The sequence below is a fragment of the Thermobia domestica genome, chromosome 4 (genome assembly GCF_964235325.1).
Source record: "Thermobia domestica chromosome 4, izTheDome1.hap1.1, whole genome shotgun sequence".
In the NCBI taxonomy this organism is placed as follows: Eukaryota; Metazoa; Arthropoda; class Insecta; order Zygentoma; family Lepismatidae; genus Thermobia; species Thermobia domestica.
In genome coordinates this window covers 238,721,047-238,793,135 of record NC_137457.1, presented here as the reverse complement: position 1 = coordinate 238,793,135, position 72,089 = coordinate 238,721,047, and positions in this window count along the sequence as shown.

Sequence of the window (72,089 nt, the reverse complement as noted above, 5' to 3'; positions counted from 1 at the left end):
GTCTTGTGACATCCATAACAGCAATGAGTCAGTTTTCAGTGGTACGGGTGTTGTATGTGAATAAGTGGCACAAATACAAGCTGCAACTCCAGCAGCGATTAACAGAGGATCATCCAGACAGGAGAGTGCATTTTATGAATGGGCCACAAAACGGTGTGAGGAGCACCACATGTTCCCACAGCGGGTTTTTTCAGTAATAAGGCATTATTTTTCGTCCACGGAGACGTCAATAAAAAAAATCACAAATACTGGAGTGACACAAACCCAGGCTGGCGCCAAGACAGCAAAGGGGTGGGTTGGGAAAACGTGATAGTGTGGTGTCTAATCTGGGGGACGCGCATTCTTGGAACATACTTCATCTACGGCACCCTAACTGGTGAGAAATATCGTGATATGCTCGAGGATGATGTGTTCCTTGCTCTTTTGAATGAGGACGGTGATTTCCCATTCTTTTTCCAACAAGACGGGGCTCCACCTCATTATGCATTATGTTCACGGCAATGGTTCGATAGACAATTTTCGGGACATTGGGAAGGGCGATGGCGACCGATAGAGTAGCCACCACAAGCCGCATATCTTCCGCCGTTCAACTTCTTCGTCTGGGGGCATCTGAAGAACCTGTTTTTATCAAGAACCCATCTGTGATATCCGCCATCTGATGCAACGAATTCTGTAATGTTGTGAAACCGTTGACCCTGGCATGCTGTTGCTAGTCCATGCGCATTGGTAGAGGCGCCGTGCAGTGTGTCTTCCTCAAGAAATACAGCACATAGCTGCCTGAGATCGAGCTATTGTCAAATGATATCATACATGCCCTCTTCACATTTAAAAATCCAAAGTTGAATCCAAGATGGCCGCCATGGCAACATGTCGTGGAATATGGTCCATTACCCAACTGAACAACATATACAATGAATCAAAGTGAACGACATGCCGTTCGTGTGCTACAGGGGTGTTAACCGACTTATGCCTCAGTCTGTAGGTTTTCTTTCGCAAGACTGTGTGTAATAACGCAAAGTGGAAGATTTCAATATGAGCGGAAAATTTAACATATGTTTGTGACCATGGCTATCACTCTCCCGGATTATTAAGTAAAATACCTTAGAGAGCTACGAGCACAAAAGTGAGTACACATCAGAAAGGATAGGTGTGGTGTGTGCATGTCAAAAATATGCGTATACATAGTTATTGTCGGTAGATTCATAGAATTAATAAATTCCTTATTTATTACCGATGTCATATATTTGTGTAAATGAAATGAAATATTTGAGTTTTACGTCCCACGGTTATGCCGGTTAGGCTAAAGGAGACGGTGATGATGAGTAATGAATGAAATGGTGGAATGAAGAAAGTGGGAGGAAACGAGAGAACCCCGAGAAAACCCACGCACACGGTGTTTGTCCACCCATATATATGTGTGTGGGGGGGTAAGTCATTATTGTCTTATTTTGAATTATTTTACCTTCAAACTCTACGTCCTGTTGCCTAATTTTATCCACCCACTATGAATTATCTAATTCGCACACTGGGTTCTTTTATATCAGATTACTTTGAGGCAGTGTCCAAACAGTGGGCAATATGTTGTTATAATTCTAAGAACATACCGTAATGCCATTGATACCAGGTGAAATTAAAGAAAATTTTTAAATGGGATTACAATTTCGATTCCGTTCTGTTTATGACGTTAATGTATTAGGACGATACACTTATTGCCATTTGCTACTTTTATGTGATATACGTAGCAGACAGTTTTCATTACATGTGTCTCAAAAATATTTTTTGATTTTGTTTGTGCTACAATGCAGTTTGTTTAAAGTAAAGCGGTTTATAAATGAAAAGTAAGAAAAAGTTTAAGAAAAATACAGAACTGTTTCATTATTATTATTATTATTATTATTATTATTATTATTATTATTATTATTATTATTATTAATAATAATAATAATAATAATAATAATTTTGAAACATTAGAATTACGTGCTTAGGGGGATTCGTGTTTTGCCCCATCCGAAAACAAAACTTGAATACGTGCCTGCACTGAATGATAGACGTATGAGTCATGGTGTAGACGGGCGTGCTAGACGATAGAGTCCAGAGCATCAAAAACAGACTCAGACCACAACCTGCAGTTCTTCTTGCCGATTGATCCTACTTTTTACCTGCAATGATATGTCGGATAATACGGTGTGTGGAACAAATACGGGAACGGTCTAAATCGTCCCCCTGCCCCCCCCCCCAATGTTGAAGACAGATTTGCGCGCTGGTTTGAGGCTCCTCGACCCTGAACTTTTTTTCAACATTCTGAAACATTAAAATTTGTTTTACCGGCACGAATACACGAATACATATTGCTCATAGATACGTCGAAAACGAAGACATTAATGTCAAGTAATGTTAACACGACAAGTAAAGTTCGATGTGACTGCACTGGCCCCTGACGATACTGATTGTTGTTAGGAGCGAGTAAGGCGGCACGTTTAGAGGGTGGCAAACAACTGAAAATAAAAGCTCCTACGAAGTAAAATGCCAAACTGAATTGAAACAGGCCTTCCTGAACGTGTTCAAGATTTCAATACCGACTCACTATTTTTTTAAAATAGTATTCCGTACAACCTACCTTATTATCTAAAACCGCGAGTCAAGTCAGATAGGCATGTCTACTGCGATACTGGAGTTAGTAATAGCACACGACAATTATAATAGTAAAGGCGGTCTTAAGACAGGTTTAAAATGGCCGCGTGATTTTCCTAACTTTCGCTAATCGTTTCCAAGTCCTAACACACTTATATTAGATATGATAATAGCCATATAAGAATGTTTTTGGCAGTGAAAGTGTAAAAAAAATGGAACTTGATGGGTATTCCAATTACGACCGTATTTACTATTATGACTTGACGCTAGTAATAGCGATGCTATGATTGGATCCAGAGATAATAACAAAAGCGTGATGAAAGAAAATGTTTTGGCCGTCACGTCGCCAGGTCGTGTAGTGGCTTAAAAAAATAAAACTACAGAAAGGGTACTGAAAGGAATAGGGAAATGTGCTTCTTAGTTTACGATTGAAAAAGTAATTAAATCATGGTATATGTCGTGAGAGTAACTTTGTGTTTAGTGTTCAGCAACATTTTTTTATCCCTATACTGTTTTAAGTGTTTTTTTTTCTGTCTGTTAGCCAATTAGCCAATTAGGTAAGACGCTCGACTTCTAACTGGCTAATCCATGTTCAAATCTCCCTGCAGCTAACCTTTTTTCTCCCACTACCGAAATCAACACCGTGTGTTGTGTTGATTTAACACAAAAAGTGGTAGTCACGTTGGGTCACCGCATTATGTTGAACATGGGCGGAGTTAGGATTGCCTGCTGGGGGGACAGACCTTTTGGTCGGTCTGGACCTGTGGAATACTTCCTAGACGAGTGTGGAATTAATATGAATAACTCATTTTTTGTCTAAAAGTTGGGGGGGACAATACCCTCCATCTCCCCATAGCTCCGCCCATGGTGTTGAATCAACACAGTTATTTATTTACTGTGCAGGACATACGTTGTAAAAAGTAAGGTTAAGGACACATACAAAAGTCATCTAGGGCAGGGGTTCGAATTCACAAATACGTGAAGAAATTTCATTTCCTCAGTCAAAATTAAATGTGTTGTAAGGCAACTTTAATATTGACAATAAAATGCAATGGAACCAAAACTTAAATTCAATTATAAATGCCAAACTCAAATTACTGTAGGAAATTAAGGAGTTATTATTAGAAACAACCAAAAAATTAAGCATGAATAAATAATTTAATAAAAAACAGCTAACAAGGCTATCACACTTAACTTTATTTTTTAAAAAAACGCAGAGCAAACGTAACGGTTTCAATGTTCTAACATCTTAATGTGTCATCCGAGTAACATCGAAAACGTTATGTTTGCTGTGTGTGTGCTTTAAATTCAAAAACTGTGTTTGCAATTTCGAGACAGGAGACGAGACGAGACATTTCAATAGACGTCGCGTCTCGTCTCGTGTCTCGTCTCGAAAAGGAGACGAGATAATTAGTCTGCCTCGTCTTGTCCCAAAGAGTTCTGTCTCCTCTCGTTTACGAGACGAGACGAGGCACGAAAAATAGCTAATTTGGACCACTTCTGGCTTCAATATGGAGTTAACGGATGATATGGACCTATTCTTTGGATGCAGAATCAATGGCAGAAAATCACTTCCCGATATCACTTCTATCTTTGCTCTGGTATCTGTCACACACACGGATGAAACCACTCTGTGAGACTTCCGACTTTTATGCACGGCACAGTTTGGAAGTTAAAAACTTGTCTAGTTCCATAAATATTATTAACACTAACATATCAATGATACTCTTGTGTATAATTCAAAACGTTAACCGTGAAATTTATGCCGGATTAGAAGCAGTTGTGGGAAGGCCTCTTGCTACATCAAATTTGTGGGTGTTCAGGTAAAACCAATATAATCTTAGTATTTTACATCGGGTTAATAATGAATAGGTCATTTCTACTGTATATCAACTTCACGGACAAAAGCGACTCGTGGCTTAACGAAAATCCATTTGTTGGTTCTTCAAGGTCAATACATCAACAAAATAGCTGTACTAGGAGTACAAGCGACCCATTACTTCGACAGAAGAGGCAAACGCACGTGTTTACGTATAAAAGACTAATTGCCTCAAGCACTTACTAGAAGGTTTGACTGGGTGGAAGCAACATAGCAACGTTCTATGACAAAGAACGCTGTGCTATGTAAAAAAGAAAAAATGCTCTGGGTTGTGTTATCTGTTGTGTGTATGAAATACGAGTTTGTTTGTGTGTCTGCCTGTGTGCGGCCTGGGAATCAGACGAGTTGACCGAAAGTTACTAAACTTTGGTCACGGATACCTTTATCCAGGCTCCAGACCAGGACGAAGCGTTTTTTCAATTCTAACCAGTTTCTCAGGGAAAGGGAGTGTTTACCGAGACATGTAAAAACATTAGAAAATGACCGGTTTTTGTGTTGAATTTATAGTTAGCGCCGTCGCTGAGAACAATGGTGACACTTCCATTAGCGATGACTTTGAAAATAGGCTACTATTGTATGCGGGTTGGTGTTACCCAGGGGGTAGGGTACCGAAATATATAAAAAATATTCCAAAATGACCAATATTAGTGTCAAATCCTTAGTTTTCACGGTCGCTGAGATGAATGGTGATTCTCCCAGAGGCGTTGACTTTCAAATACAGGCCAATCGCCTGCGGGCGAAAGGCGTTATTTTAAATTTCGAACTAGGGGGTCACAGGGGGCGTTTACCGGCATATGTAAAAGTATTAGAAAATGACCGATATATTTTCGTTTCGTTGTTCAGTTTGTTTGCATAGATATTTATTCTGACCCATGCGAAAAGTGTGTATTTCACCTAGTTATTAAAAAATGCAAGAAATAAATTATTAGTAATATACAGGGTGGCCCAAAAATAAGTTTACAATGCCGTACTGATCAGTTCATTGCATTTTATATAATTTCTTATTGTTATCCATCAGATAGATTTAGTTTCTTTATTATTTGTTCTTAATGTGTTTTAATTACATCTTAAGCTCGGAAGAGCCGAAGCAAATAAACTCATAAACTAGAATGTCATACTTGATCAATGAAGAGGTGTATGCCTACTTTTGGACTACGTGAATAGATAGGAGTGTATTTTGAAAGAAAGAAACGAAAGCGTAAACATACATAAACCGTATTTCACTTTATATAATCTATCGTAAACCACGGTCATTAATCTAAGATAATGTAGGGGAAAATGCAAGAAAGTAATTAATAATAATAAATATGAGCATATAAAAATATATTTTGAAAGGAAAAGTGTCCCCTGGCAGAACCTATTTACTCCAGATGTCGAAGCGTTAATCAGAGTTGGAGTGGGTCAAGTAGGTCAACAGCATGTGACCCACTGCGACCCACCATCCACTATGACCCACTCTGAACCATTGTGACCAACTCCGACCCGCCAAAACCCATCGTCATTAACTCTGACCCATGATCCACGCTCTCTTCAAAACTAAATAAAGTTTGCAATTGTAATAAAACAAGGCTGTGAAATTATCAGTATTCGGAGTTTGAATTTCTACAGTTCAACGCTCAAGCACCGCTCTGTTACAATACCGGTGGATGTGATCTTTACGATATACAATGATAAAGTGTTTGTCATGGGCCAAATTGCGATGAATTTAACTTTAATTATCATATATAATTATTTCTTTGTTGACTTACAGACATTTTCAGCGGAAAATAGGATGAAATTTGAAAGTCTCAAATCAAGGTAAAGTAGACCAAAGTAAAGAGAAGTCTAAAATTGGCTATATAATTAAGCATCCCGTACAAATTTAAATTCCCACATAATTAAGCTTACAGTACAAATTTTATGTACATTTTCCTCACAACGGTATGACGTGATATCCTTATGCTGTAACGCTCCATACATAAACACAAGTTTCAGCAGTTATTATAACAAAAAGCAGTAGATGTAAAATGCATAAAACTGTAGTTTTTATTTCTCAATAATTGCTTTTCAATTTGTTTCTGAACTAATATTGATCGTTTTCGATTATTTTTAGAAATCAACCCTATATATAGAAAATGCTCCCTCCCAATAAAAGAGTTTTAAAAATTATATTGAGATCAGGGCCTAACTATGTATATACCAAATGTCATTTCAGTTGACTTTGCAATTTGATCATGACGATCACACACACATAGTTATATTCAATGTTTTATATAATTATTCGTACACTATAGGTAATTCACATTTTTTTCTCCAGTAGTTAGTTCCTCTAAAAACTCACAGGATGTGTTTGAAAAATCAAGAAGTAAGTCCTATTGCTATTATTACAATTCCAAATATGGTCAATTGGCTGAAGTTCTGCAAGAGTGCCTGAAATTCTTTCTTCAATAGAGACAAATGAAAAAACAAGAAAAAGGGAGGCCTTGAAAGTAAAAGGTAGACAAATTCACCAGTGCTAAGAAGAAACAGTCTACAATGCACTGAGCAGAATGGGTTCGTAAGTCAGAGTGGATCAGTGGGTCAGCGTGGATCAGAATGGGTAGTTGGGTCAGAGTGAATCACGCTGGGTTGTATGTCGCAGTGAGTCACATCCTGTTGACCCATGACCCACTTACAAATCTTGACGCAATTGACCCACTGACACACTCCATCTCTGGACTGCACACACGTATAAAGCAGTTATATATATTTCTCTTAACCTTCCTGACTTTACTTAACCTCCACTAATTTAAGTTAATCTACAAAAAATGCAATAAAGCAATTATTATTGACAAATACAAACATGTAGGAATGTATTTTGAGAAAAAAAGAAAAAGCAAAATGAACCAGACGAGATTTGAACCCGCGTTGATCCACTCAAGAAACAGACGTTCTACCGACTTAGCCACGGCAGAACTTGTAACTTTTGGCTTTGAAGATTTATTTATATTACGTGTGTTACGTAACAACGCTAGGAGATGTCATTACTGTCCTTAAGACCCGTTTCGTAAATTTACGAAATAACTCATTTAATCCTTAATCAATCCGATTATATCTCTATATACGTATATACGATGAATGTGTGTGTGTTGGTGCACCCAAGAGATTAATTCATAATAAATTAATTTATTCTTGATGATAATCTACAGCACAAATGCTTTTAATGAAAACATGGGGCCTGTTGCCGTAGATGGCTAAAGGCTGTAAATTAAATTCTAACTTCAAGTGTAACTGGAGTAACTCGCCGTCAATGGCTGATTTAACACGTTTGATGACAGCGCGTGTAATCGTTGAATTATAAACACACTTGATAGAGCCTATGTAGATAAGTGGGTACCGTGTGTGACTGTCGTTCTCAAGATTATGTGTTCGAGTTTCAGCCTAGACTGAGTTGCATTTTTTTTTCAAGGAATTAAACAATATAAATGATGTTCGCGTTTGATACTGAAAGAGATTTATCCTATGAAGGGATAAAAAGCAAGACAATACAGGGGGTAGGGGGAAAGACGGAGATTGTTTATCCTTAAGTGTTAAAATTTAATTTATTGCCATGTCTTTTACTCTTTCCTTCTTTTCTCATTTTGTTTAGCTTTCCACACTTTTTGGTCTCTACATGATGCGTATTATTCTTTTCGTTTCCTTTGCTTTAATGCCTATCTCTTTGATCTTAAAGTGAATGGAATTTCTGCAGATTTATCTCGTGGTTGTTTCTCTAAGTGATGCTCTCAGATAGTAATACTTTTTCCTTCAAATGGAGCAATATCCTGGCATGTTATGTTTTCGGGCATGTATTTGCTGTCATGTTGATTGTCCAACTATCAGACATACAGTGAAATTATTCTGCCACTGGAAAAAGCTATCATCTCTTATGTATCCAACCTCCACTTATTACAGTCGCTGACTGTACCACCCTCCTTATTACAATCTATCAATTGCAACCTTCTTACACATTCTCGCTCTCCTGATATCACCCTCTTTACTACATCTCTCATAATGCAATCCCTTAGCAAGATCGAAACTTGTGATCCGTCCATTTTTCGCTTCCTTATATCGTCCAATATTGCTCTCGTCTCTTGCATTTTTTCAGCATTTCCTAAATCGTTTCCCTCTCTACCATGCTAACCTTCTTTATTTTCCTCCACATCCAAATTTCCAAGGTTAAAATTTAGTCAATCAACTTCGAAAGTCAAAATAAAATTTGAAGTTCTGAAGACACCTGATTTTCTAGTAAGGAATGTAAATACAACTTCTTTTAATATCTTTTGCTGTGTAATAAACAAAAATTCCATCACGTTAACATTCCGAATATTTCATTTAGAAACAGCGTTGTTGCCTGATAGAATCATAAGGAACTAATTGCACTGAAATATAATTCTGTGGGAATTGCCTTTTAATTTTTTCTTAATTAATTTATCTAGAAGATATTTGCAACGTTATATAAAATTAGCGAGTGTTTTATTGCGAAGAAAGTCAAATCACTACCGCAGCAATAATAATAATAATAATAATAATAATAATAATAATAATAATAATAATAATAATAATAATAATAATAATAATAATAATAATAATAATAATAATCTGAAGGTGACCAAGAAAGTTCTGTCTCTTTGTGGAGGTCTGTGTTCAATTGGCCCTCACACCGTGAGTTGAATGCGAATGGATATAAGGCGAAGGTCACTTGTTGGACGAGACGAGACGAGACAGAATTTTCATGAAGGGATACGAGATGAGAAAGAGCTCTTTTAATAGAAACATATGCACTTTTTAAGACGAGACTACGCTCAAGACACATTTTTGAAACGAGAATACCCCAAACCTGGTCTCGTGAGCAACACTAGTAAGTATATCCAACATACTACCTGGTTGTGGCTGTTCAGATACACCGTGATTGTGCGTAAGGACAGAGTGAACATGGAACCTTCACAGAGCGTCATAAGGGCTTTTTCGCTGTGCGAGTTCAAATTGCTGCTCCGCGGGGCGGAAGATATGACAGGCCTTTGGTGACTACGCGGGTGTCGTGGCTACGCGGAGAGTGCAGCGGTAGGACGGTTTAAGGACGGTGACGAAACACTCGAAGACGCACCACGTGCCGGGAGGCAAACAGATGTTTAAAAGAAATATGTTCAGGTAGCAATTGAGGCGAAGACAAACATGTGAGGAACTGGTACTATAATTCAGTGTGAGTGGAGAAATCATTCAGCACCACCACCATCAACTTGGGAAGTACTGCAAGTTGGGTTGATGGGTCCTAGATGATTTGACTTGGAGCCAGAAAGCAACGCGAGCAGACACTTGTGTTTCTTTGGTGTCTCGTCTGAGGAAGGAGCAATTACTGAACAGGGTGTTGACATGTGATCTGAAGTAAGTCCTGTACGAAGCTCCACGGCGCCGTCATCGTTGGTTAGTATCCCATGAACCGGTTCAAAAACAGCCTAAGCCAGCACTACACCAGAATAAGGTTCTCCTGTGCATTTTGTGGACTGCTCGCGGCATCGTCCATCGGGAACTGCTACCAGCTGGTCAGAGCATCAATGCAAATGTGTACTGTCACTCTCTGGATCTAGCACTTCTGAGTCGCCAAAAGGGATCCTCCTGTTAGAAGGCAACGCTAAGCTCCACGTGGCTAAGATGACCCACGACACCATTCTACGCCTTGGATGGGAAACACTATTGGATCCGCCATACTCCACGGACATTGTACCGTCCGATTATCACCTGTTCCATTCCTTGGACAATCACCTTAGAGAACGCCAGTCCAAATCGCTAGTAGAGGTTCAATATGCACTTCATACCTTTTTCACTTCACGTCCCACCAAGTTCGACTGTGATGGAATCCATAGCCTTCCATAACGTTGGCAGAAGGTCGTCGAGGCTGATGGAGACTATTTTTGATATTCCAGGTACGTCTTAGGTTACATATCAATATTCGAAGGTGTTGGTGAAACGACGGAACTTTCTTGGTCACTCTTAAAGCAATAATAATAATAATAATAATAATAATAATAATAATAATAATAATAATAATAATAATAATAATAATAATAATAATAATGTGTCCTGCCCAAAGGCAGATGTTTGACTCGAAGATCCATGGGTATTGATTCCAGCACGTACCAAGTAAGTTTTCTGGTGGACAAATACCGTGTGCATGGGTTTTCTCGGTGTTCTCCCATTTCCTCGCACTTTCTTCATTCAACCACTTCAATTATTTCTCATTATCACTGTCTCTCTTGGCGTTAGTGCATTTACGTGGGACGTTAACTAGATATTTCCTTTCAATTTCACTTAATGTGACATTTAACTTGATATAAAAACGCAGAAAGGAAAAATGTCAGTCGTAATATTAATTGCAATTACCATGCCAATTAGTTAATATTAGTTAAATTAAAATTTTATTACTATTTCACCTACAATTAGTCACAATTATCATTCATTCACCAATTTCGAATTGAATTCTACAACAAAGTTCCTTATAGTATTTCAAAATAAGTGAAGAATGTGACGACCCGACCCGACAACCCTACCCGACCCGTTTGAGAGCACTATCAGAGGGATACAATTTACAGTACAATTTATTTTGTATGTTTTAGGATACTTTAAGGCTACCATATTTTTTGAAAACAGAAAAAACGGGACATCTTACAAATTAGTAGTAAATATTGCATTTTGTATTAATTTTATCTTTCCAATTTTACTACAGCATCGCACTAATTATACATCTTAAAATAATGTATAATATAGTCCATACTCAATCAACAGTGCTAAAATTATTATAGAAGCTAGAAGCTGTTATACAATATAAACGCAGTGAACATACAATATTTAGGCAAAAATTATATTTTCAATATTATTACACATTCCACCACACATGCTCTACATGTCTATAAAGAAAAAAATCCTGATTTATGAAGTTGTTTCCAAATTTCAATGGACTGATTTATTTTTGTTAACCTAAAATGCGAAATTAAAGAAAGCAATTTGCATAATTGTTCTCTGAAGCAGAAAAAATGTGTTTTCGGGGCTGCTCTGCAACGTCACAAAAATTTGTTGCCACCTCGGGGTATACATTCTTACTTTTAGTGATAAGAGTGCCACTTAGGAGGATTTAAACATTGCATGTTATATCCGGGGAAGCAGCGATTGGAATAATAATAAAGATTAGAATAAAATTGCTTCTATAGTGTCGGAATCGAAAGATAAAGGAATAAGTCTTTTTTATTATCTTTTCAGAACTTTTGATATGTAATTAATAAAAAAAAACAGGACAAGAAGGAAAATTTCTGGACACCGGGACAAATTTTAAGAAACCGGGAGCATGGTAGCCTTACATATCTATTTGCATGCGAAGTGTCAGTACGGAGCCACTACGTAGCAGAGTTGAAACAAAACATAGTAAATAGGTTGCGAAATCAGGAAAACAAAATTACCGGCACACCAGTGGCGTATTTAGGGGGGTGGCTTCCGGGCTTAAGCTCCCCCCCCCCGAAATCTTACTTATTGTAGTAAAGTAAATGAAATATCTTGCAGAATTTTCACATTTCCAGGCAAAGCCCCCCCCCCCCCGAAAGTTAGCAAAGCCCCTCCCGAAACAAAATCGTAAATACGCCACTGCGGCACACCCTCAAAATTCTCTGTACAAATGAGAAATTGAAGACTATTGATCATTATTGTATTTACCAGCAATTGCCACTTCTTTAAAATTATCGAAACAGATGAATAATACTGGATATTAATCTTTACGTAACAATAGTTGATTCATAAAATGAAATTTACTCTATAAATTTACACTTCAAACATAGGAAATTGCTTTAAAAAGTCATTTTCTACTCTCAACAAATGTATAAAATTCTTTTACAATAAAATCTAAGTGTTAATAAATTTCTTATGTTAAATAAATACAAAAAAACTGTCTTAGGTTAAAAAAATATCGATAATGTATAATACAACAGAAATTTGTGTTTGTAAAGGCACTGTTGAAAAAAATTCGATTTTCAATGTTATATTCTGGATTGCAGATTCCAAAATGCCGGTCAGAAGGGGGATCATAAGAAGTTTTTACCGGTCAGCGGCCTTAATCAAAATCACAGCAAATACCGGCCTGTTAGGAACCCTACTCGTAAATCAGAATGCTAAATGCACCAAAATACTTCACCATGCATTCTATAGTTTCTGCAAAATGATTTTAATCAAGATGTTTAAATAAAACAAGATACTGTGTTATAATTTTCCCTTTAACAGTCTACTTTGTGAATTTCTTATATCTTTCACTTATCAATTTCCCGTACGAGATGAGAATAACAGTTTCTGCAAAAGTTAGACAGAAAAAAATGCACTTTTCTCATAAGGATTCAGCTCACGTAAGAAATAATGAATAAGTTTAATAATAAGAGCCAAGGACTGATAAACTAATTCAGCAATAATGATTGTAGGTATAAATATAAATATAAAAACAAAAAAAACATTTAATTCCATCATCGTTAGAATAAAAGCAATATAGTGAATCACACGATAGTGTGAACATACCAATCGACACAATAGTGTGAACGAAGTCTTGTTAGAAAAATACTCCATAATATGTCACACATTTTTTAATATTTCTACCATTTAGATAGCCCCCACCTTGTTTTCTTTCTGGCGGCGCCCCCAATTGTGTACAAACAAAAATTTTGCCTGCACATTTCTGTACAAACGACATACAAACGATTGCGACAATTTCTGATTGAATTGGACATGTTGCTTGTGGGCTACCACTTAGACAGCCCCCGCTTTGTTTTCGTTCTGGCGGCGCCTCTAATTTGTACAAAGAAACATTTTGCCTGCACATTTCTGTACAAGCAAAGTACAAACGATTGCGACAATTTCTGATTGAATTGGACATGTTGCTGATGGGCTACCACTTAGACAGCCCCCGCTTTGTTTTCGTTCTGGCGGCGCCTCTAATTTGTACAAACAAACATTTCGCCTGCACGTTTCTGTACAAATGATATAGAAACGATTGAGATAATTTATATTGAGATAATTGGACATAGTGAGGGGCTACCATTTAGACTAGGGACGGCCGGATCCGGATCTGGCCGGATTCGAAAATCCGGATCTGATTGGGTCCGAGTCCTTTGGATCCGGATCTCAGATCTTGATTCTTATCCAAACCCACATCCCACCCAAATTGTGATAAACTTGAATATCAAAAATTCGCCGAAAGTAATTTCACGAAGTCCTGATAGTGAAGAAGAAAACAGAAAATTAAGACGAATATTGACAAGTCTATTTGTCTCCTTCATTCTACACTAATCAAATGTTTGCCTTACTAAAAAAATCTTATTTGATCCGGATGAGGGTTCGAATGTCGAATCTTGGTCCACCCGGTTGCAGGACCGAGATGAAATACATATATATTTATATTTGAAACCGGAATACAAAACTCGAATATTTAAAATTCTTCAATACACCTATTTCATTGACAGTTAAGAAAACATAAACAGTTAAGACAAGTATTGACTAGTTTTTACGTATATTTATCTTGCTCAGTCTGCTCAAAATATCAAATGTATATCTTACGATTAGATTTAATAATTATTTAGTAAATCACAATATGAGCACCGAGTATAAATTATGAATTTTGGTGCCCCTTATCTAGATCTGAAAATTCAGATTTATACATAGAATCACGCTGAAAGATAAATATTTGAGATCTGGAAACCAAAACATGTGCTAGTACCAAGATCGTAGTCGTTTGTACCTAGTTAATGCGAGCGGAAGGCACTTGCACTAATTCCGCATGTACTTTGGGGAACACGAGAAACTAAAAACAGATAAATTTCTTTTTCAGCGGCAAGTCCCGCTTTAACATGACTGTTCATGAGTGTTGTGTTCAAATACGAAAACTGTAATGGCGATTTGTTTGAAATAAATGCCTTTTCTTTTTTAGCAATAAAGTTAGGTACTTCCACGTCGAGGAAAAATTAGCAAAGCACACTCCACTGATTAGTGTGCTGGTTCTTATGGAAGCTTTTACACTGGACACAAGATTTCCTCATGTGGATATCGGATTGCCACAATTCACCTTGCTGAAAGAAGTGGTTTATCAGGAGGTCGCCAAGATTCTTTTGTACTTAGCCTGTAGACTGCTTCTGGTCTCAATTATTCCCATATAACAAGACTAACCATATATAAAGTTGGTTCGAAATGATTTAAAATATCACTAATTTACCTTAAGGGCATAATCGCGATTTAAATATTCGTAAATCAGAAGAGATGTAAAAGTTAAGCGTTAAAATAAATCCGATAATTCCTAATGCAAGCTAATGATAGCAATAAAACTCCTTATGTAACATTTTCAAAGCTAAGATTAATACTTATGTTCTTGAAGAAGGTTTATGGCAACATAAAATATTATAAATCCAACGATCATACGTAGTACCTCTGACAGCCCCGCATTTCACATCACCATCGCCCTTCGTCCTGACAAGTGGGCAATTCACTTACCCACAATGACTTTTCAGGCTTTCAGTGACATCAATATCTCAGTTTGGGTTTGGGATCATGCTTCGGTGAACCTTGACTATCACCATCAGCAGCTATTAGAGAATCAAAACTTATTCTGTATTAGATAATGTGAATAACTATAGCTTTTCGTCTATAGAAGACGGAGTGTGTATGGTATTATCGCAGGAAATATTTGATACATAAGACTTAAGATTGTCAGTATTTAGGAGCAACTTTTAAAATAATCAGTTACTTTAAATGTGCTACGGATTAGCCGAGAAAACCCGACAGCCAGAGTCGAGTGGTCTGCGGCATTAGGCTGTGAATCATTTGCTGTGAATGTCTTGGATTCAAATCCCGCTTACTCGTTTACTTCTATGTCTGTAATCCCTGCAAAGCGTTCAACAGCTTAAATAATCTGATAAAAAGCTGTTACCTTTTTATATATAAAAAGTGGTTAGCGCGTGCTTTCGGTGCCCGTGGTCATAGGTTCAATTTCCGGAGAGGCACTCAACAATTTCGATGTTGACCCAGCATCGTGAGGACAATTGGGAGTTATCTGAAGTAAGAGGTAGCGGACTCCAGTCTAGGAAGCCTGCATTATGGACTTCCGGTGTCGATGCGTTGACTACACAACCCCACTTTGAACGTAAGCCCGCTGGTAGGAACCAAAGGTCTTTCGTGCCAAGAATTTAGTTTGTTTTAATTATCATAAATGACTTCTTTATTATTAAATTTTATCCAATATTTTCTTTTCAACTTGATTGGGAAACTCAGAGCTAGCTACTTGTTTTCTTTTTAATTCATGTTCATAGTTAGCACAACTAATCACTAAGGAAAAACAATATTTTCAATAAAATTCGCCTCGTGTCTTTCGTAGCTCTAAGTTTATTTATTTCTAGCTTTTTTTAAAGTTGAAGGGCGTTTTATCATTTTCCCCTTGCTTTCCCTTTTTTTCTAGTTTTACCTATGTTTCTTTGCACTGACATTGCGCCTATACGCACGTGCCTAGTGTGTTCGTTTACAAAAGAGGGCCATTTTCCTGCCACTACAGAAAGTAATATTGCCCTCTATCAGAGAAATATTAATTGACGTATGTAAGTGAATATATCTGTGATGAAGTCATAATTACTCAGTTTCTGCATCGTACATAGTTTCCTCATCCTCATTAATCTCTTCACTCCCGCTTCCTGAATTCCAGTTGAAGTATTCTTTCTTGATGAGGGACTGATGTCTCATGTAGGCTTATTAACTATAACATCAGCAATAAAGAAAGTAGGGTTTAATTTGCACTAGTTTTAAAACATTACATTAATTAAATAATAATAATAATAATAATAATAATAATAATACGGAGCGAGTTCAGGCTACTTGTTAGGATTCTTGCTTCCCAATTGGATAATACCGGGTTCGAAATCGGAGACCAGCCATCCTGACTGAGGATTTTCCAGAGCTGTTCCTCAGTTATACTGGGCAAATGCTAGGTTAATACCTTGATCTAAGGCCCTGGGGACCTTCCATTCCTTTTCCAATGTTGTTTTCATCTGTTGATTACTACAGTGTAAAGTAGTCTCTTTGGTTGTATGTGGTAGCTTATAGTAAATAAACAATAATGACGTAATATACCTTCACAAAATTTGTGAGTTAATTTAACTACAGCCTTACAGTCCCAATAGATAGCTAAAGTTTTAATATCAATTTCCTGACTTTAAAAATACTATTTTCATATTGTTTCAGCTTTCAATTTTCTCTTCTTTGTTCCCACCGAGAATTGAACCTAAGATCACATGATCAAATGCGAATATATTAAATATTTTTGAATACTTTAATATACAAACCACAAAATGCTTCAATGATACGATGCATGGATATGTTTTGGTTACGTCCTGAAATGTATGATTACAGAAACCTGGAGGGAAAAGAAAAAATAAAAGAAATCTCTTTTATATTTACTCCAACAAACTCCCGACCTCAGAAGGGCAAACATAAGTTAGGTAATAAGGTCATACAACGAACACAATCATATCACTCTTCTGAAATTATCGTGTGTATGTTTAAAAGTCTACTGTTGGTCCACGCCAACCAGTCTATATTTTTTGTAGTATATACCTTCGAAGTGAAAGATATTCATTATTCCATTTGTTAATGGTTGGACTCTAGTGAGTCAGAAACTACTATTAATAAAGAGTTTGTTTTGTCTAGTATTGGTCTGCGATAAGAAGGGCCTTATCTAAAAGATATTTCACTTGTATATGAGAAAATAAGAAAGTTAATTTTCTAAAGAATAAAATAAATATTTTCAATGTGAAGCTATCATTACGTTTCGAAGAGGAGCTAAACAGAAGAATATGATACCATTTACATGTTTTCAGACAGTTCAATATACTCTGAAAAGGGAAGAAGTCAAACTTGAAAAACTTTTACTAAACAGACATCGACAGAAAGTGCAACATGTAAATATTGAAAGGCTAAAATAAAATAAAGAACAAACGTAGCACTAACGTGTAATGGAAACATTTAAAAGTACAGCAACGTACTATATTTGTGAATCCGAAAAACGTTTTGACGAATATTAGATATTCAAATTTGTCATCACAATTTCAGATGTATATTTCGATACGAATCAAATTCTGAGATTCGAATTTCGGATCGAGATCCGAGATCCAAATTTCCGATCCAGATGCGAGATCCGGATCTGAGTTTCGGATCCGAGAACCGGATCTAGGTCCGGATCCGGCAAGATTCGGATCCGGTTCTCACTGGATTCGGGATATCCGGATCCGAAAATGTTTGTCCATCTCTAATTTAGACAGCCCCCACATTGTTTTCGTTCTGGCGGCGCCACTAATTATGTACAAACAAAAATTTCGCCTGCACATTTCTGTGCAAACAATGTACTAACGATTGCGACAATTTGTGATTGAATTGAACATGTTGGTGCGAGCTACCACTTAGACAGCCCCCACTTTGATTTCGTTCTGGCGGCGCCCCTAATTGTGTACAAACGAAAATTTTGCCTGCACATTTCTGTACATACGACGTACAAACGATTGCGGCAATTTGTGATTGAATAAGACATGAGGGGTCTTCCATTGAGACAGTCCCATACTTTTTTCGTTCTGGCGGCGCCCCTAATTGTGTACAAACAAAAATTTTGCCTGCACATTTCTGTACAAACGATGTACAAACGATTGCGACAACTTGTGATTGCATTGGAGATGGTGGGGGGCTACCACTTAGACAGCCCTCACATTGTTTTTGTTCTGGCGGCGCCCCTAATTGTGTACAAACGATAATTTCGCCTGCACATTTCTATACAAACGATGTACAAACGATTGCGACAATTTGTGATTGAATTGGACATGTTGGTGGGGGGGCTAGACAGCCTCCACTTTGTTTTAGTTCTTGCGGCGCCCCTAATTGTGTGCGAACATACATTTCGCCTGCACATTTCTATACAAACGATGTACAGACGATTGCGACAACTTGTGATTGCATTGGAGATGGTGAGGGGCTACCACTTAGACAGCCCTCACTTTGTTTTTGTTCTGGCGGCGACCCTAGTTGTGTACAAAAAAAATTTCGCCTGCACATTTCTATACAAACGATGTACAGACGATTGCGACAATTTGTGATTGAATTGGACATGTTGGTGGAGGGGCTAGACAGCCTCCACTTTGTTTTAGTTCTGGCGGCGCCCCTAATTGTGTGCAAACGAATATTTCGCCTGCACATTTCTATACAAACGATGTACAGATGATTGCGACAATTTGTGATTGAATTGGACATGTTGGTGGGGGGGCTAGAAAGCCTCCACTTTGTTTTAGTTCTAGCGGCACCCCTAATTGTGTACAAACGAAAATTTTGCCTGCACATTTCTGTACAAAGGATGTACAAATGATTGTGGTAATTTGTGATTGAATAGGACATGGTTGGGTGCTTCCATTTTTGCAGCGCCCCACTTTGTTTTTGTTCTGACGGCGCCCCTAATTGTGTACAAACGAAAATTTAGCCTGCACATTTCTGTACAAACGATGTACAAACGATTGCGACAATTTGTAATTGAGTTGAACATGTTGTTGGGGCCACCATTTAGACAGCCCCCCACTTTGTTTTCGTTCTGGCTGCGCCTCTAATTGTGTACAAACGAAAATTTCGCCTGCACATTTTTGTACAAACGATGTACAAACGATTGAGATAATTTGTGATTGAATTGGACGTGGTGGGGGGCTACCATTTACGGAAACTCCCTCTTACTTATTTATTGCAAAAAGCAGAATAAAAATATTCGCATTCGTCCAAAGTTATCGTGTGAACTAACAGCCTCTCATATGTACGTACTAATATAGATAAGTTCCACTACGCGATCCCAATTAATACTTCATATACCCCCGCCACACACACACACACTAGCATATGTACACACGAAAGTATACTTGGTAGTATCCACACGCTTACGCCGGAAACTAGAAACACACAGATAGACAGACAGACAGAGAGAGAGAAAGTGAAAAAATCTTGTTGTACCTTTATACTGAATTGCACCGTTACTCACAAAATGAATTAAAAAAGAAAAAGGAAAAAAGTTGTAAATGAAACTTTCAAAGATTGGTACCACTGCTGCGTGTAACACATGAAATTGTTCCATAATGATTGATTCGTAATATGATGTATATGGGTTTCGTAGTGGCAGTATAACAAATGCCTTCAAATTGACCACTAAATAAAAAGTGACATTTATTTCTCAATTTTTTTTTAAATCGAGGTCGGTGGGCATTATGGGAACACTCTACAATAACAATATATGCAAATAAATGTTAATATACTTCACGTTTTCCTGTGGGTGCAAGAAAGCTTCGAATAGTGTTTGGTGTCATAATCATTAGCTGATGTAATATATATATATATATATATATATATATATATATATATAGACGATTACCATTGTTGCCCCCATTACATTTCGCAGGATTGACAACCACTAGAAAACATAGAGTATATTGATTCCTAAGTGCGAATATTTTCAATGTCACATACTGTCAGAATAAAAATCGGTTTTGATTTTCCAAATTCCCAGAAAAAAATGTCACTTTTCATTCGATGAGTAAAGTGGAATCCGTTCACGTTATATGATTATGAAACCCGAAATATACGGTCCCACAAATTTTATTTCATTATCATTATGAAACCATTCAATGCACAGTTGTACCAACCTTTGTATTTGGAATATTTCTTGCCAATTATTTTAGTTATGCAAAACGACAGAGAGTAATCAAAAAAGAGGAACAAATATTTTTGTTTCGTTTGAATTCTTTTCTGGTGTTTTGTTGGTTTTCCTTCTTATTCTCTTCTTTCTCTATTCCACAAAGTTTAATTTACCAGAGAGTATGTCAGATATAATGCAAACTTCTACTACCGACTGATATCTCAGGACTGGAGATGCTCGGGTTGGGTAAAGTCAACCCGACTCATTTAAGAATTAGTCAAAAAGACCCCAAGCAAACTTCGCACATCTAAAATTTTACACTCTTTATTTCCCCAGGACAGGAGTGAGCAACCCTTGGTACGCGTGCCAAATATTGCAAGCCGATGACTTGTTTCTGGCACGCCAAACAAGTTCTTGCTAAAATTGTTTACAATTTTTTGAAGATATCTCAGTCCAAAATTTTAACTCAGAAGAGAAAAGTAAAGTCTTACGACCTGGTTGTTCTGCTTAGAGGTGGCAAATATGTTGTACCTAGATTCCTAGATGGTTGTCAGTACAAAAGAAACCTAGGAAATCATCCCCCTAGTAGTGAACATCAAACAAGACACACACACACATACATACTATTAGAAAATAGGCAAAACATAGTAAAATGAAAATGGCTTTGTACCTTTAAAAACACGAAACAAACAAAATTCACTAAAAGGTAACGTTATTTGTCTTATCAGTGGAAATTAACAACTATCCATTACATCAAACGCAACGGCTCCGCTACAACATAAATAGAAATATATTAAAATTAGTAGCATATTTTTTCCGGTTGGGTAGTATTATAATGAAATCTACTTTGTAGGCCTTGATACAAAATGAATTCAAAAATTTGTTCGAAACTCCCAAGTAAAAAATAAGATTTCTTTCACGGGGAGGAAAATTTTGTATCAGAGATTTGCTGGATTTCGGCACGAACTGTCAGAAAGGTTGCTCACCCATGTCTTTGGGCTATAAATAAATGTTAGACAAGAGGTCAAGTGCGTTGAGGGACATGACTTCTAATCGAGTGACCCGGGTAAAATCCCCAGTGGGTGAAGAAGAAAAATTTAGCATAGGCCGGTATCTCTCAGAGATTAACAAACTTTGAAAATGAGTAGTTTGGGCCCTTTAGGTTTCCTTGAGACTAGAAGACCAAATAATGGACAGGAAATAGCGGTATGCTGACCACACACGCCTGTTAAATACCCGCGTGGCAGTCTATGGCCTTATAGGACTGTTGCGCTGAACAGTTTGGTTTGGTTTAGAGGTATAAAGAAAGTAGGTTTGCGAATCAAGCTGACTGTAAGCGAATAAAGTTTGCTGTCTTTTATCCTTTTAAGTGAACTTTGTGGTGGACAAACACCGTGTGCGTGGGATTTCTCCTGGTTCTCCCGTTTCTTCCCACTTTCTTCATTCCACCATTTCATTCAATTTTCATAATCACCGTCTCCTTTAGCCTAACCGGCATAATCGTGGGACGTATCACTCAAAGATTTCATTTTTTATCCTTTTGTATCTTCTGCTATACAGTATGTTCGTGCGCTGGTTTTCTACGGGAGATGAGCTTAACTTTAATTCCCAGACAATTGAAATGTAGTTTCTGTAATAGAAAAATCTCATGTTTGCAACGATGTACAGGGCATAAAATTTAAGATACATTTTATTAGCAATCCTTGTAAAGGGAGGAGCTATTGCGTTTGGGTAGGTGTCAAGAAAACATTTTGTGGGAGGATGAAACCAAACGGATCTTACAGTTTTGAAAGTGCTGACCACGAATCTTGCTTTTATTTTTCACTGCCCTCAAAACAAAAGTGCTTTTGGGTGGGAGGAAATAGAAAATTACGATAAATTATGGTATCCAGAAAACATTTCCATCAATGGAAATGCATCTTATATTACATTTTCGAGCGCTCTGATTACAAATAAGAAGTTTATTTTTCAGTGGCGTCGCTAGAAAGTTGCGTTTTGGGGGATCAAATCGAAAATATATGATAACTAACGAGTTTTAGAATTCTCCTGTTTACAAATAACTATTGGGGAGAACGAAAATAAGCTGATTTTATAGATTCAGAGTCATTTGTTACGAATATGACCTCTATTTTCCAGTTGCGTGGTAGAAAATTCTTTTCGAGGGGACAAAGTGATAAGTTGTTGTAATTTCCATTGTTTTACAGCTCCCTGTCTACAAAACATTTTGCAAGTTATATAGACAAGACAGTGTTATAGTTTTGAAGGTGCTGATCACAAATTGAGTTGAGTTTGAGTTTAACGTCACTTTCAGCACGGAAACTAGCCTATATGAGACGGGGCCTATTGATTAACGTGGAAGGCGAACCACATGAGCTCCTGCCGGGAATCGAACGCAGGTCTCCCACGTCATAGGCGGGTACACTAACCGCTTATCCACGAAAGAGCTCTGGCGCGATCACGAATCTGACCTTTCATGTTTCATTGGCGTCACCAGAAAGACAATTTTGAGGAAAAGGAACTTTAAAGTTATGATAAATTATAACATTGATAAAACAATTTTCCAGCAACTGAATCTCTAATTATCTTACATTGTCCAGTGCTCTGATTACAAGTATGAACGTTGGTTTTCTGAGCTGTGTCTACAAAGTTACTTTTTTGGGTGGACGGGTCAAATAAATTTATGATAACTAATATTGTTTTAGAGCTCTCTGTCGACTAAAAATGTGGAGAGGTTGAAACTATGCTGATCTTATAGATACAAAGGCGCTCATTACGATTTAACCTTTATTTTTCAGTGGTGTGATTAGAATGTCACTTTCTAAGGGGCCGAAGTGATTAACTAAGGTAATTTTCATTGTTTTAGACCAACCCTGTTTACATACCATTTGTTGCGAGGATGAAATCGAATAGGTCTTATAGTTTCAAACGCGATGATCACGAATCTGACGTATCTATAGTTTCCGGTAGCGCCACTTGAGAGCAACTTTGGGGGGTTATGTTGAGATTGAAACCAAGCTGATCTTATAGATTAAAAAGTGCTTAATATAGTTCTGGGATTTCGGTAGTGTGAATATAAAGTCACTTTTCGGGATAAAGGAGAAGCAAAATGATAAATTGCTTTGATTCTCATTGTTCTAAAACTTCCTTTCTAGAGAACATTCTTTCAGAGACTACAATTAACCTGATTTTATAGATTAAAAGGTGCTAATTACGAATCTAAGATTTATTTTTGCCTAATTTGACTATACATTTAAGACAAACAGGGAAAAAATATAAATTAGGAATTTTCCAAATGTACGGTGAAAAACGTTGGTTCGTATGGTTAGTATTTTTGGTTGTAGTTCATTGGCAACTAGACACGAGCGCGCTCAGTTAATTTCCCTCTACAAATTAGTGAACGGAATTGTCGAAAGTTCAGAGTTTCTAAAGTTATTGAATTTGAATATAAAATCTAAAAATTAAGAAATCGATTACCTTTTACCTGCAACAGGTCTCAAACTATGGCACATTTAAACTCACATATTACGAAAATTTGTCGATTATACAACAAGCTGATACAGAAGAATGTCGACTTAGATTTTGCAATGCCTTATTCAATCTATGTAAAAACTCTTAAATATAATTTTTGATTATAAGAGACTTTCAATTCTAACCTGACATTGATTATGGTATTTTGAAATTAAAAGAGTATTTCTATTAAATGAAAACATTCCTGCTTTTTGTCACAAATCTTATTTCAACATTTATATTTTGAATATTTATATTTTTGTTATATTCTATTTTTTTTCTTTTATTTTTTTACGAAGGGCTGAGTTTATAGTGTTTACTAGGTCCTATTTGTATATTTGCATTTCTTATTAGAGGAATTAATACATATATATATCTCTTACTTGTGTTTTCTCATGTTCGTTACGTTAATTTGCATGTTTATTTTATTTTTGTTGTTGTGTGTTTCAATATTTATAAAGCTTGTAATTATGTAAGCCTATTGTAAATGGGAATATTCTTTTCCTGTAATAGGTATCCAACAAATAAATAAATAAATGCCGATCCACCGGATGAGAACTGGATAATTGTAATTCGTGTGAAGAATGATGACATCATGATTGCACAGCTTATGAAGGAGGCCAGTTAATATGTGGCAAACGCCTAGACTAAAGCCTGGTTTTGTAATTATTTCACTTCATAAGTTGATGTGCTTTTGTTAATAAGTGGAATAATTTGTTCTTTCGCTCTAACTTTGTTGATGAAAAGAAAGGTTTTATGCCTTGTTTGTCTATTGAGCTTTTCTTAAGTAAGGAAGACCTTTTTTCTTTTAGTATAACTTAACACGAACAAAATCTACATGCTTCGTATATTTTTTGTGTGTTTTTTGTAAATAAATAACTGTGATAACCTAATTTCTTCTTTTGTGTAACTTTTCAATACGAGGGGAAAAAATCTATGCTTTATATGTTCTTGTGGTATTCGCAAATAAGTAGGATAATTTCTTTTTTTCTTTAGTTTAACTTTATCAATGCGAAGAACAACTTCATGCATTGTTATATGTTTACTGCACAGTCTGCACAGTATGTCTTGCACAGTACTTGCACACACACACAAACACACAAAAAAAATCTATATTGACGATGGCGTTCATTTTAATGTTCAATTTTCTCTAATCATTTATATTTTGAATAACAATTACGGGACAACAGTTAAAAAGACAAGACAGGCTCGGTCTACGCAAAAACAGATAACAAAAGTTTACATGCATAATGAATAATACCCAACGTCAAGAAATAGCAAAACACATTATTACATTTCTATGTACATTTCTTGGTAGCTTAAAAATAATGCAATAATTAATTATAATTATAAATGATGTTTAATACTATATGACACAGTGTTCCAAGTGGGCCAAAATGTAGGGAAGCAGTAGGGAGAGGAAAGCTTGGAGTGATCTTTCCCTACTGTGCATGCGCAAACAAGCCACGCCCCCATCACGCTGATTGGCTGGTGCCGGTCACGTGACCCCGCCTTTACCTAGGTCTTAAATATGACACTTAAAACCCAATCACTCGTCAACGAAGCCGCATATTGAGGTGGTGTTAGGGGTAAACAGCCTGTGGGGTAAGTTCGCACAAAGAGAAAACATGGAGCAAATCGCTATCATTAAAACTCCCGAGGAGGATTTCGATAAATTAACAAATCCGAATATTGAAGTTAAATCATGTATTCCAATCGGCGACAAAATCCGTGTGCACAACTGGAGTGTTAATGAGAGCGTTATTGCTCCTGCTAAAAATATTAACGTGATAATCACCCCACACACCACGACACACGCACTCCGGGCGGAATCCACATGTCTCTGGGGAAGTATTCTGCGCAGAGTGTAATAATATGACGCCGTCAGGGTTTTTATGTTACATTCAACCGTGCCGCACGCGTACTCCACAGAAATGGCTATTAGTGTTATACGACATTGAGTGCCGCCAGGATAAAGAAGTAGCAGGTGGTATTTTTTTAGCATGAGCCCAACCTGTTTTTTATCCAACAGATATCAAACTATATCTATAAGTATTTGACCTTTGGTCTCGATGGTCAAATACTTAAAACCAATTAATCACTCGTAAATGAAGCCACGTATTTAGGTAGAGTTTCCACATCAAACAAGCCACGCCCCCTTCACGCTGATTGGCTGGTGCCGGCCACGTGACCCCGCCCCTGGCCACGTCCAATTAGCCCCGCCCACATTTGGTCACGCCTCCTGGCCATGCGCACTGGACTCACGTACTGCTTCCCTTTTATGCGCAAGGAAATCTACATCTTATATCAAACTCCGGATATGGGGGTTTTCGAACATTGCACACTTATTTTACCTGGGTCTTAGGTAATAAAATAGTTCCATATAAGCCTGTGGCTTCAATATCTGATAATGCACCAATTGTCCAAGGGTCATGGGGATGACTATACGGACTTACCGCATACAATGTTACATGTTAAAGGTAAAATTACTAAATGAGATGGTTCTAACTTAACTTGTGCCGTTAAGAAAATTGGTCCTGTAAATGATTTTCACAATGCAATATTCAGTGAAGTCCAATTATATTTGAATGATCAACTTATTTCCTACTCTTCACATACATATCCATATCGATGGTATATTGAAAAACTACTAAATTATAATGCTAATGCTAAATCAACGCATCTTCAAACATCAATGTGGTTTAAAGATGTCTCTATAGACTAAATGTGGAAACTCCATCTCAATATGTTGCTTCATTCAGGAGTGATTGGGTTTTAAGTATTTTGACCTTTGACCTCGATGGTCGGTACTTTTGCAACATGTAATATTTGATGAGCAATATCTAAATGTGGAAACGGCACCTCAATATGTGGTTCCGTTTTCGAGTTATTGGGTTTTAAGTATTTTGGCCTTTGACCTCGAGGGTCAGTTCTTGGTGCCCTATTACTAATGTGGAGACGCCACCTCAATACGTGGCTTAGTTTTCGAGTTATTAGGTTTTAAGCATTTTTGACCTTTGACCTTTGGGACACGTGGTAGTTGCTGGCCAAAACAGCACCTAAATATGTGGTTCCGTTTCCGAGTTATTAGGTTTTAAGTGTTTTGACCTTTGACCTCCATGGTCGGTATTTTTGGGACATGTAGTTGTTGGTGTGTGTGGAAACAACACATCAATATGCGGCTTCGTAGTAAAGAGTATGGACTATTTAACATAGCACAGATTACATAAGATTCTTTCAACTCCTATTTTAACATAGCATAGAATACACACACACAAACACACACAAAATAGAGATTATCTTCTTTTACGGTGGTAGCTACTCCAACACTCTTGGGTTCGGCAATTGCGGAGATAAATATTATCCTTTTCAGCAGAGTTTAAAGAAATAAATAAACCATTTAACAAGTCTGGTTATTCACTCCTACACACACACACACATACATACATGGTTTCCGGAGAAATTAATCTCGCTCCAGTGATCATCATCATCATCATACTCTCATAAATGAATAAAGAATAATATCATTAGCATCAATAGTGGTGAGTGAGAATTTGTTTAAGAAATCGCGTGGTAAATAACCAGACGCACGACATGCTAGATATAGTAAACAATAATGTCCACGAAATTGAGATAAATCACCTTGAATACGTCTATTATTCCGTGCATAATACAAATAGTTTCGTTTTAAAAACCTTATTTGATGTTGTATATAGGGAGGTATACCATAGCTATCGAAATACTCTCCCACACGCATATTAGATATATAAACAGCAACCCAATGTTCACCAGACTTATCACTAGAATGTGTATTTATAATTATGGCTACTGGAAATGTATGAATAAACAGAGGTAACTCATCTCGACCATATACCCCAATAAAATGATTTTAGGCAGATTTTGTTGTAGTGCCTCATAAAGTTCAATTATATTTAACATTTTTTAATTAATTAATCTGTATTTTTCTCTGGAAATCAATTTCTAATTCTGAGGAGAATTCACCATAAATAATTGCTGTTACAGGATATGGCAGTGCTTCTTTAAAATGAACCTCTAAACGTACACTTCCTTGCCGTTGTGGACTAGTATGAAATGCAGCACTGGCACCAGAATCGGCGGTTAAATCACACACCAGTAGAGTATAACCATTATGATATACGGCAAGTGAAATATCATTACCTTGATTAGAATAATACATACCTGAACCTGTAAATAACGTGGAATATGCCTGTATATATAGCTTATTATCAAAATCAGGTTGTAGCAGTTTGGATGGCACTAATAAGTAACATTGAAAGCACTATTAGTAACAAACCCAATAATAATATGTTTAGGCACTATGCCAGAAAACAGATCTGGAAGTGTACTATCCATAATTCCTTGTGGCAGAGTTTCTGTCTTCACCTGCGCTTTTGTTATTGGATATTTTACTCTAAATTTAGGATTTTGTAATACTTTATTTTATGCTATTTTAACTGCTGGTGATTCATCAACCTTATTCACAAGCAATATTGCATCTGTAATTACAACTTTTCCATCAGGATCTGTCTCCCATTAGACAAAATGCAGGTTTAGCTGGAATTAGATTAATACGCAGTTGTACGCTATTCAGTAAAAATTCTCCTGATTAAATATATCAGCAGGAATATAACCCAATAATTCAATCCGAATGTTGAAGTTAAATCATGTATTCCAATCGGCGACAAAATACGTGAGCTCAACTGGAGTGTTAATGATAGCGTTATTGCTTCTGTTAAAAGTATTAACGTGATAATCGCCGCATAAATCACGACGCACGCACGCCTCGAGTTATTTCGTTATTTGGATTTACTTGGCGAGCGTTTGTTATATTATGATACCAACAGTATTATTTACACTCAATCACCTGGTGAGCCACAGTTAAAAATAGAAGTGTATTTAGGGGAATGGAAGAATGAGTTAGCAGAATATGGTCCGGATGCATATATCGAAGAATTTGGTGCTGGTGGTCCCAAATGTTACGGCTATACCATTGTTAACACTCTTAATGGTAAAACAAAGACAATATGTAAAATCTAGGGAATCACTCTGAATAATAAAACATTAAAATATGTTAGCTTTGAACAGATGAAAGATATGATTTTAAATAATTCACCATCTATTAGCGTTCCTCTCAGTGGACAAATTGTACGTACTAAATATTGCAAATTGATTACTAAGCCGGAGGCGCATAAAATCTATCAGGTTACTGCTAGTAAAAGAAAACGAATACAAAGTTTTGACACAATTCCAAACGGGTATACAAGAAAACGAAGGGTAAATGCAGTATTAGTAGAAACGAAAGTTTATAATTAAGTAGAGAGAGAGAGAGTGGTGACTAAAAAATGGATAATCAAATTTTAAATCATTATTATTATTTTAATAAAATCGAGGTTTCTGTTGGTTTAGCATACGATGATGGGGGAGGATTTTCTGTTATTATCACTTTACATAATTACTGTGATCGTATTCGTCTTTCACCTGATGAGTGGTATACTTTTCTATCATATTATTTATATATTGAAAACTACATTAATGCTGTTACAAATTCTTCATTGCCTACACAATTTTCCGTTTGTGAAAATTATGAAATATCATTGTCAGATACTCTTAAAGGTATTCGTCAGTGTTTTATTCTCTCGTCAGATGACGATAGTAATGGTCAGGTAAATTTTTGTGTTTATACATGGAGAAAACTTCAGCTTCATTTGTCATGCATTCATCATGCCATAATTACTTGTTCTCAATTATGTAAAGATATAACAAAGTATGCTCAAACATGTCTGAAAGAGAGTATTAGTACCACTACTACTACTACTACAATTCCAGAATTTACTACTACTACTACTACTACTATCAATCTACCGTCTGAACGTATTGCACTAGAAGTATTCACAGTTTTGAATCGCAATAATAATAATATGTTATTATATTTATAATTATTTTGTGGTGTATTAGAATATGAAGTTTCAACATCCATTTACTTGTATTATAGCTGGCCCTACTGGGTGCGGAAAATCATATTTTGTAAAAGAGTATTTAAAAATTTATGCCGAAAAATGGAAAAATATAGTATGGTGTTATGGTGGCAACCTCTGTATGAAACTCTATCTTCAGGTTGTACATTTAAAGAAGGGGTCCCCAAAATATATGATTTTTCAGCACAAGCTGGCCCACATCTTCTAATTATTAATGATTTAATGCAAGAGTGTGATACACGAATTGTTGACTTTTTTACTAAAGGTAGCCACCACCGAAATTTAAGTGCTATTTTTCTAACGCAAAATATTTTTCACCAAGCCAAAGGTAAGCAAAACATATCATTAAATTGCAATTATATAATATGTTTTAAAAATCCCAGAGACCAGGCTCAAATTAATTATCTAGCACGCCAATTATATCCTGGTAACACAAAATTTGTGCAGGAGGCCTATCAGGACGCAACTGGAGATCCTCATAGTTATTTGTTTTTTGATTTAAAACAGGTCACACCCGATGAACATCGTGTTCAAACAAAAACTTTCCCCTCAGATTCTTACAATTATGTTTATGTACCAGTAAAAAAATAATCTCAATAACTTTTATATTTTAATATTCAATTTTAGTATAATTGGTACAAATAAATAAAAATGGTTAGCAAAGAGATTGCGCATTTACTAAAACTTTTAGCAAAGGCAAAACCTAAAGTACGCAAAGGAATTTTATAAAATGCTGATCCCGAATTAATTCGCTGTAGTGCCTCTGCCTAAACTTTATGAAATAGACGAACTTTTAGTAGTTAAAGGTAAACGTGTACTTGTTCGTTCGCGGGGACACCCCCTTCCTTTAATTCATGGATTTCTGTGTCACATTTAAAAAACATTTAGCCACAGAACAATATTATAAATTAATGTTATATTTGTGTATATAGAAAAAAATTAGAAATTCATTTACAAAAAAAATAAGGGACAGAGGGAGCGGCTTTGATCCAGTAGAAATTCTATAAGCATGTGTCGTGAGGTATGCGGTGACTATCACGTTAATATTTTAGCAGGAGCAACGCTTTCATTAACACTCCAGTTGAGCACACGTATTTTGTTCCCGATTGGAATACATAATTTAACTTCAATATTCGGATTGAATTATTGGGTTATATTCCTGCTGATATATTTAATCAGGAGAATTTTTTACTGAGTGGTGTACAACTGCGTATTAAACTAATTCCAGCTAAACCTGCATTTTGTCTAAATGAAGACACAGATCCTGATGGAAAAGTTATGATTGCAGATGCAACATTGCTTGTGAAGAAGGTTGATGTACCACAAGCAGTTAAAATAGCACAAAATAAAGTATTACAAAATCTTAAATTTAGAATAAAATTTCCCATAACGAAAGTGCAGGTGAAGACAGAAACTCTGCCACAAGGAATTATGGATAGTACACTTCCAGATCTGTTTTCCGGCATAGTGCTTAAACGTATTATTATTGGGTTTGTTACTAATAGTGCTTTCAATGTTACTTATCCGACAAATCCGTTCAGTTTTCAACATTTTAGTATGTCATTTTTTACATTGTATGTTGATGGAATGCCTGTACCATCCAAACCGCTACAACCTGATTTTGATAATAAGCTATATATACAGGCATATTCCACGTTATTTACAGGTTCAGGTATGTATTATTCTAATCAAGGTAATGATATTTCACTTGCCGAATATCATAATGGTTATACTCTACTGGTGTGTGATTTAACCGCCGATTCTAGTGCCAGTGCTGCATTTTATACTAGTTCACAACGGCAAGGAAGTGTACGTTTAGAGGTTCATTTTAAAGAAGCACTGCCATATCCTGTAACAGCAATTATTTATGGTGAATTCTCCTCAGAAATAAAAATTGATTTCCAGAGAAAAATATAGATTAATTAATTTTAAAAAAATGTTAAATATAATTGAACTTTATGAGGCACTACAACAAAATCTGCCTAAAATCATTTTATTGGGGTATATGGTCGAGATGAGTTACCTCTGTTTATTCATACATTTCCAGTAGCCATAATTATAAATACACATTCTAGTGATAAGTCTGGTGAACATTGGGTTGCTGTTTATATATCTAGTATGCGTGTGGGAGAGTATTACGATATCTATGGTATACCTCCCTATATACAACATCATATAAGGTTTTTAAAACAAAACTGTCTGTATTATACATGGAATAATAGACGTATTCAAGGTGATTTATCTCAATTTCGTGGACATTATTGTTTTGTATATCTAGCATGTCGTGCGTCTGGTTATTTACCACGCGATTTCTTAAACAAATTCTCACTCACCACTATTGATGCTAATGATATTATTCTTTATTCATTTATGAGAGTATGATGACGATGATGGTCACTGGCGCGAGATTAATTTCTCCGGAAACCATGTATGTGTGTGTGTGTGTGTGTAGGAGTGAATAACCAGACTTGTTAAATGGTTTATTTATTTCTTTAAACTCTGCTGAAAAGGATAATATTTATCTCCGCAATTGCCGAACCCAAGAGTGTTGGAGTAGCTACCACCGTAAAAGAAGATAATCTCTATTGTGTGTGTGTTTGTGTGTGTGTATTCTATGCTATGTTAAAATGGGAGTTGAAAAAGAGAAAGAATTTTATGTAATCTGTGCTACGTTAAATAGTCCATACTCTTTAGTACGAAGCCGCATATTGATGTGTTGTTTCCACACACACCAACAACTACAAGTTCCAAAAATACCGACCATGGAGGTCAAAGGTCAAAACACTTAAAACCTAATAACTCGGAAACGGAACCACATATTGAGGTGCTGTTTTAGCCATCAACTACCACGTTCCCAAAGTTCAAAGATCAAGATACTTAAAACCTAACAACCCGAAAACGAAGCCACATATTGAAGTGCTGTTTCCACATTTAGTCATTGCTCATCAAATATTGCATCTTCCAAAAGTACCGACCATCGAGGTCAGAGGTCAAAATACTTAAAACCCAATCACTCCTGAATGAAGCAACATATTGAGATGGAGTTTCCACATTTAATCAATAGGGACATCTTTAAACCACAATGATGTTTGAAGATGCGTTGATTTAGCATTAGTATTATATTTTAGTAGTTTTTCAATATACGATTCATATGGATATGTATGTGAAGAGTAGGAAATAATTTGATTATTCAAATATAATTGCACTTCACTGAACATTGCATTGAGAAAATCATTTACAGGACCAATTTTCTTATCGGCACAAGGTAAGTTAGAACCATCTCATTTAGTAATTTTACCTTTAACATATAGCATTGTATGCGGTAAGTCCATATAGTCATCCCCATGACCCTTGGACAATTGGTGCATTATCAGATATTGAAGCCACAGGCTTATATGGAACTATTTTATTACCTAAGACCCAGGTAAAATAAACTTCAATATTCGGATTTGTTAATTTAACGAAATACTCCTCTGGAGTTTTAATGATAGCGATTTGCTCTATGTTTTCTCTTTGTTCGAACTTACCCCGCAGGCTTTTTACCCCTAACACCATCTCAATATGTGGCTTCGTTGACGAGTGATTGGGTTTTAAGTGCCATATATAAGACCCAGGTAAAATAAGCGTTGCATGTTCGAAAACCCCCATATCCCGAGTTAGACATAAGAAGTAGATTGTCTTTGCGCATAAAAGGGAACGAGTACGTGAGTCCAGTGGGCATGCCAGGGGGCGTGGCCAAACGTGGGCTGGGCCAAGTGGGCCTGATGACCAATACAGAACCTCAATATGTGGCTCCGTTTTCGAGTTATTAGGTTTGACCTTTGACCTCGATGGTCGGTATTTTCTGGAACATGTAGTTGTTGGTGTGTGTGGAAACACCACCTCAATATGCAGCTTCGTTGACGAGTGATTCGGTTTTAAGTGTCATCTGTAAGACCCAGGTAAAGGCGGGGTCACGTGACCGGCGCCAGCCAATCAGCGTGAAGGGGCCGTGTCTTGTTTGCGCATGCACAGTAGGAAAAAACACCCAAGTTGTCCCCTCCCTACTGAAGCAATCCTTTCATATTGTCTTCATTTCTGTTTATATCAGGATATAATTCAGCAAAATGAAAATTGAAAAAAAAAATCTAATATTCAAACTGAACTACAAGGATGTTTTAGTGACTCCGTGATTATTCCTTGTAATAGTAATTGCACGAACATGAATTTCGTTACTTTCCCCCGAAATAAGAATATGATTTTCCCCTTAAAAAACTGTTCTCCTTACTCAAGAGCATAGATCTTGTACAGAAGAGTGACCTTCTAATGCATAATACTAATCATCACTGCATTTAAACCCTGTAAGTAGCATGTTGACCTAACTACGAGCGCATTTCCCCCCTCCCAGTATTTTTTAACCAGCGCAGAGGGAACCAACTAATTATACAAAGTTACACGGTGCAAAGTATTCCCATAACTACAATGTTAAAGTGAGATTGAATATGCTTTTATGACATTTAAAATCATAAAAACTTACATCTAAAACTTATAACTTATAGTGCTGTCTTTGGTTGAAAAAATAGTTTTTGTTTGATCGAAATCGGCCTACTAATAGCTGAGTAATACGAACTTAAAGTTAAGTATGTTGATTCGCTGTTACGTATATATACACTTTCACCACACGCATATACATATATTCAGTTGAGAGAAGGAATAGCATATATGTACACCTTGTCTCAAAAAGGTTGAGCGCATTCTTTATTGGTGTTTTGAGGCAAAAATTTTCTAAGTCCAGCTTCGGGTATCTTCGGGAGAAAGTAAGCCAGGTTCGAACCTCCAGGCCAGCCTTTGCAATCGGGAAAAAGTTTGCAGATGTGTTTTTCTTCTTTTAAATATAATAAGACTTGTTACCAAGTGTTTAAAAAAGCAACATTGATTGAAATACTTAATGATACAATATTTCGAAACCTTTTATTAATGTGAGCACATGCTTGTTTGTCATTTAGCTTTCTATACGTAATGGAACATTTAAATACGTTAAAGAATCTTTCCATATGTAAAAGAATGCTCAAAGTTAAGAAATAGAACATAATTATCGCCTGAGTACTAAAATAAAAGTCAAAGTAGAACAGAAACAGCGTTTGTAATGGATATGAATGTCATAATTATCTTGAGATCCGTTATACATCGCTAGAAGCTTAGTTTTAGAAGTCCTTGTGTTAGCTCATTGGTAAGCTGTCGGATTTCAAATCATAAGGTTGTGAGTTCGAATCCCATCTGGGTCAATACTTTTTTAAAATTATATTTTCCGCAATGCATGAAAAATTATATAAAATAATTACCTTAAAATACATAAGTTGTGTATATATAACATAATAATTGCAGAACATAGTAATTATTATGTTTAAAATATAACATCTGAGATAATTTTCACAGTAGGTCGGTATTATATATGAGGATGTAAATGCAAGTTAAGAAACTCGTTCAATAGCAATAAATAAATCATGTAGTGAATTTATTTGCAGCTATTTGTCATATAGAGAGTAATTCTCAACATTCATAATATAGAATGTCATTTATGTTCTTGAAAAGTTATTCGATGCATAAACAGAGAGTATAAACAGAGAATCCAAAGTCGGAACGCTCGCAAAAAAATTCATGAACCCCAAAGGTCACGTGAGCAGACTGGAATTGTCCTTATGAAGCATGCCACAGCAGAAAGTCTTTACATAGATTTTTAATTCAATTCCTGATATATGTTTTTGCAATGTGGAAGTGGTGATGCCTTGAGTCGCCCTCTCTCGCTCGCTCGCTCGCTCACTCTCTCTCTATTTATACAGAATATAAAAGTGGATTTATGTGTGTGTTTCAACATAATTCTGATATATCTAGAGCAATTTTAACTATATTTCTTACAGTCTGGAAAAAGAGTACTGTCGGGATACATATCAAAAATGCTAGAAACGGGTCGATATTATTATTGAATCCATAGTTTCGTGGTCGCTTAGGTGAATAGCTCTACTTTCAACTCAAGTTCAATTAAGCTCCCATTAGCACCCACGGTGGTTACGTAGCGACATAAAGATATCGAAATCAACCGATATTAGAATCGAATCGTAAGTTTTCAGCGCCGCTAACAGTGCAGCATTTCCCATTAGTCCACATTAGTCCCATTACCTAGAGGGCAACATATTTGCAGAGTGCAAATTTTAAAACTTGAATAATATTTTAATTTTTTCCGTATGAAAAAGTTAAAAATCATGAGCAAATATACTATTTCACGAACAATCCTCTTTTACTACTCTAATATGTTTAATAATAGCGTAAGAAATGTAATAGTAATTCAGAACATGTTTAACAGTTGTTATTTTTTCTTACATAGTTGTAGCTGTAGCATGTAGTGAGTGGAATTTAACTGTAATAAATTCACTAATTAACCATATTCGAATTAAGTTTTATTTTTAAGTTCGGAATGAAGGGGCGGAGAAATATGGAGTTATTGGGGGCACCGAGCTTTTCTACATTTTACTTTCAAGATCTCCATTTTTCTTTTGTCATTTGTTCCTAATAAAAAAAGTTCAGTCACTTTTGGATTGTCATAGGATAGTAAAAGTTGGATTTTGGGATGCAGCCTGTGAGATTCTAGAGGAGTTAACTGCTTGAAAAAATATTTTTGAATCATCTGTAACATATGAAATAAGGATATGTATCATAAAAAATTGAAAGTAACTATGTCTGCGTAATCATCACGGTCAAATTGCAAAGTCAAATGAATTGACGTTTGGTATATAATCAGGCTCCAATCCCAACTGGGAAGTTATCATACGCGTGTCACTTTCATTATAATACATATCCTTAGGGGAAGTAGAAGTCCGAATTTTTGCGAAAAATTTAGTATCTCACAAGCCGTTCAACTGAGAGCTGAAATTCAGCATATAACTCTTTATTAAAAATAAAGAGAATATGCCCTGGCATTTTTTAAAATTGTCTTTTATGAGCGGGGGGACGGGGGTTCATTTTCTATATATTGGAAATTGGTAGTGGGTTGATTTGTAAAAATAATCGAAAACGATTGATATTAGTTGAGAAAAAAATTGAGTAATGCAAACTAAAGTTCTTTTTGAATTTTATACCCACTGCTTTCTATTTATAATTGCTGAAGTTGGTGTTTAATATATGGAGCGTTCCGAGCATAAGGCAATCAAGCCATAAAGTTAGAAAAAAATGGCCATAAAATTTGTATTCTAAACTTAATTTCATGGGCATTTTCAATTAGTACGGCATGCTTAATTATATAGAAAATTAGTTTCTCTCTCTCTTTTTTTTACGTTGGTCTACTTTTTTTTTATTTGAAACTTTTAAATTTCACCCTATTTTCTACTGAAATGTGTCTGTAACGCAACAAAGAAATAATTACATATGATAAATTTAAATTCATTTTAATTCGGAAGATGAGAAACACTTTGCCATTATATATCGTAAAGGTCAGACCCACCAGTATTGTAACAAAGAGGTGCTTGAGCCAATGACGGTAGAAATTCAAACTCCGATAAGTGATAATTTCACAAGTCTTGTTTTATTACAAGTGTAATCTCTTTAGTCAATGGAGAGGAGGACGTGGGTCATCGGTCAGAGTTGATGTCGATGGGTTTTGGTGGGTCGGAGTTCGTCGCAATGGTTCAGAGTGGTTCATAGTTGGTGGTGGGTCAGAGTGGATCACGATGGTTGATGGGCCAGAGTGGGCCAATGGGTCATTTGGGTGGTGGGTCATAGTGGGTCATGGTGGGTCGTGGATCAAATTTTCATTGACCCACACCATCTCTGGTTAAAATTGTACTAAAGATAAGAGGCACCGAAGATGCATGTCGGCTATTATGCTCAAATTTTGCGCATGGATAGTACTCCACCAGAAAGCAATAAATCTGAAACGGTTCACGCTATGACCTCCTAGAACTCAAGATGTAGTTGTTTGTCTGATTGGCTAAATTAAGACGTCAATGATTTATTCTTCAACAACCAAGCTTTTTATGATCGTTTCCGTGGGGAAGTCAGAAGAACACGTGCCTAGTAATCGTAATATTGATAGTTCTCGTCCACCCCGGGGTATTTGTTTAGTGTTTTTTTGTTTTACCTAAATATAAACAAATCACACATATAGGCATTTTAACATATTTTGGGAGAGTAATTTTGTGGTTCGTTGGCGTTTCATCGCGTCTCTGCCGCTGGTAGTAATGTTTTCAAAATGGAACTTGGGCCATCACGGATCGTTGCTGCGGGGCCACCAATTTCTGGCGAGAGGTTAATAGTTGACCATCTGTAGTCCACCGACGCTTACAGCTTAGGGTAATGAACGATGTCCTTGCCTTGTAGACTTCATGACTACCGACGTCGGCAGTCAACTAGCTTTTAGTATTCCTTTACTAACCATCTATCGTTCATGTTTGTACACGGTGTTGTCATAATAATAATAATAATAATAATAATAATAATAATAATAATAATAATAATAATAATTATTATTATTATTATTATTATTATTATTATTATTATTATTATTATTATTATTATTATTATTATTATTATTATTTGTAGTAACAGTAGTATAATTGATGACAGAATAATTATTGTCTATGTATTGTCTAGGTAGGACTACACACAGGATTTGGCTCGTTTTGGTTCGACTCGACTCTAATCCGAGTCGAGTTGGAAGATATTTTTCGCGCCGAGTCCAAGAGTAGACCTCAAAGATGTCTGTTTCGAGTCGAGTCGAGTTTCAAAGAAAAGTCGTTCGTGCCCATCCCTACTAATGAGAGCTTAATCGGAGTTAAGCGAAATTGAAAGTCTCACTATTTATCTAAGCGACCCCGAAAACTATGAATCTAATATCGATCATTTTCTAGCAATCTTTTATATGTATCCCCCTCCCATTCACCATAGGTAACCCGACTGCACTCTTTTTGAAACTATAAGAAATGTGGTTAAAATTACTCTAGGCCAGTGGTTCTCAATCTAATTCCTATCACGATCCCCTTATATCACACGCTCTTGCCAGCGACCCTTTTATAATTTGTTTTATAATAAGCTTGTGTGGGACTTTTAACATACCTATTTCTATAATAGTAAAATCCATTTTTTTGTTTATAGTGAACAGTGCCATGAAAAATCATTGCCCGGGGCAAGAGTATAGTACGATGTCACCGTATATATGAGTGACGTCGACAGACTAGCTACGAAGCGCCACTATGGTTGGCACGAAGCTAAATAACATTTTCAAAATAAACCCTACCTTTCCTTAATTTTGAGCACATTTTATTATGTTTTTCCTTCTATTTTACACATGTGCACATGCACTTTCCTAACTTGAGTAACACACTTCCTCCGAAATGTGTGGCCCCTCTTTTCGGCGCCCGGCACTGACAGTGGATACAGTAACTGTAATATCTATATTCCCAACGACGAAGGTGCTGGTTCAAGATGGATGTTAAACTCCTTCATTGAAGAGGCCATTAACGTATCCGATCTAAGCCCACAACTTCTTGACCAAATAATAGAATGATCATGCGACAAGTCTTTGCAACTGGTTTTCTGTAACGAAGACTTGGACAAGTTCTGCCTGATGAGGAAAGAAGAATATCCTGGTCTGGTGATTGCTGCTTTAAAAGTAATAATTCCATTTGCTATATCGTACTTGTGCGAAAGTGTTTTTTTTTATGGTAAATATTAAAACAAAGATAAGAAATCGCTTATCAGTTGAAAATGGCTTGATAATATTCGTCATAAAGATTGAACCGGGCATTGCTGCACTAGTGAAATTACACCATGCTTAGGTATCTCATTAGGTTTTAATTTTAATTGTATTTCAATGTGCAGGTTTTGTTTCATGTGTATTTTTCTAGTATTTCTATATACAGCTCTCATTAGTTTTATATCATACCTCTTTGATTTAAATTCATTTCTAAACAACTCTACTAACTAACTGACTCTATGGCCTATGGAACCCGGAGGTTCAATGCCGCGTTCACAAAAGCTCTACACTGAATTCTATCCTTAGCCAATTGGATCCAGTTTCTACTTTGTATTCTTATCTCAGCGAGATCCATCTTAATATTGTCCTCCAATCTGCCCCTAGGTCTTCCTAATGGTCGTTTTCCGTTTGGTCTTCCAGTCAAGACTTTCAAAGCGTTTCTACTTTCTTCCATTCTAGCTACCTGACCTGCCCACCTAAGCCTCCTAGACTTGATGACCCTAACAATGTTGGGTAACCGTATAAATTATGTAGTTCCTCGTTATGAAGTTTCCGCCATTCCCCATTCCCGTTCCTCTTGGGTCCGAATATTCGTCTAAGGATCTTGTTCTCAAATACTTTCAGTCTATGTTCTTCCCTCAGAGTAAGCGACCATGTTTCGCAACCATACAGAACAACAGGCATGATTATCGTTTTGTATATTTTAAGCTTCAAATTTCTCGACAGAATTCGCGACGACAAGAGACTTTGAACCGAATAGTAACATGAATTCTACACCCTTTGAAAATGTTCAGTAGACTTATTTTTTATTGTTCTTTACAGTGTGTATAAAAAATAAAAGTATGCCTATGAGAACAAAATTAAAAATAATATTTAAAAAGAATTTCTGGTATTAGATTCTAACTATATTTATCTCTTCCGCCTATCTTCGCGGTCCCCTAGGGGCCGCGACTCCCAGGTTGAGAAACCCTGCTCTAGGCATACATGAGTTATGATGGAACATACATACATACACTTTTATATGTATAAATGCAGATAAGAGAGAGTTGAGAGAGAGCGATTAAGGAATTACCGCTCTCAATCTCTTCACTTTACTTTTGCGATTCGTGAATTTCTTACGTGACAGTTTGGGGCTAGCTAGTTTTTTGTCTTGAACCACGATCCGATTTTCGATATGCTCTACCTAAATGCTGTAATGCGAATATTGAGAAGTTATCGGCGATAAAAGTAGCTGCAAATAAATATATTACATAACTTATTTATTGCTATTACACGATTTTTTAAATTTGTATTCAATATTCACACATAACACACCGACGTTCTGTCAATACCTCAGATGTTATATTTTAAAGATAAGAATTACTTATGTCGTGAAATGATGTGAATATATATATTCAACTGATATATACAACTGATGATATGAATATATATATTCAACTCATATATACAACTGATGATATGAAAATATATATACAACTGATGAATTGTAATGTAACTATTTTACATAATTTTCATGCATTGAGGAAAGTAGAATATCATAAAGGAATCTCACCTGAACGGGTATCGAACTCACGATTTAAACGCTCGGTGGTGTAGCACTGAGCTAACATGACCGCTTTTCGGAAGCTGCTTCTGAAATATAACTGAGCTCATACGTAAATGCTCTTTTCCGTATGGAAATCACAATGACGAAACAAGAGTGTGAATACATAGACTCGAAATATTGTATCATTAAGTATTTCAATCAATGTTACTTTTTTCTACACTTAATACCATTTCAACATGTCTTATTATATTTAACAGAAGGAGAAACATATCTGTACATCTTTTCCCGATTACTAAGGTTGGCTTTGGAGGTTCGAACCAGCAGCTTTAGTTTACTGTTTTCCGAAGACACCCGAAGTTGGACTTCGAAAGTGTTCGTCTCAAAACAGCTATAATCATATCGCTCAATCTGTTTGGTATATGGTATATGTTTTTATACGTGTAAAGTCAGTATAACAATTCATTCTTTAAACAGCTTTTCGTATGTATTAATATTCCTTTATAAAAACTGTTTTTATTATTATTATTACGGCGCACCATTTTTAGATTTCTTTCGCGAGTCGTTGACCAAGTCGTTCGCCACCAGCGTTGCCAGACTCACAGCTCGGAATTATTCCAAAACCTGATCGAACTTATGCTAGATTCGGTCAAATTATGCTAGATCCTCATAATTACTAATTCAGCGGTTTAAAAAAAACAAAGTTGAGATACGATAACGTAACTTAAAATACACAGAGAGCAAGAATGCATGGATAGAACTCAATACTTCACGCACCACAATTTTAACTCAACTAAATTACTGCAGTCGTTGCCAAACTCAATGGAGTATATATCGTATAAATGAATGCAAAGTTTTTGTTTACATATTTTGAAAGAAAATTGCTTCGCAGCATAAGCGGAGTTGGGAATCGTCTGCTGGGGGAGGGGGCAGATTTTTGGTCGGTCTCGGAGCTGTCATTTCAGGAATAAATATGATCATGAAGTCAGAAGTAAAGATGGTGAAGTTGTCAAAAAGTTGGGGGGAGAATGGCCCCCATACCTCCGCCCATGCCTCGGAGTTAAAGGATTAGAAAACCCTGGGTGGAGCCACAAAAAAAAAGCCCAAAGCCGTTCCGAACTTACTTAGGAAAATAAGACTGCCTGTATGGTTTACCGAGTGTATGAATCAATGGAAGAGGATACATTTCTGCCGTTCTTTTTCTTTGCACGACCAACTTCTCCAGGTTTTACGGCTTTTTGATAACTTGCTGAAATTGTGCTAGATTTGGGCAGGATGCTAAAAGCAAGATGCTAGGTGCTAGAGACATGCAAATTATGCTAGATCTAGCATCATTATGCTAGATCTGGCAACGCTGTTCCCCACAATAGGCGTGTCGTGCAAGTAACCAATCACACGTCAGGTACTAGCTTTTACCTATTGCTTTCTTCTCACAGCTCAGAACATTGGTAACTATGGATAGACGTACAGCAGTAATTACTTTATGAGAGTTGGAAGGTTATTCTGCAACTGCAGCTAGCAGGCGAGTAGCTGTCCCGGCCTCTACAGGAAGGCAATGGATTCGGAAAAAAAGGTGCTACAGGTCAGACTGGTAATTTACGATCTCCTGGTCGTCCGCATGTGTCAACCGAAGCCCAAGATGCGAGATTAGTAAACGAAGCCCGGTTAGACCCACTAAGGACGTCTAGACAGATAAGGGAAGCTTCTCTCTTTCCTGGTAGTAAGCATACAGCTCTGCGAAGGCTTCGTCATGCTGGGTTACGTGGCCGTGTTGCTGCCGTGAAGGAAAAACTCTCAGACGACCACAAAATTTACCGTCTCGCGTTTGCACAGGAGAATATGGGTCTCAATTGGGAAAACGTAGTTTTCTCAGATGAATCCATATTCACAACATCAAAGGAGGGACGCCGTTTTGTGTATCGTCCGAGAGGCACCCGATATGACCATCGATATGTGGCTGCTTGCAATCGCAGTGGCCATGTATCTATTTTATGTTGGGGTTGGACTTCCAGTCGCGGAGCTGGACAGCTTCATAGAATTGAAGGACATCTGGACAATGCTCAGTACTTAGACATTATCAGTAATATCATGGTGCCATCTGTATGAGTATTTCAGCCTGATGGTGTAATTCAGTTCCAGCAATACCAGTCGCCAATACATAATTCCCGTGTGGTTCAGGAATGGTTCGCAGGGCACCCTGAAATTGATTTAATCGACTGCCGCCTCGTGGAGCAGACCTCAATCTCATGGAAAATATGTGGGCGGAAGTGAACTAAGGGAAAGTTGGCCTGAGGCAGATCCACCAAGAACTCAGGATGACCTGTGGCATCTTGTTTCCGAAGTATGGCTGGAGGTAGGGGAAGGAGATAGATTTGTCACCCATGTAATAGATTCCATGCCCAGAAGAATGGAGCGTGTAATAAATTCAGAAGGGTCTTGGACACAATATTAATGTCCCCGCCTTAACTCCCGAAAACAGCCCTTTTCAGGGCTACCTAAACGCTTCTGAAAATATTTCTAGAAGTAAAACACTCCTTGTATCCGATTTCTGTGCAATCCTAGTAACAAAAGAATGATAATTAGCTGTAGGCTTTGAACTCAAGACCTCTTCAGTGGCAAGTCCGTACTCTACCAGTGAGCTAACATGAACACGCAAACCTAACCTGAAGAAACACGACTTTCAATTTCTGGTATTCGATGACAATGATGCTCATATACTTTGCAATTGTTGTATTCAACTTGGGGTATTCCGCAACACACACACACATATAAACAATGCGAAAGAGAGAGAGAGAGAGATGAATACACAAAAGCATATTCAACGTATTCGAATGAAACTCTAAGTAACGACATTAAGTTCTAAAGATAGTTTGGGTTTCTTCACGTGACGTTAAGGGGATCGGGAAAAGTTATGTGTCTTGAAGCAGGATACGACTTTGGATACTCTGTTTATACACTTTCTATATCCGTAGGAATATACTGTATTTCACGAATATAAATAACATACTGTAATTAGAATATTGAGAAGTTAAATCTGTATGACAAATAGCTGCAAATAAATACACTACATAACTTATTTATTGCTATTAAACGATTTTCCTAACTTGTATTTAACATTCTCATATATAATAACGACCTACTGTGAAAATTATCTCAGATGTTATATTTTAAACATAATAATTACTATGTTCTGCAATTATTATGTTATATATAAACAACTTATGTATTTTAAGGTAATTATTTTATATAATTTTTCATGCATTGCGGAAAATATAATTTTTAAAAAAAGTATTGAACTAGATGGGATTCGAACTCACAACCTTATGATTTGAAATCCGACAGCTTACCAATGAGCTAACACAAGGACTTCTAGATCGAAGCTTCTAGCGATGTATAACGGATCTCAAGATAATTATGACATTCATATCCATTACAAACGCTGTTTCTGTTCTACTTTGACTTTTATTTTAGTACTCAGGCGATAATTATGTTCTATTTCTTAACTTTGAGCATTCTTTTACATATGGAAAGATTCTTTAACGTATTTAAATGCTCCATTACGTATAGAGAGCTAAATGACAAACAAGCACGTGCTCACATTAATAAAAGGTTTCGAAATATTGTATCATTAAGTATTTCAATCAATGTTGCTTTTTTAAACACTTGGTAACAAGTCTTATTATATTTAAAAGAAGAAAAACAAATCTGCAAACTTTTTCCCGATTGCAAAGGCTGGCCTGGAGGTTCGAACCTGGCTTACTTTTTCCCGAAGATACCCGAAGCTGGACTTAGAAAATTTTTGCCTCAAAACACCAATAAAGAATGCGCTCAACCTTTTTGAGACAAGGTGTACATGAGATTTACGATCATTCTCCTTCTTTCTTTTTTGAAGCGTGACTTCCATATGAACATAATTGTAGTAACAATGTAAAGGAGAACTTGTTTCTTTTTAAGTCACAAGTTGCATTCCCTCAGGCAATCATACATGTTTTCTTTTCTTTCTTTTTAGTACTCAAGCAGTATATGGAAGTATAGTAATACCAATACCAATCCTGTCACGTTATTCCGTCACGTTATCTAGTTACAATTTTCTCTCTCTTCACAATCGAAAAAGTTTTAAACTTCTTAGTTGTAACGTGATGATTTTTGCCTTCAAGTGACAAACAGGGTTGGAAACTAATTATTTTTATCATGTTTTTCCAGAATTGTTAAAATTACGAATTAAGCTCTGAAATTATTACGAATGAACTAGTACTAAATAAGGTAAACATGATAATTTTTTGGAAACGATAACCAACCCTGACATCAATGGCGGCTCATGAGGGAAAATATCTCCAGATCGTTATAACTTTGTAATTTATTAACCGATTTTCAAAATTCAAACGACAATCGATAAAGAAAAGAATGGCTATTTTTGATTGTGTTGCGGTTTGCATAACTCTAAGGATACTATTTTGAATTTGTTATAACTTCGTCAAATATTAACCGATTTTCAAAATTCAAACGGCAATCAATAGAGAAAGAAATTTACTATCTATCGAATGTCTAGCAGGGTGCATAACTCTAAGGATATAATTATAAAAAACTCAAATAAACCCCTTATTTATACATGTATCTTTAAAATTCAAATGACATTGTGTTCTGTATATCAAAAGGTCTTAGTTTTTTATAGTCTTGATACTATAAAAAGACTTATAAACTTAAAACATACTTAAAATTACAAGTTTGTATATTGATAATGAAACCATAAAAACACTTATACACTTAAAACATACTTAAAATTACAAGTTTTACTTTTGTTATTTTTTGGATTCACTTCTAAAGTAAAACTGATGTATTTTATAACCATTATCTAAATCTTTCAAACCTTCATACTTAACAAACAGCTTATACTTTTTCAAATCTTTCTATACTTGCTCAGTTTCATCATATCTTTGTGGTAATAACGTCTTATATTTCTCATCTAAATGTACTAAAACTCTTTGACCATAACGCTGTGTTTGAATCAATTTCCATAATGTTATCTCGTACGCTTTACCTTTTTCTAACTCATCTGTGCGAAGGAATCTCAACAATTTAACGTCATTTTTTTATTCAAATAAGTAGTCATAGCTTATTTATTATATGGAAAATGTTCGTTTTATGAGAAATTCATAAAAACGATCCTCATTTACATACAGAAAATTTACATAAAATTTACATACAGAACTCAACAGTTGGATAATTATCATTTAGACCAGTGTATTTGATTTTTATTCCATCTTTAACGATCTCATCAATCATTTTATCTGTTAAGTGTTTTGTAAATCTAGGTGGAAGAAATACCTTAAACTCTTCACATTCAACTAAAATGCTCTTTCCAAACTTAGTTTTAATCTTTTCCATTTTCACAATCTTATATTCTGTATTTAATTCTAATTCTCTTAATCCAATAACTTGTTTTTGTTCAAGACTTCCAAGTTTATTTAAAAGCTCAATATTTGTTATATAGAAAATCAATGAACACTCTTCAATTTTTATCTTCACAAAAAATATTTAATCATTTCTTTTCAATTTCGTTTATGGAAAAACTTTAATAAAACAATACAAACATACATTTAACTATGTAAAACTCTTCTACTACTTTCTCATTCTTGGGATCATATGTAAAGTTCTTTTGTCCAATTAAAATCGCATGGCATATAGAATCAGCAGCCACAGCTTCTGCAAAGTCTACTACAATCTTTATGTTTGTTCTCTCATTTACAGATACATTCTTCCTCTTACTACAATTAATGACATACATTGGTCTGTTATCTATAAACTCTTTAGGGTCATAGTACATTTCAGTGTTACCACATGTTATTCTCTTAAATGCAGTATAGTCTTTATACATCTTAAAATAATCCTTGTTAGCGATATCTAAGTTTCTTGATTCTTTTGGAAATACCTCTTTCCTCCCATTCTTAAGATAGATATTCTTTACCTTACAATGATCAAACTCACTTGCATCTGTTGTTTGTTTGCCACTTCTATCAGTTTGAAACATTACAACTACGAAATCAGGCATATCAAATTGTCTAGAATTAAATTGAGTAGTAACATCAAGCTCTAAGAAAGAACCTACAACAGTCTTTTGAACACATTGATAAGTATGGAATGAAAACATGATTTTAGGTTCTTTAAGAATATTCAACTTTAACTTGTTTTCATAATTAGATTCGTATTCAACAATAGGCATTCTTATCTCCATACTTTTTATTATTATTTTTCCATCATGTGGAGCTGCTGCACCTGCTCCTGTTCCAACCCATTTGTACAAGACATCGTTATTGTTGTTAGCTTTTGTAAATGTTATTCTCAATCCACCTTTCCACATAACCTCTTTATAATCACTTAAGAAGCCTGGAATTAATCTTAATGGGTACAAAACGCTAAAGTCCTTTCTTAGACCAAGTTTATCATCCGTTTCAAATCCTGCTTGTTTTAAATATTCAAATTCTGGTTTGGAAATCTTTAGTGTTCCAATAGCTGTAGATGTTATTCCTGGTAGTTCAATCTTATCTATAACAACTCCATGCTTTCTAACCTCAATTTGAGAAAAGAAGAATGGTAAGAAGTTATCTACAAGTTTTATAGTATCATTTGCACCAAATGTTCCTCCAACTGATGCACCAACAACTTCAAAAGTCATATGACAATCTGCTTTGTGTAGATGTATGAAGCCATCACCCACATTGAAATCAAACTCAATATCTTTGTTAGCTTCATTCAAATTATTAAATGTTCTTGTGTTAGCTTTAAAACTGTAACTCGTAACTCTCAACACTATCCATTTATTATAAAGAAAATCTTGAAACAACGCTTTTATGGGATATACCCATAAAAGAATCATACATAATAACAATTAAAAACTTATAATCCTCATCCTAACTTAACCTTAGCATTCATAGCAGTACCAACCCCAAAAGCAGCTAATCGTTCACCAATTGACTCATCACTACTAAATGCTCTTTTCCATGCTTTAGTTTCTAATTCCTTATCTGCAATATGTCTTGATTCTGTATCTTTATTATCCCTATAGTATATATCGTGTTCTTTACAAGCCTCATCTAATGGGTTAATACCTTCATCACCTCTTTCTAACCTTTCTTGAAGCTTAGTCCCAGGCCCGCAAAATCTAAAACCTGGAATATGTAATTCAACTGGAAGTTTATTAATCAAATCATTTACTAATCCTTTTCCAAGCTTCTCATCATTCCAAAATCGTGGTGGTAATGTATTTAAGATCTTAATCAAATACCCTATACCTTTTGGATCATTAGAAATAAATTGTGAAAGCTTATTATTAATCCTACTTACTATACTTACTTTTTCATTATAAAAGTTATTATTACCAGCCTTTTCTTCTCCATCTATAACTATTAACCGATCAATTAACTTTCTCACATCATCCATCCATATATATTCTTTAGGTATTTCTGTATATTGTTTAATTCCTTCACCAGTCCTTTTAGAGTTGGAGGTAAAGATGGTTTAATATAATTATCGCAAATAGGCTTGATAATATTAATGTACTTAGAACCTCTATTAGATGCTACTTTTTTATCTCGATTATATTTTTGGAAGGCAGCATCTGATTCTATTATTATTTCCTTGTACTGTTCAAAATCATCATCATCATAATCTTCAATGGTTTTATTAGTATTCATTGTTAATAATTCCTTAGACCTTCTGTTCCTTTATAAGTTTTATCTTTAATTATCAAATCATCACCACTCACTTTAACTTCAGAATTTCCCACCTTATTTATTATTTTTCCATCTTCTTCTACAGTTCTTATTCCAAATACACTATCATTTCTTTTACTATAATATTTCGTTGCAATCTTACCAAATGATTGTGCTGTTGTTAAAGGTTCTACTCCTTCCACTTTGTCTTTAATTTGTTTTCTCATTTGTTTTATTTCTCCCGTTATAGGTGTATCACTTTCTACTTGGAGAACTATCATAAGTTATCTTTTTAGGTGTTTCTAGTAGACTAGGATCTATTGAAGCCGTCTTATGTACAACTGGAACAAGTTCAGTTATTAGATTTTTATTTTGTTCTGCTACTTCTTTGATCTCACTTCCCAAGTTTTGAATAGCATCAATTACAGGTTGTTCTTGTGTTTTAAATTTATCATATATACCTGCCCTTTCTTTCTTCCAAGATTTAAAGCCCTTTATCAAGAACTCCTTTAACTTGATATTCTTATTAATATCTTTCTCATCCATTTTTTATATAGAAAACGAACAAACGTCAATAAACGTCAAAGAACATCAATAAACGTTAATAAACATCAAATGTTTAAGAAGTGTTTTATCTTGTTCCTATACTTACCATTGTTTACCTTCCTTGTCATATCAATTACTATAAAACCATAATCTTCTTGCCAACATTTTGAACATATCTCTTTAAATTTATCATAAGACATATCTCCTCCAACAAACTCATTATACACATGTTTAAGATTAGTATCATCTTGTCTGAATATGCGTAGGAAGTTAACGTTATCTCTTATAAGCTGTTTAGGTACTTTTGAATATGTTTGTGCAAGATAGAAACAGTCTAAATGTCTATGCCTACCGCTTGTAAAGTAATTTCTAACAGTATCTTGATTCTCCAAAATGTAATCATCAAACACAACGACAGAGTATCTTTCACATTCATCAATAGGTACAATAGAATCATTACCGCTTAAGAACGTTGCTATTTGCTTCTTAAACTTTAGTTCTGCTTTTTCAAATCGATCTTTTAACTGCTCATACTTTGGCTGATTCATGTTTTTAGAATATATGTAGAAGTAATTATTGTTTAACCAACCTGGCTGTAATAAGAAGTTAAATAACAAAAACATCTTACCAGACCCAGACGGACCTACTATAAGGCATCGAACATCATCAGGTATAAGCTCTCCATTTCTTAACTGTTGTTTCTTTTATCATCTCTTGTACATCCCAATTAATAGTTTTCTTACTCATTTATTATAGAGAGAATCGACTCTTTTATGATCTTATATCTTTAAGTTGTTCTGTGATCTTAAGCAACGTATCTTTTATATATTCGCTATCCATTTCACCATTTAGTGTTATTATCACCTCTAACTGTTCTTTAAATGAGTTAATACAAGTGACAATGCTTTTATATTCATCTTTTCTTTTGCTTATGTTTAACTTAGAAGACAAACCTGTTATTATAGCACTTCCAAATGCAAGAGACGTTGTTAATATCGAGTAAATTGTTACAAGTATAAAAATATTAATAAACCCAGTTGTTGCAGAAAGTATAACTGACAAGGTGATCAAAGTGTAGTATGCATATTTAACAATTCGTAGTTTTCTCTTTTTCTTCTTTAAACTGTATTCTAACTTTTGAATGACATCTTCAATTAACTTGATTACTTTCTCTCTTTTAATATATCTAGGTAAATCAAACTCATTCATTTATTATATAATAAATGGCTAAGGTATTTAAGCTAACGAGTGATACTTCTGTTTTAAAGAAGAAACTCCATTATGAATTAGACAACAGGAGCAACTATTTAAGTATAGGACTAGTTGGGTTTTACAGTACATATCTAACCCCAAACATAACAGAGAAAAACAGTTTCTCATATGGTGATAGACAAGTTTTTATACCAGAAGGGCAATACAGCTTAAACAGTCTTAATGAATATTTAAAATCTCAATCCATCAACATAACATTATCAGAAGATCATTTAAGAAATAGAGTTAAAATAGAAACTGATAGTAATGACGTTACAATTGGGGGTATAGGTACTGTCCTCGGGTTTAATGTTTTTGAAGTTTTAGAAAAGAATAAAACACATATTGGAAGTAAGTTGCCAAAGTTTCATCCCTTTGATACTATAAATGTTCATTGTAATATAGCAGATGGCATGTTTGTTAAAGATACAGAATACACATATAGAGAAACAGAGATCATAGCATCATTTAAAACAGATGCCGAGTTTAAACATAGCATCATTTACGAACCTACTTATCCATTATTTTTCCCTATATCCAAAGACATGGTTGACAATTTTGAGATAAGGATAACAGATGAGAGTGATTCCTTAATTGATTTTGGTGGAGCAACAACAACTGTATTTTTACAAACTAAGATTTTCTTTTAAATAAATAGGAAAATGTGTTCCTTATAACGAACTAAAGGATCTAAATATTGATCATGTATTAACAAAGAAACAACTTAGTGATAAATCTAAGAAAATTAAAGAATGTAAAGGAATGAATTTAACTTTAACTACTGCACAAATGAAAAAGATTAAGAAAGAGCATATGGGCGGTTTTATCTTTACAATTCCGGCCATTCTAGCAGCTTTAGGAGCAGTTGGCTCACTAGCAGGTGGTGCAGCAGCGATTACTAAAACTGTACTTGATGCTAAGAAGAATAAACAAGAACTTGAAGAACAAAAAAGACACAATATGGCTATGGAAGAAAAGCAGGGAGCAGGTAAACCAAAGAAGTCAAAAAACTAAAACCATTGACCAACTTCGATATAGAGAGGTTGGCTAAAGAATTAAAGATAAAACGATTTAGATGTGTATTTATGAGTGATGAACTTCCACAAAAACCTTATGTAAATGAGTGTGGTATAGTTAACCTTGATAAATCAGAAAACATTGGTACTCATTGGATATGCTATTGGAAACATAAAGTACGTGTTCGATTCTTATGGTGGTGTTCCTCCTAAACAACTGGCACAATATCTTGGTACTGAAAACTTATTTTAGAATGACGAATGAATACAAGACTTTAATTCAGTTATATGTGTTCATCTTTGTGTTAAGGTTTTAAATCTTCTAAATCAAGGGTATTCTTTTAGTGATGTTATGTATATGATTAAAAATGATTAAATATTATTAAGTTTAAGTGCTTTTTTGGTTTGTATCCATAAAAGTTTTGTTTTAACCCATTCGTGCTCAGAACTTTTTTTTTCGGAAAGTTGTATTTTTTGTGTATCAATTATGTAAATGGAACTCATTAAACACATTTTTATTGTTTTTTAATGTAATACTACATTACTTTTACAGAATTGTGCTGGTGCGAAAACGCACCACCGGGCATTTAAGGTTACATTTTGTAGAAAAGCACCTGGTGCGAAAACGCACCACCGAGTACATACATCATACAAATTTTACACTAGAGAAGCAATACAATACAAAAGTAGTTTAGTAATATAGGTAATACTTACTGAGAAAAAATCAAGCACAATATTTGAGAGTTCTTACAATAATCAAGTGGATAATTTTAATGGTGTTTGGAAGTGCCATTTGATACTTTGCTATTTACCGACATGAAACTTTTCAAAGCACTTGTCATGTAAGGACACATTGCACTTAGAACACTTTCTTGTTGTATGAGAATGACACTCTGCACAGCGTCTTCTCTTTTCTCCGAGTACAATTAGGTCTCCTGTGTTGTCGAAACGTATAGTCTCTGATATCCGTTTTTGGACAGGAGTCACTGTTGGACCTGGTTTTGCTCTTCCTTGACCATATTTCTGAAGGTAATTCAAGCTGATTGCTCTTCGGAACCCAAGAAGATCAAGTTCAGTGTCCTATGTTACTGAAACTGAACGCCTATGCAAGTGCCATGCATTCTGCACTGTCATATCAATACCCCAGATAAATAATGGCCACCACCACTTTTTAGAGCGAATTTTACACCTGTATTCACTCACGTTTTGGTCCATTCTATCCGTGCCTCCCATAAACTTGTTGTACTTTTCAACCAGGTATGGCTGCTTAATGGGAGTTTTTCTTTTTCTCCGAAGCTGAATACCTAGAAGCATTTGCTAATGGTTCAACACCGTCACAGATTGAGGCTAAAGTAACAACTGCATTATCTTTCCATCGGCACACAACTACTGAATTGTTTGAACACCACATACCGTAACTACCCCTTTTCTTCTTTTGTATAGACGCAGCTTGTTTTCTGGGTACTTCTCAATTCGGTTTTGCCTGATGGTACCAGTTAAACCTACTCCCATCTCAGTAAATTTCTTCATGATCTTCAGCAGAAAATAGTTGTCAGCAGAAAACTGATGAGGGAGAATTTTATTTTCAACACTTGGCAAAGTTTCTGAACATTTCATTAGCACTCCGCCACCAAGCCCAAACTGTTCTTTATGTCTATTTGTGCGTCCTTTAGCCCCTTGGTGTACTTCAAAATCGACCAAATAGCCCAATGGAAAATTTAAGCACCAAACCTTATAGCCGAATCGAATAGGTTTACCTCGAATAAATTGCTTCAAATTATGCCTTCCAAAATAAGGGATCATAGCTTCGTCCACTGATGTCATTGTTTCCCAAATAGCATTTTCGATACAATTGTCGCGAAACATATTTAAATACGGTCTTACCTTGGATAATTTATCGTTTTCGTCTAAATTTGTGTTATCATTCATGTGTAGGTACCTCATTATATCCTCAAATCTGTTTCTGCGAATTGCACTTGAAACTGCCTCGTTTCGCGTGTCTGCACTTTCTTCCCAAAACATGCGTTTCCTGGGAAGTGGCACGTAACCACTTAGCAAAAATACACCGATCATTACTTTCAGATCTTCCACAGAAAGAAAAAAGTTATTTTTACTTTTTTGTACACCGTATAAAACACTTTGCTGGACTATGTGAGTGCACAATTCGTCCGTAAAAAACAACTCAAACAAATCTGTTGGGTCCATAGGTCTGTCCACATGAGTAGGTGCAAAGCAGATAGGTTCCACATTCTCAAATTTTTGACATAATTCCGTTCGCTGCGGCAAATCCTTCTGCAACCATTTTCTACAAGTTTTCTTCATCTTGGTGTTATGACTTTGTTTCTTAGAATTATTTGTGTTTCCAGTATTAGAAACATCTTCTCTAACATTTTCACTTCCATCACAAACACTGTCACCATTCCCTATTACCTTGTCTTCCGAACCACATGTCAAAACGAGTTCCGTTTCAGCTATGAGTTGCCTATCGGTTAGATGGCATTCATCATTTTCAACATCCTCATCTTCACTGTCCTCGTCTGTGTCCTCACGAACACTAGGCGGAGTGATAAACACATCCATTCTACTGGCTTCATTGATATCAAATTCATCGCTCTCTTCCAATATAGTCAAAATTTCGTTGACGGTAAGTTCCCTGAAAATAAGCATAATGAACTTCCTTAGTAAGAAATTCGATAAAGTGCATCTCATTTATCAATATACAGTGACACAAGCTAAAACTGTTGCTTCTTCAAAACAAGATTTTCTGTCACACATCATGCCTATCGTAACTATATTTTAGAAGATCGTATCGAAAGTAACAATCGGAATACCCGGTCCATTAAGGTTATGTTAGGTTCTAGCATCCTAACCTAACCTTAGCTGTGCTAATTTTGCAGGATGTAAAACCATATAAGAAGAATAAAATGTGATGACTGAAACAATAGTGCATCACGAAAGCTTTTTACATCTTGAATCTAACATCTATACTGTTGTATCGTTTAGCTTTGTATTACTTGGTCTTGAATGGTACCGGAACTGCTGGTATATGGGACACCGGGTACCTTGACTTCCACACTACAATATGTTTTTTCTTAAACCACAATATGTTTCAGTAAAAATTCAATTAAATAGAACACGAACTATAAACTTCAAGAAGGAAAATAACTTTCATTCTACAAATTTGACTTCGTACGTGCCCGGTGGTGCGAAAACGCAACACCCATAATTACGGAGCGAAAAGACCAAGCAAATATTTCTCAATAGGCAATATATTTTTTGTGAAGCTAATATGATCATTTTTATTTTTATTATCAGGAAATTTAACATAACATTGCAAAATATATTAATTATACTAACCTTTTACTCGACAAATCTGCTGCCATTTTTGCCAATTTCCTTTTGTTGTTCCAAAACCTATATTCAGATGGCTCTCACAACCGCAAAGAGTCAATGGTACCAGAACAAACATAAATAAATTACTTTTTGGTTTGTCTTCAAACATCAAAGTACACAATATATGCATTTCCATAAACAGAAGATAAATTATTAACAAAAGATATGAACAATAGGAAGTGGTGCAAAAACGCACCACCGAGCACAAATGGGTTAAGATAAATATGGAAGCTATAAACAATAGATTTTTAGATTATTTTGAGAAGCATGAGGATGAACTAGATGCACTAGTTAGATTTAATTTTAATTGGTATTTTCAGGATGTTAGTAAGATAGACTTAAAAGATAAAAACAACGAATATACAGTTGTTCAGTTATGGAAAATGTTAATACCTAAATTTTTGTACACGGAAGAAGAGTTGGTAAAGTTATATCCAATAATTACCTTAAAAGATATGTTATCAAATCATAACACCGGACCATTAAAATGCAGTAATTGTGGTAGTAAGTCATTAACAAAAGTTAGGAGTACATACATTTGTGATTATTGTTTTGTAGCGAATGGTTTTGTTTACAGTACTTGTGAAGGAATTAGAGCTGCTTGCGTAAGAAAACCATGGTATGATACTATAAAAATATTTAAGTAACAGTTATCTCGTTTGCAAGCTTTACAGGATAGAATTATTCCTGAAGATGTGTTCAAGGTGTTAAATGATGAATTTGGAGATATGCCAAAACATTTAATATCAACAAAAGATGTTCTAGAAGTACTAAAGAAAAACAAATACACAAAATATTATGATGATGTCTATTTAATACACCATCACCTTACCGATCAAAAACCATTAAACTTACGACATATGGAAGAAACACTTATAGACGACTTCGAAAACTTATACAAAACCTTTAAAGAACTGTATCGAAAAAGAGTATTGTTTATTAACTTAAAATGTGTTTTGTACTATTTGTTAAAAAAAGCACGATGTTCATGTTGATATTGATTTTAAACACTCATCTAAACAAATAGAGATGTTAAAGAAATGTTTTGAAAAATTAGGATTGACATTTTCTGTATAATAAATGAGTATGGATATATTTGGTAATGTTAAAGATAGAAAAGATAATGTTGATATTAGTGAAGAAAAATTAAAATTGTTGGAGAATTTAAATGATGTTGTTAGCGTAAGTCAACTTAGGTCAATAGAAGCTCAATTAGAGAACAATAGAAAACGATTTGAAGATGCATTAGAAACGTTACAAGACACATACGTCAAGAAAGAAGATTTTCAAAAGGTTAGGATGGATACTACTAAATTGATTATGCAGAAAGAAACTATACCCTTTTTATGTCGATTGAGAACTAAGAATGTTAAGGAGTCAATCTTTAAAATATTCAATCTTTCTAATGGTTACACATTTCTCTATAATGTGAAAATAATGCACATGGATTTAAGTTTGGATAAATACTTTTTGGACATATATTTAGGCGATACTTTGATTGAAAATATACCTTTTGGTTTTAAGAAGAACGATATAATTAAGATTAAGCCGACTAAAATTTCAGCTATGGAAGAAGGGCAATTATTGTTTGTTGTAATGTACATAGAAAGAGAACTTTCCTAAAGACGTATAATTTTTAGGTAATGATAGATTTTATTTTTTTCGTTGATTTTCTATACAATAAATAATAATGATGTATTGTGTTAAGAGTAAGAAATTGACAGATACGGAGAAAGATACCATTAGAATTGAACAAACAAAGAATGGAAGATATCTAAAGAAAGGTATTTGTTCTGTATGTGGTGTTACTAAAACTCAATTCGTTAAAAAGCCCGATTGACTAGAAAAAGGTAAAGGTGTTAGAGAAGACATTATAGAAGAAATTCACAAACCATCTAGAAAAAACTTTGAAAGATTAAGTGTAGTTATAAAAGGTATCGATGATCTTTGGCAAGCTGATCTTGTTGAAATGGATAGTGGAGTATTAAAAGGTGTTTCCAAATTAAATAAAGGTTATAAGTATCTGCTAACGATTATAGATGTGTTCTCGAAATATGCGTTTGCTGTTCCTGTTAAAGATAAGAGTGGGAAGAATGTTACAGAAGCATTCGAATCCATATTAAGAATGAGAAAACCTAGTAACTTACAAACTGATCAAGGTAAAGAGTTTTACAATAAAGAGTTTAAGATGTTAATGGATGAAAATAAGATTAATCACTACTCAACCTATAGTGGTAAGAAGGCTTCTGTTGTTGAAAGATTTAATCGAACACTTAAACAGAACATGTGGAAAAGGTTCACAACACAAGGGAATTACAAATGGATAGAGATATTACCAACACTAGTTAAAGAGTATAATCATCAAATTCATAGAACAATTGGTTTAAAGCCTACAGAAGTTAATAAGAAGAATGAGCGAACAATATTGGAGAAAGTGTATCAAAAAGAATATAAGCGTGTTAAGCCCAAATACAAGTTAGGTGATCATGTTCGTATAAGTAAGTCGAAAGGGTTATTTGAGAAAGGATATACACCTAATTGGTCAACAGTAGTATTTGTTATTAGTGAAGTTATTCCATCCAATCCGCCTACATATAGAATTAAAGATTTAGAAGAAGAGGATGTGCAAGGTAGATTTTACGAACCAGAACTATTAAAGACGAAACATAAAGATGAATACTTGGTGGAGAAAGTGTTGAGAAAGGAAGGTGACAAAGTATACGTTAAATGGCTAGGGTTTGATGATTCGCATAATAGTTGGATAGATAAGAGCAATATTGTAGTGTAAATATAAATGTTGTCTTTTATGGTTATTATTCCATAAAAGGCTAAAAATCAACATTTTCTATATAATAAATATGTGTACTATGGATAATTCGTATAGCTTAAATGATATTTGCTATGAACAGATTAAAGATGATTACTGGTACGATCTGTTTGGTGATTTTAAGTTGATTATAGATAAAAAACTGGCTACTTCAATGCTACTAAACTGTGCCAAGATGGAGGAAAGAGGTTTGATCATTGGTTAAGGAACAAAGAATCAAAGGAATTGATAAGATACTACGATCAAAAAATAAGCAACTCCTCATATATGGGGAATTGCTCTACATATCTAATTAAAGGAGGAGACCAAGAAACAAAATCAATCATCTCAGGAACATATGTCTACAGAAAAATATTTCTTGCTATTGCTTTTTGGATTTCACAAGATTTTATAATTATGATAAGTGTTATGATATTATTGAAGACTATTTCTCTAAAGACTTTAAACAATATAAGGATAACAACGATCAACTTCAAACAAGGCTACAAGAAATAAAACAACAAATGAATGAATTACGTATAAACAATGAGAAACAAGAAAAGGAAATAAATCATCTTAAAAGAATCGCAGCACCATATACTGATAATGTTTCAAAAGATAATTATTTAATCATATACAAGAAGAACAAACCTAATGATCCTTTTCCTTATTATGCTATCAGATGCCAAAAGAGAAGTCTATATAAGCCTCTTAATGAAGCAGAAGAAAAATATCCGAATCATGTAATAATATACGAAAAGTTTAGAGATCCTAACAGTATTAATCTATTCAACCTAATGCAGCAAGAACTAGATATTCGTAAAGGTAAGGGTAATGAGTTTTGGACGCCGCTATCAGAAGAAGAATTGATTAAAGAAATTGATTGTTTATATGATCGGTTATTATCTGATAATTAAGGTTAATATTAAATAATTAAAGTTACAACTTTTATGATATAATAATCATAAAAGATAATTAAGGTTAATATCTAATAATTAAAGTTACAACTTTTATGATATAATATACATAAAAGATAATTAAGGTTAATATTAAATAATTAAAGTTACAACTTTTATGATATAATAATCATAAAAGATAATTAAGGTTAATATCTAATAATTAAGGTTACGACTTTTATGATATAATAGTCATAAAAGGTAATTAGTTAAACATTAAACAAACCATCTGCTGTAACATCGAATGCTAAATTCAATATACCACCTAAATCAGGATTATTACGGTATTTTCTTATTATAACTCTCCAATCTACATAATGTCTAAATAAATATATAAACTCTACAGAGAGGAGTTGATAAATTGAGATGTTATGCCAATGAACTCTGTCTTTGAACTTTGCAATAAATCCTTCTGTTAAATTTTGAAATATTGAAATTATTTTCCAATCTACTTTGTCAGCGTAATCTCTTATAAGGTTTTCTGATAATTGTTGAGTTCCAGATAAGCACCCCCAAGAAACTTTATCTGCATGTTCTCGTATAAAGGCTTCAGAGAGTTTGTTTCCATAAGATATAGCATCAAAATCAACTTTATCTATAAACTCATTAATAAATTCTTCAGATAGGTTTTGATTATACGATACTTCTTTCCAAATCAACTCTATCTGCAATTTCTCTTATAAAGTCTTCTGATAAGTCTTGGCTTTCTGAAATAATCTCCCAATCAACTTTATCAGCTAATTCTCTTATAAACTCTTCTGATAACTTTTTCCATAAACATATTTCGCTCAAATTAACTTTCTCCTGATATTTGCGTATGAATTCTTCTGTAATGTGATCATAGTTATATTCCTCCTCATAATCATCATAACCTATAGATAACCATTGTTCATCAGTCAGTGAATCTAATATCTCATCAGACAAGTTCATAACGTTTGTATAGAGAATGTTTTGTATAAGAAATGAGTTCTTTTCTTTATTAGCTTTCTTGAACAAATGATCTAACATACCTATGGAGATGCTAAAATTTATTTTGTCTTCATCATTATAACCACCAATATCTAAATGTTTACATACACAATCAAATATAGGTTTGTAAGATAATATTTCCTTAGCACTAGTCATATTCACCTATTTTTTTATTCTTAGATTTTTTTAAAATTATCTCATTTTTGTTGGTTTTCTATATAATAAATATGGAGAAAGAATTTGATTTATTACATGATAGACTTAAACTAATTCATCATGATCTTAAACTCTTAGCAGCACTACTAGAGAAGCAAATACTGTTAAAGGAAAAAGAATTATTAATAACACAGCAAAAAACATCTGATTTGAGTAGTGATGATGAATATAAATATGGTAGTGATGATTATGATGATGATGAGTAAGTTTACAAAAATCATTTAATTTTTAATATGTGTATATGTAACTTTGATGGGTCTTCCCATGAAAGTTCTAGACTAACACGCAGTTTAAACATATGTAGGCACATGCAGATGTTTGAACGATGTGTTAAAAAAATGGACGAAAATGAAGTAAAAAATTTTGGTGTAGGTAAAAATTGAAGAGTATAAAGATTTTCTATATATTAAATAAGATGAGTAATTATAATAGATTTACTGTAGTAGAGTTAAGGCGACAATGTAAAGAAAAGGGAATCAAAAGATATTCCCGATTAAGGAAAGCAGAACTGATAGACCTTCTTAGACAATATGATGATTAACAAAGCAGAAGAGAGATTAGAGATATATTCCCCTTTAAACAAGAAGTATTTGAAGAACCAAGAATCAAAGTTTAATCAGTACCAATTGATGTAAAACTCAAAGAAACGACAATGAAATCAAGATTAGAAACATGGGAATTTACAACAGATTACAAACCACAAGATCCACTTGAACAATATATTACTGCAACATCTAAAGCTATATTAAACAGATTACAAATTAGCTTAAGTAAACATAGTTCATTAAAAGCTAATCTTTATATAAGTTGCACATATAAAAAAGGTGAAGAAACTCAAATCTTCTATTTTAACACTGAAAACCAAGAAATATACCAATCAAGTAATTTAAAAGAAGAAATAACTAAAATGAAACAAAGATTAAGAACAAGAATGGATGAGTTCCAAGCTAGAGGTTCTGGTTGGGCTCTTATAAACATTAACTTTTTACAACTAGCAATCGTCAAATATACACCATATAGAGGATCAACATATATAGATCTGCCTGATAAAATTAAAAATAAACAAGCAGTCATAAATGTAAAGAACGAAGATGAAAAATGTTTCTTATATTCAATCGCTTCTGCTTTATATCCTGTTGAAAAAGATCCACAACGACCACCGAAGTATAAGCATGTTGTTATAGACTTAGAAAAAAATTAAAAGGCATCAATTATCCTGTAAAACTGAGTGACATCTCAAAAGCTGAAAAATTACTTAATATTTCTATAAATGTCTATGCATATGATAAAGACTATTCAATTTTTATACCATATCATACACAAAACAAGAAAGAAAATCATATCAATTTATTATATATAAAAGAACAAAATGAAGATCAAGTTAAAACACACTATTGTTGGATTAAGGATTTAAGCAAACTAGTATGTGCACAGTTAACTAAATGGAGAGGTCGAAAATATTTATGTGATAGATGTTTGTTATACTTTTACTCCCAAAACGCTTTAAATAAACATGAGCAAGATTATGTTCGTTAAATGAGCCAGTAAAAATAATAATGCCTGAAGAAGGTAAATGTGTTGAATTTAAAAACTACCAATACACAATGAAAATGCCATTTGTGATTTATGCTGATTTTAAATGTTTGTTACATAAAGTTATGGATTGTGAAGAATGTTATCCAAATAACGAGCCATATACGAAGAAATATCAGCAACATAAGCCATCTGGATTTTGTTATTATGTAGTAAAAAGTGATGGAAGTAAAACCGATCCTGTTTTGTATAGAGGTAAGAACGCTGCTAAAAAATTTATAAGACTGTTAACAAAAGAAGCCAAACACATATCGAACATATACAAACAAAATAACGAATTACCATTAACAAAAAGTCAGAGAAAAGAGTTTAATGAATCTAAATGTTGTTATTACTGTAAGCAGGAGTATACTAAAGAAAATCATAAAGTTAAGCATCATGATCATATAACAGGAAAATTTGTAGCACCTCTATGTAATAACTGCAATTTAAAAGTTAAAGTACCAGAGTTTGTACCAGTGATCATACATAACTTGACAGGATATGACTCACACTTGTTTATAAAAGAGCTTGGATGTAATAAAGAAGAAATAGATCTAATACCCAATAACGAGGAAAGATATATATCATTCAGTAAAAAGGTTGGAACTATTAAATTGAAATTTGTAGATTCATTTAGATTTATGGCTTCTAGTTTAGACAAATTGTCGTCGAACTTGAAACGTGAACAAATGATACATACCCAACACTTTTATCCTAATCAAGAACAGTTTCGACTTGTAATAAGAAAAGGTGTTTACCCATATGATTATGTTAACAATTGGGATAGGTTTAGAGAAAGAAAATTACCGCTAAAGGAAGCATTCTTCAACAAGCTTATGAACACACATATAAGTGATGGAGATTATGAACATGCAAAGAAAGTATGGGAAACGTTTAACATTAAGAATCTCGGACAATACCATGATTTATATTTGAAAACAGATGTATTATTGTTAGCAGATGTGTTTGAGAACTTTAGAGAAACATGTCTTAAAGCTTATGATCTTGATCCAGCTTGGTATATGACAGCACCAGGATTAGCTTGGGATGCAATGTTAAAGATGACAAATATAAAATTAGAATTGTCGTGGGATTATGATATGGTATTAATGGTAGAGAAAGGTATAAGAGGTGTTATTAGTCAATGTTCAAAAAGATATGTGAAAGCAAACAATAAGTATATGGAAGATTACGATAAGAATAAAGAAGATTCTTACTTAATGTATCTAGATGCCAATAACTTGTATGGGTGGGCAATGAGTCAATATCTGCCGTATAATGGATTCAGATGGTTAAGTGAAGATGAGATAAGACAAATAGATTTTACAAGTATAACTGATGATTCTGATACTGGTTATATATTAGAAGTTGATCTTGAATATCCTAAAGAATTACATGACTATCACAAAGACTACCCATTAGCTCCTCAAAATATATGTCCGCCTGGTTCAAAACAATCGAAGCTATTAACAACCCTATATGACAAAGAAAAATATGTAATTCACTATCGAAACCTAAAACAATGTCTTTCACTTGGATTAAAACTTAACAAGATACGTCGAGTAATAGAGTTCAAACAATCAGATTGGTTAAATAAATATATTGATTTAAACACACAAATGAGAACGAAAGCAACAAATGATTTTGAAAAATACTTTTATAAGCTCATGAATAATTCAGTATTTGGGAAGACTATGGAGAATATTAGAAAGAAAGTTAATATTAAACTTCTAAGTGATGAGAAAAAATACGAGAAGCTAGTAGCAAAACCAAATTATAAAAGTACTACAGTTTTTACGGAAAATTTAGTAGCAGTTCACATGAACAAGATTAAAGTGCAATTTAACAAACCGATTTATGTTGGTATGTTAATTCTAGATTTGTCAAAATATTTAATGTACGATTTCCATTATAATGTGATGAAACCTAAGTATCAAGACAAAATAGAAGTATGTTATACAGATACCGATAGTTATATATACCATATCCAAACAGAAGATGTGTACGAGGACATGAAAAATTACATTGACTACTTCGACACGAGTGATTACCCTAAAGATAACAGATATAAGATACCACAGGTTAATAAGAAAATACTTGGTAAGATGAAGGATGAGATTAAAGGTACAATCATAGAAGAGTTTGTGGGTTTAAGAAGTAAGATGTACAGTATAAAAGCACCTCAAATAGATTTAACAGATAAAGACTTTAAAGGTAAGTTCGATAAAGAAAAGTGTTGTAAAAAAGCTAAAGGTGTTAAGAAGAGTGTTGTGTATAAAAAACTTACATTTAACGAATATAAGGACTGTTTGATTAGCCAAAGAGAATATTATAAAAAGATGAATTTAATTAGAAGTTATAAACATGATTTGTACAGTATAGAAGTGAATAAGTTAGCTTTAAGTTGTGTAGATGATAAAAGATGTGTTTTAAAGAATGGGATAGATACTCTACCATGGGGGCATTATAAGTTAGAAGAGTTGTAGTTTTAGATGTAAGTTAGATATAAGTATAACTTTATGGATATAAAGTTTTCGCAGGCTATATAAAAATGAATTTAAATATAAAATATATATATTTCTACAAATATGAGCAAGACGCTTTGTGAACCATGTAACAAATACTTACTAGATATAGAAAAACATAATAAGACTAAACACATAAAGAAAATAGTAAAACTAAAATTTGTAAGAAATGTAAGAAAGAAAAATATAAAGCTCAGTTTAGATATATAGAAAAAGATTCTCTTTGTCGTGAATGTCTGTACGAAACATTACCACCCTTAACATGTTTAATGTGTCAAAAAGAATTTAAAATAAACCCAAGATGTGTAAATGCTAAAAAATGTATAGAATGTAGAAAAAATAAACCAGACTTTAAATATACTATAATTAAAGGTAATCATTTAGAAGGACTACAAGATATTTTTGATTATATAATTATTAATGGAGAAATTTATGCTGTTTTATCATCACAAGAAGAAGAAGAAAAAACTTTATTAAAACTATCATCCAGATACGAAAAGCACTATGATCATCTTAAAAAAAATATTCAAAATGGAAAATTACATATATACCAGAATGAATATAATCGAAATTGTTATAGAATTATATTTATTAACTCCAAGTCTTTATGTGGTAATGAGGATTGTTCAAATTGTAAATGTATTTTCTAATCATTAAAACTTTATGGTTATAACATCATAAAGTCCTATTAAATCTCACTTTAGCATTGTAGTTATGGGAATACTTTGCGCTGTGTAAGTTTGTATAATTAGTTGGTTCCTTCTGCGCTGGTTAAAAAATATTGGGAGGGGGAAATGCGCTCGTAGTTAGGTCATAATGCTACTCCTGTATTGTACTACTAAAAGGAACCCGGAGGGACGAGCGGTTCGAAGATAATTTACAGTAGTGACATATATACTCTAGCTGCAGGGATAACTTGAAAACAGCTTGCTGTAAGCTTGCATTGCAAGTCGACCAAGCTTGCATCGAGTTAGATTGGAAAGCGTGTAAGCATGCTGTAAGCTGGATTCCAGTAACGAAGTTACATGGGCGCAACCTTGCATTCAGTTTTCCATTCAACCTTGAAGCAAACATTTTACGCTGGCGTGATGATATGACGCTCTGCGATATGTCTAAAGCATCCCTTGCAAGTACAACAAAAGGCAGATTGTACGAAAGCATGCGTTGAAAGTGCAGATTGTACGAAAGCAGAGTAAGTCAAAAGCCAAGCACGGGCCAACTGGCTGAAAGCTTCCTTCCTACTTGGGAAGAAATGAATTGTGAATATAAATCCTTTATGAATATAATAATATATTGCAGTACTCCTTATCCATATAAATCACTAGTCACTGTGTAGGTAAATGCACAATTTATTCCATAAAATATGGCAAACAATGTAATAAAAATATCAATACTATACATTCTGTTACACAAACTCAATACAAATCTTGTCAGACGTAGCGCGAAATGCGCATAAATTTTTACATGAATTAAAATTATATAGAAACAAATATAAGCCATTATAATGCATAAAGAATTAAAAACAAAATGAAAGATACTGAACGATTTGCATAGCATGCAATAAAATGAACGAAATATCAGATATGTAAAACCAAAATTATATTTCCGTTCATTACTGCACACAAATTATATTTCCTTTAACATACCATCTGGCAATATTATTTGATCAGATGTTTGGGAGAAACTGCTAATTAAAATTAAATTTGGAAAAATTCTCATCTTTCAACGAAATTACCAATTGAGAAAAGTGTACGTTTAACTATTTCTTTTACTTTCATCTCAGATATAATCTGGACCCCCGTTTGCCCACTGGCTAACATACTTTGCCTTTTGTGCGCGTGATCCCGCGTTCGATTCCCGATGGGGGTTCAGTTGGACGAAAAAAGTGGTTCGGATCCCACCATAATCTGTAGGTCCACGTCTCCTTTAGCCATCCTGGCAAAATCGTTTGACGTTAAACAAACATATCAAATAACATGTATAATAAAAAGTATAACTTTAAAAAAGCAATTTCAAACACATTTTTGAGTTTGTCTATCTTGAATTTGAATTCCATTTATATATCCGTTTTTAGGACACAATTTTAAAATATACATTTTTAGTTCAAGAGTGAGCCGACTTGTCCTCCTTCCTACAGCTGTTCATTCAAAGAATGAATCTATTCTTGCTCCTTTGAGGCTTATGGTGGCTACCTCAAGGAACTAGGGACAGACATATTCACAATTCAAATATTTCTGTGTTAAGTACTATTAAGTACCACATATTTTATTAGACTCCGCTACACTTGTCACACAGATTGGATCGGTCGCTAAAAGACCATATTTGTATTTCCCAAAGATAAATGCTGGATGTTAAAAAATAGACAAATAGACCTTCGGAGGGGCTCCCCTCCACCCCTACGTGAATCCGCCAGTACCTTCATGTAAGAAATTCCGGAAAGTTTGCTGTATATCCGATCAACATCTCCTGACACAAACTACCCTCACCTCATATGTTTATAAATGAAAGTATGAATACCACATATGAAAATATTTTGTCAACAAACCCATGAGTAAAACTACAGGTGCTGCCGACGAGCCTCTACATATGGCCGCGTACAGTTTGGGGTGCCAGCTTTGGCGGCCGAGGCGAGTCTGACTAGTTTTTTGGAACAGAACCCACTTGGGAGCCAATGATTGGTTGAAATGAAATGAAACGAAATCTTTAACTTTTACGTCCAAGTTAAGCCGGATAGGCTAAAGGAGACGGAGATGGGAAGCGGTTGATATGTTATAATGATGAAAGTGGGAGGAAATGGGAGAACCCCGAGAAAACCACCCACACAAAGTGTCTACCACAAAGTTCACTTAGTGTGAGCTGGGATCGAACCAAATACCTCATGCACCAGAGGTGAATGCTCTAACACTAAGCCACTGTGGCTTTTCCGATGATTGGGGGGCGCAGTGGCTCAGTGGTAGAGCGTTCACCTCCGGTGCTTGGGGTCCCTGGTTCGATCTCAGCTCGCGGAGTGTGGACTTTGTGGTGAACAAACACTATGCTCGTGGGTTTTCTCGGGGTTCTCCCGTTTCCTCCCACTTTCCTCATTCCACCATTTCACCCATCTTTCATCATCACCGTCTACTTTAGCGTAACCAACATAATCGTGGGACGTAAAACTTCAAGATTTCATTTCATTTTCTTCCGATGATTGGTTGAGTGATGGTTGCTGTCACAGTGCCAACGTGGAGCTGTCCATGCCATTGCCCTGCCTCTTGTAGCCGCCGACCTTCTCATGACACATTATGCTCTTCCAAAAATAAAGGTCAAATAAACAGTTCTCTTACGTATAATATCATGTCATCTGTAATCCACTGAACCAAATGAAACGATAAAAACTACACGATAAGTGCTGCCGCAAGTAGCTATCCAAATTCTAATCAAAATTGAAAAGGAACCACCCTAATTTCTCACTAGAAATCCAATACGACCGCCAGATCCAAATAGCCTCTTCTTCCAGGTTTCTTTCACACATTTATTCAAATACCAAATTTATATCAGAATTTTAAAACACTTTTTCTTTATGTATTGGTAGAGAATGAAATAAACTCTCTAATGAATATAAATCCATGTAGGGCTTTGTATACGTAACAATTATGGTCGCCATTTTTTAATGTGACTGTTGTAATATAGTGGCTTTCGCATAAGAAAGAACCGAAATACTGGTTAAATAAAGCAAAACATTCCTTTTGCATACAAGTAGATACCCAAAATGCTGCTCAAAAATTGATATGAAGCCAGCTGAATTTCTCATTCGAAATCTAATATGGCAGCCATTTCCAAAATTGCATCTTTTTTCAGGTTTACTTCTCACATTTTTGCATATACTGTGAAGTATCAGTGTAATCATAGTGACATGATTGTGAGATAACTGTCTAAACTTTTAAATTACTTTGCCAAATTCAATTATTTATTGAATTGCGGCTATGTTCTACAGAATCATGAACTCTCATTAAAATCCAAAGGAATAAAAACCTTTTATTAAGATTGTACCTTCATGCGCAAAAAAATTGCGCGTATACTGTAACTCACGGTTTTTCGCAATTATTTCATTTTCCTTGTGTTTATAGGTAAAATTCAGTTATTAGTATATGGAGATAATAGGAAGCAATCCATCTAAAGAGATATTTAAAAAAATATAATCAAATAATAGAAATATCAGCAAAAAACAAAATTATCTTCGGTTTTGTGTATACTAGCAGTAATGTTTTCGCTGGACTTTTTGCAGTAGCAGAACATGATTGCAGAGGGTATAACAAAATTGGTGGGAGAAGAGTTGAATCAAGGAACTGGAAAGTGGAGTAAAATATTGCATTTATTGGCTTAAATCTAGGATGTAAATTGTCTGCCAAATATAAATTAGCTTTTGTAACCAAGATGTACGGAAATATAGAAAGAAAGAGAAAAACTGTTGTCTTACGTTTGGAAGTGTCATGCTCTATAGACACGAGCATTTATGTGTTAAGAAAAAGACGGGCAACGAAAGATAGTCTGTGTGGTCAAGTGGGTAGAGTGGCGGACTGGTAATTCTTATCCTGTTTTGACACCAGATCGAATCCCCTTCGATCCCGTCCATTTTTTTCTTTACTAAACATTGTAGAAAGTGTATAATTTTTATGTTAATAAGAACCGAAACAATATAATAATGAAATAACTTTTTTTCTGATGACGTATTTATTCACAATTAGCTTACTATTACTAATAGCGATTGTTTTCAGTTTATGATATGTTCTGCTTAATCATTCCCTCTCCGTTTTTACACAGCAGAAGTAACTTCAACTCACTGCGAGTGTGTCTGTGAGTCAGGAACAGAAAAAAAACATGCGCGACCCGCAGCCTAACACACAGCGTGACGAACACAGTCACAGCGATAGCTTGTTATCATGAAGAAGAAGAGAGCTTATGTTAAATTACTGTTCTCAGTTGTGTAACTAAAGGCTTGGGGACCATCCCGCAGACAACATGGAATGGGACCTTTCTCTACGTCCTACTTTACGATTTGGGGCCACGTGATGCCTTCGGGCCTCCCGGCAATGCAGGATCTGCCCTTATTTACGGCCCTGACTGTTCTAGTGCTTCTATGTGTGTGTTTCTTTTTAGAGTATTGACTCTCTCTCTTTATTTCTTTCACATCCGCAAGTGCAACAAATGCAATCGCAAGTCTGTGTAAGAAATAAAGAATGCTTTGTTTAAACAAAACTAAATTTTACAGTTCTATTTATGAGGAACAAGAATGCTTCCAAAAGATGCCATGGATATTGCCCATAATCATAACATTTTTCCGAATTATACAGTAGCGTGAGAAACTGATAGCAAAATGATGTAACATGCATAAGCTTTTTTTTCTAGCGTGGCAACATATTAACATAAATTAAATTTTGGATTACAAATTATCACATTACGTGTCGGTGTAGGCCTATTCGTTTTCACATTCGAGCGACAAAAGAAGAAAGTGTGATGATAGTTATAAAAACCGAATACCAGATTGCAATAAATTCAAGTTACATGGCTCCTACATATCGAAAAAGTATTCTTCGATGTCTCTCCATCTACTCGTCTCTCGGTTCGTCACGCTTTTACATGCACTCAAATAAAGACCATATTGTTCAACGTATCTGGACCGAATTCTAGACACAACGTTTTAATAACATACTATCTTTCGAATGTTATATCCTTCGACACCTAAAAGTAAGGATAATTTACTGAAGGATTAAAATTTAAAATAATTAAATTTTCTGAAGAAAAAAAACTGTGACGATTTTATTAACTTTTAATAAATATATATTTTATTAATAAATCTCCACCGTATATGAATATTTTTTCTGAAAAAAATATATATGGTGTAATTTACTGTATGGTATGCGTTCTTTTTGCACAATTTTCTCAACCAAATTTCATAAATGAACGTATCATTATTAACCTAACAATATGCAAACTCGTTCGAAGGAGTAGTTTACTCTTAGGGTGAGCTTTCCCCCGATGGTTTTCCCATTAACGACTCAGGCAATTTTGTTCATATTTCGTAAAGAAATGTTTCATTAATAAACTAACATACAGCATAAATCGTGTATTCCGATAACATACAGAAGAAGTGCTTTTCTCAAGGGTTGAATTTTTTTGGACAATTTTCTCAGTAATAACTGAGACAAATTTGTTCTAATTTCAGTAAATATATTTTCTGTAGTAATCTTTTTCCGATGCCCTTTCTAAAAACAACTCAGGAGATGTTTGTTGTTCATATTTTATAAATACATGTTACATAAATAATCTAGCTATATGGTATTATTCCCTTATCCAGAAAATCTAGAAGTAGTATATTACTTTTGACAGTAAGTTTTATCCTGCGATTTTGTCAAGAACGACTCAGGCGATTATGTTTGCAGTTTATAAATACATGTTTTATGAAAACACTAACAATATAGCATAGCTCGTTTGTCCTGAAAAGATCTATAAGGGATAATTGAAGAGCTCCTTTCCAAATACCACTTAAGTCAGTTTTTCTCAATTTTTAACTTTTTATGTTATTATGATATTGTAGGTGAGATGCACATATTAATCTTGAATAAACTGCAAAACTCACTCAAGTCTCACTGGTGAAATGACTCAAAAACTACGTTTTCTTGCAAAGTCCACCTTAGTCATTGAAGTTTTTGGTGTTTCCTGTAAATTTTAAAAATATGACTTAAGTGGTATTTGGAAATGAGCTCTTCAATTTATTCTTGGGGGTGACTCTTTTCATGATTTTCTCAGAAATTTCTCAGACGCTTTTGCTTATAGTTCACATAAAATTATATCCTAAATAATTCTAATATATGGATCAAGTTATTTCTAACAGAAACATGACCAATGTTTTTGGGCCTGAAGTTTCTTCTAGCAAAGTTTTCCAAAACATTATTTTATTCTCAACTAGCAGCGTTCACCCCGCTTCGCTGGGGTCACCCCGGAACGCAATAAACCTTGTTAATTAGATAATTTTTACTTTTTCGCTTTCAATTGATATGATAAAAACCATAGAAGATTGCAGTAAATGTTAACATTATATCGCCTGTCATTTATGTTAACCCGCCGAGTGACACGGTCATGTGGGTTGCATATAAATACGTTTATTTTTACCTATGATGAACTAACAAAGGATTTGTACGTTATGGACACTTGAATGGTCAATTATCTCAAGACACTGGTAATTGAAAATTAAAGTGATATGATAAAAACCATCTAGGGTCCAAATCATAATAACCCCCCAAAAATGAAAGAAATTGGTTCAGCCGTATTAGCGTGATGAGGGAACAAAGGATTTGTGCGTTCTCTTTTATATATATAGATTTCCCAAATAAATGTTTCAATAATAGTTGCAGTCTAACACGAGTCAGTGTAAAAAATTCGAGAGAGAAAGTACAGTGCGTTTGGTCCGTGTCCTTTCTTAAATATATTTTTAAATGTTACACCTAATCACAATTTTCTGAACAAAATCGAAACGTCTTTTTAAATGTGCCTTGATGTGGTCAAATGGTTCAGGTGAATTGGTTCTGGATTGGATTTGCAGTTGGAGCTAGTGTATTTTCATCCAAGAGATGTGACACGTCGGTGCAAAGAAAAAAGTGTTTAAATAAGCATAACCAAGCTAATCACCAAAGAAATAATACAATGTTACGAAATTATCGTAGAAACATTGTTAATATTAGGTAGGTGCGACTGAAATTGCGAAACGATGATTGTCATTTCCAAAGGTAAAAAAGTGAAAAATACAATGCTAGGTTAATTAGCGGCCTCTAGATAAAGCTATCCTACTAACATAAGTCACTCAGATACCAAAAAATGTTGTGATCGCTGGGGGACATGTTAGCGAAATACAGAGGGTGAGAGAGAGTTTAATGCTGCAAATCATGGATAGTCTGCAACTTCGTTTGAGAGGAATATTGAAGTCCCTAGGCCTACATAGGTTTGCATTGAATTGAACATTAGAACACAATATCTGTTTAATATTGATAGCGGCTTGCTGACAGCTTTGTAGTGGTGTATTTGCCGGTTTTTGATATTGCAAAGACCCTAGCAAACTCCTGAGCTTTCACCTAATATACACTGTAAGATAAATTCGGGCT